This window comes from Humulus lupulus, chromosome 9 (genome assembly GCF_963169125.1).
Source record: "Humulus lupulus chromosome 9, drHumLupu1.1, whole genome shotgun sequence".
Lineage (NCBI taxonomy): Eukaryota > Viridiplantae > Streptophyta > Magnoliopsida > Rosales > Cannabaceae > Humulus > Humulus lupulus.
The window spans coordinates 119475741-119547829 of NC_084801.1; the positions used below are offsets into that span (position 1 = coordinate 119475741).

Consider the following 72089-nt stretch of genomic DNA (forward strand, 5'->3'; position numbering starts at 1 on the left):
AATGGCGTTCACTTTTTTTTTATTTTTTTGATCAAGAAGAGAAAAATTTATTGATCAAACATACAAGGAACAACAAAAGGAAGGAGCAGAAAACTCCCCAAACAGACTACAATCTATAGACAAATTCTAACATTTGCCTCTCTCTAGAAGAACACTTCCTAGAATTAATGTTAGGCACTCTAGCTATAACAGTAAACCGAATCAAGTTATATATTTTAGAGACAGAAAAATAGCTATTATCAAAGCAACAATGGTTCCTATTTAACCAAAGAAAATAGATAGTAGCAGCAAGAGCCGCGACCACCACCTGGAACACCCAACCTCTACTGCAATTAGCCAACCACACTTGCCAGTCCACAAATTTCTGTGGCCATATCACCTCACCCAGCCAACCATAAACTTTCTGCATGACCATCTTAGAGAAAATACAATCAAAAAATAAATGGGAGTGACTTTCATCAACCTGAGCACAAACTGGACATAACAGAGAAGGGACAATCACGTGAGAGTAATGAAGCAAGTCTCTAGTGAGAAGATGATTATTAACAACTTGCCACAAGATAAATCTATGTTTAGGAGCTGAAAGTTTGCACCAAAAAATTCTCACATAATCTATCTTCTCGCCTGGAAGAAATTGAGAATAGAGCTTGCCCAACTAAAGTTTTCCATGCACTTTAGCAGCTTCCAAAACAGGACCAGTCACAAATCTACAAAGCTTAATAAGCTTCCGCCAATATGAACTAGCATCTTGCTTCAATTTATAGTCCCAAAGTTTAGACCCTTTTAAATAAATACAATTCACCCATTTCACCCACAGTTGGTCCTACTTAGAATAAATATCCCAAATGAATTTAGCAAGTAAAATCTTATTCCAATCTAGCCCCACTCGAAACCCCAGCCCACCAAAAGCCTTCGAGCGACAGACATGCTCCCAAGAAGAAAGATGGAATTTACTACGGGAAGCCTTCTCACCCCACAAGAAATTTTTACAAAGACGATCAATTTCTCTAACCACACTCTAAGGCAGCAAAAATATACTCATCAAATAGTTTCGTATCCCCAACAGAACAGAATGAACCAGCTGAGTCCGACTAGCATAAGAAAGGTTACGACTGACCCAGGCATTTAGACACATCCTAATCTTCTTGAGGATAATATCACAGTCGATGGCCTTACATTTGGTAGGCCTAAGTAGAACTCCAAGGTACTTCAGCGGAAAGAAGCCTTCAACTAGATTAGAACACTTCAGAATAGAAGCTTTAGCATCTTCGGACAACCCTCCAAACTAGATGTGATTTATTTTGGTTGATAGACAAGCCCGAAGACAATTTAAACTCAGCAAACGCTCTTTGAAGAATTTTCATAGAATTAGTGTTAGCTTTGGAAAAAATAAGAAGATCATCAGGAAAGCAAAGATTAACAAGGTTAAGAGATTTACACAAAGGGTGAAATCTGAAATCTTTCTCCTTGGAAGCTTTGATCAACATCCGGGTAAGGTAATCCATCACAATAACAAAGAGCATAGGAGAGATTGGATCTCCTTGTCTAAGGTCTTTGCCTCCCTTAAAATGCCCTTGAATTCTACCATTCATCACCAACGAATAGGATGTTCCTCTCAAGCACACCATGATCCTTCTAATGAATCTACTAGGAAAACAAAGAGCATTTAATAAATTCTCCAAGAAATCCCAATCAATAGAATCATAGGCTTTACTAAGATCAATCTTCATGGCACACCGAGGAGAACTATTTTTCCTATTGTACCCCTTAATCAAATCTTGAAATATAAGGACATTGTAGGCAAGCGATCTATGTTTAATAAAAGCACCTTGATTTTGATTAATCAATGAAGGAAGAACTGTAGCAAGCCGGCCACAGAGCATTTTAGAAATGCATTTATATATAGTGGTGCAACAAGCTATAAGTCTAAAATCAGCAGCATTAGTTGGTTGGTCCACCTTGGGAATAAGCGCAAGAATGGTATCATTCAAAAAGTGAGGAATGCTGCCTATTTCAAAGAAGTCAAGGACAACCATACACACTTCCATGCCTATATCCTTCCACAAAGCTTAGAAAAAACCAGCCCCATAACCATCAGGACCAGGGCTCTTGATTGAGTGAATGCTAAATAAAGCAACTTTAACATCGTGATGGGAGAAAGGCTTAATTAACTCTAGTTGGATATCGAGGTCTAAGACCGGACCATAATCAATACATTGAGCATCTATATGACCATTAGCCCTACTAGCACAACCTAAGAAATTTTGAAAATGCTGAAGGAAATGAAAAGTAACCGTCTCATAATCATCCACAAGCTTACCATCAGCAGAAATGTAAAAAACAATCTGATTGGAAACTTTCCTTTTCTTCAGACTAGCATGAAAAAAGGAAGAATTTTCATCCCCAAAATGAAGCCAAGTGATTTTACTCTTTTGGCAAAGAAAACTCTCAAAGATCTTCTCCTGTCTACTAAACTCCAAGTAAGCTTCTCTTTCTGCAGAAAGCAAACAGATATTACAAGGATCATCATAAAGATTGGACTGGGCCTGGTGAAATAAGGATTTGCTTCTCTCATAGTTACAAACAACATCATCTATTGCCCTCCAATTAAACTTCTTCAGAAGATGTTTAAGCCGAATAAGTTTCCAAACTATCTTCTCCAAGCCACGACCCTCAAAATAGAGATGTTTAAACCATCTATCTAAAACTGTTTCCCTGAATTTAGCATGTGAAGACCACATGTTATAATAACGAAATGGCTTCACCCCCAACCTCCTAACTTCAACTTGCTTGATAAGAATAAAGATAAGATCTAAAACCACCTCCCATTGAGAAAAGGCCGAAGCCAACGGGAAGGAATCCAACCAAGCCTCATTAGAAAATACCCTGGCCAACTTAGAAAAAATGCAAGTCCCCCCTTCTTGATTATTAGACCAAGTATAATAAGGTCCCATGATCTTCATTTCTTCAACCAACCCAAGAGCCAACCATTGTTGAGCATCCTCCATTTCCTTCACTAAGATAGGTCTCCCACCAAGCCTATCAGTTATATCAAAGACAGCATTGAAGTCCCCCAAAATGACCCACGGTTTTATAGGAAAATGCTAGTTAGCCAAATCATGCCATAATAACCTCCTAGCCTCCAAACTGTTAGAACCATACACAATGGTGAGACAAAAGTCTTGGTTTCTACTGAAAATTCTACTGCAATGTAAATATTGAGCATTCTCTTGAATAACATCAATATGAGCCAGATGAGCTTTCCAAATCAATAAAATTCTTCCTTCAAAGCATATACTACTATAATAAGTCCAAACAACAAAAGTAGAACTCATAACTTCCTTAATTTTCTCTCCCTTGACTTTAGTTTCAATTAAAGCCCCCATACCAACTTTATTCAATCTACAGACATCCAAAACTGTTATTTTTTTATTCTTCGTATTCAAACCTCTAATGTTCCAGCTCAGGATGTTGTAAAACTCCATTCAGTCCAATAGTTAAAATCGGATCAGTCAAATTCTTCTATATCTCTTGAGGAACACTGTAAGAATTCCTAGATTGCTCAATTGGAAACGGTTCAGCAGATTTCACAACCCCAGTTTGTTTTGGAACAGACCAACTTAAATCACTGGGACTTGGAAGAGATTGGGGAGCTCTTGATGAGTCTGCTGAAGCAAGAAAGAGCTACACAACTTTGAACTATCTGCAGCTACATCCTTAGGCAGATCAGTTTCTAGGTTGCTCTTAGACTCTTTCTTCCTCCAGACAACTTAAGAATTTTTTTTTACAAGAGGTGGTAGTATGTCCCAACTTCTTACAAATATAGCATTTGGTAGGTAACCATTCATACTCAATAGGTTGTTCCATAACCTGACCCCTCTCATTGAGATAGTTGATGAATTGTGGAAGATTATCTGTGATTTCCATATCTACTAAGACTCGGGTAAACTTTATCATAGACCTATCCTTGGTAATCTTATCTACCATTAGAGGTTTACCATTTGTACTGACAAGGGCACTCAAACACTTGACTCCCCAATATTGTAACCCAAGATCAGGTAATCTGATCCACACAGGAACTGATTTTATTGACCTCAAGGAATCAATATCTGTTGTCCAGGGTCGTAGAATAACAGGCTTCTTATCAAAGTGAACCACCCCTGATTCTAGCACCAAGTCACGTTGTAATGACCCAACTTATTCTAGACTTTGGACCATTAAAACTACTTATACATTGACATTATTCTTAGGAAAATATACATACGAAATAGTCATAACTTTATTAAAAACTGTAAAGCAAAGGTTAAATACATAAAAAATTCAGGGTAGGATATGGGATCCCATTGTTTGATAATAAAGCATAACTTAAACCTTAAATAAATTTGTTACAAAAAAAAGTGTGAAAAATACAAAGAAAACATAATTAAAATGACTAAAAACAACTTCGTCCTTGAATCGTTCACGCAGTCCACCGAATCCATTCTCCCTCAATACACAATCCCAAGCTGCCAAGAATCTCACCGCCGCCATAACTATTTTCCTGCGCATATAAAACAAAGGAATGAGCCTAATGCCCAGCAAGGAAAATCTACTAGAAGTAGGAAACATGAACATAAACATAAACTATAAACATATATCATAATTCTAACCCACGTACATGGTAAACATTGGGGTTTGCTAACTAAGCAACTATAAGCCTCAAAATACAATGAGGTTTGCTAGCTAAGCAACTATAAGCCCCAAGAACATAAAAGTGTTGGGGTTTGCTATTTAAGCAACTATAAGCCCCAAAACATATATATATCATAACATATAAAAACATATTATAGCATAATCATATAACCATATAATAACTATCCTATTTTCCTTACCAAATACTGGGATGTGAGAACAAGAACAGGATTTTGGAACACTCCTAAAAATCATTAATGAGAAGGTGAGTATTTCTAAAAGAAAAGATGAAAAGAAATGAACTAAACCACCGAGAAGGTACTTACCGACAAGAACCTCAAGTTCAAAGAACTTAGTTGCCTAACCAAAAATGGAAAATATTGAGTTAGGATTTGAGTAGAGAAAAACTATAAAAACTAATGAAATATAAAGAAATGGTCTGGGAATAGAAATACCTTTGAATACACTATAACCGAACTACACCTTGATATCGAAAACTACACTATTAACCTTACTTCCCTAGTGTTTAATAAGCTTATAATGATAAAGCTTATAAACCCAACCCAAGTGTTTAACACTCTAAAGTAAACCTAGCAGCTTGAAGGCTCTGAACTCAGCTTGAACAATGAAATAAATGGTTGGGTACTAGGTCCTATTTATAGAGTTCAAGAATAAAAAGATCTTCTTTTAGCTTAAAAAAAAATAATGACTTTTTAATTGAATATTTTTTTTTGAATATTCGTTCAACAGAGGCTTAAGACTCGGTCAAAAAGATTCTGGACTTATCAAGAGGTTATGGAATAAAATGAGCTCGGTTTCAAAAATTTTCAAAAATGATGCCCTAGAGCCGATATATCGCCCATGGTAGGCGATATATCACATGGGCTTATTTTCCCGAGGCTCGTTGAAGTGTTCATGCGAAGTTACGTGTTTTTTCATATTCCCCAAGTGGCGATATATCGGCATACGCTGAAATATTATACACGTAATTGCACTTTTTCAGCCTAATTTGAATTGAGTAAACAGCTTTGACTGAGTCCTATAGCGATTTCAAAGCTGCTGGCAGACTCTGGGATTTTCAAATATTACTCTTAATAAACTATTCCTCAAAAATTCTTAATTTCTCAATAAACATGCTTATGACAAGTGTCATAATCTTATTGGTTATATCTAAACCTTATTATATAATAAATATCTTCTTCATAATCAGCTATATTAATCAAACCTTATGTTATAATTAATATTCTTAAACCATAGGTTAAACTTATAAAATCTATAAGTGTTACTACGAGTGTTCAACTAAATCCCGACTTGAACCAAAATCCACAGTAATAAACATACTATAACTACTACTAGCTATTACTATTACTACTACTACTACTACTACTACTACTACTACTACTACTATCTAACTAGCTAAGTAAAGTTCTTGGACTCTACACACGTGTAGCTTCATCTCTGAATTTCACCATTGTGAACCCTGAATTCATACGAGCCACTCGATCAATACCAATCTTGCCCCAAATCCGTTTAATGAACCCTTCAAAAATGGCTAATGGAAGATTAGCACCTATCACCACACACATCAAAGCAGATTTCCAAAATGATGCTTCCACTTCAATCTCATCAATGTCCAATTTAGTAACTAGCTTACCATCTTTCTGCATTGGCTCTAAAAATTGCAACTGCATACCATCATAGGAAGGAAGAGATTCCTTGAAACGAGCCCAAGTTGCCTTTGCCGAATCTTGGAAAGATCTATCTTCAACCTCTGCGGCCCACGACAATGAAACTTGGTCACAACCGTTAGCGCTAACCTCCTTCACAGAAGATCCAAAATCCCTAGCTTCAGACCCCTACTCCTCATCAACAGCACCCACCTCCTTAGCAAGCTCTTCCTCAGGAATCGGACACGTAGCAATATTATTGGATGAAGGGAGCTTTGGAAGAACATCTTGTTTGTCTAGCTTCTGCACAGATTTGCGTTTCCTCACCATGGATAGAGAGAAATATGAGACTCACGCTCTCAAATTTTTTGTCGTTGGCTTACAATTTTTGTATATCTAGAAAATTTAAGAATTTTCCTAACCCAAAAGCACCAAGAAAACCAACCATTAAGAACATCAACATTTCATACATAAACATCCATACATTCATATATTGCACATAATATAAAATATGCATATGATACCCACACAGTAATTAACATACGCAGGGATTAAGATGGCTCTAGTACCAATTGTTAAGAACAGTTCCTAGCGCGTATCGGAAATTGCAGTAATGGTATTTTGTACAAAAAAAAATTCATACAAACAACTTTATATGAGGATCCTTTAATATGCAATATGTTAATCAATAAAATATGTATATGTAAAATTGATACAAAATGGTTTACCTCTTGTAGCCTAACAAGAGTCCTTGAATTTTTTCGTATATAATTCGATCTTCCTATCCTCGTTAGAGTACTCACACAATTATCTTCCAAGATGCTCTCTCCACTGCAAGATGTGGGTGGGCACATAGAGAACAAGAATCAAATTTGTGAATCAAAAGTATTCTCAACACATGAGACTCTTGATTATAGGCTAGAGAGAAAGGTTTATATATTTTGAGAAAAAGGTGATCACTTTTTCTAATACTTCAAAAATAAAACTTCTTTTCCTATTTTCTATCATATAGAATATATAGGAATTATTATCATAATAATAATAATAATAATAAGATAATAGTGATCATTTTATTAATAATAAAAAAATGATAGGTAAAGACAAAGTCTTACATTCCATTTTAAAAACTTTTTCAAAATATTTTATTAATTAATTAAATAAAAGAAAAAACCAATAATTGATCACTATCACTAGTGGTACAGGCATAGGGCAGTTCGGGAAACCCTATGCGTGTAACACTTCACAAAAATGAGGGGTTTTGATTTTTCATACATATTTATTTTAATTAATTAATAATTACAAATTCAAATAAGGTATCATTTTTTTTAAGTAAAAGATAACAACTTAAATTTCAAAATTCAAAATTTGAATTTTCATTATCATCTTATTATTAATTAAATAAATATAATAATCAAAATCAATTTTGACTATCAATATTTATCCTTTCTTACTTAAATAAAATAATTTATTAAAATCAATTTCTTTTATTTCTATACAATTTTGAAAATTGCATTAACGTAATAATAAATTGTTTCAATTATCACATAATTGTATATTTATCTCGAAGAATAAATATTCTCTAAAATAGCTCATTCACAGTTTGACCCTTGTATCAACTCTTCATTTGAATAGTGTTGATAGAGCCACCACGGGGACCTATGGACAAATAATTCCAAGCTCCAATAAATAATAGATTATTAACCAAAACTCTTTGATTTAATAATCATATTTATTAATATCATGATTACTCCACTATAAATATGAGACTGCACTCTTGAGAAACAAAGATATATATTTACTGAGTACTTTATTGTAACCATAAAGTATTCATTGATATATTCATTACATACAAATTAATCCTCTATTGATGATTCATAATTAAGTGGGAATTAAATTACTGTTTTACCCTTTTAATTATTTCTTGATTCCTAATGTACCATTGACTATACTAGTGAAGATTAATTCATAATTTGATTATGAATTTGACGTCAATAACATTTTCAGTTCCAAAAGTCAACCCAATAGGGAACCATCATTCAATCTATATGAAGGTATAGATTCTATATTTGTTAAGTTATGCCCCCAGCCATATACATCATTGAGTCTCCAAAACAATAGTTCTTAGCCTAATCATTCTGACAAATTGTAACGCATGAATCAAATGATCAAATGACATATATAGGTGTTCATAGTCACTTCAGGATTAAGATCAGTTTGAATATGATCATCAGTTGATGTGTTTTATAATACTACGAAATGGTATTTAAATAAGTATTATCAAATCACATTTGGTCCAGTTCTACATACTATCAGTATGCAAAGTACCTCTACTAAAGTGTCATACTATACTAGTAACCCGGATCTAGGTCACATGTATTCATAATACTAGTGGATCGTGCTAGCAGTAATTAATCTAAATATTTCACAACTTTATTTTATTGAGAACTATTTAAGTCTATTATCTCAATCTTGATCATCTCGTACCAATATGAGATTGTGACCACATAAATGAACTTGGGAATTTTCTGATATTTACTTAATATTATTAACAATAATATAGTACATGAGCTACATATACACAATAATTCAATTCATTTATTTATTTCATTAAAACCATTGTAAACTACAATTGCTTTAAGGGCATTATTCCCAACACTTAGGATTGTTATTCTCCTAATAGTTTAGGATATTAAGTAGAATGATAAATTGCAATTAAGGTATTGTGAGAGGTATTTTAATTGTGATGAAGAATAGAACCTAGGATAAATGAATAGCATGCTTAATGAATTTGTTGCCTATATTAACTTGTTTCCATTGAATGTAATGCATTTCCTGGGTCAAATAGATCGCATGCTTAATGGATTTATTGCTTGGAAAAAATGATTAATTAAGAGAGCTCAACTTTAATTAATTATAATATAGAAACTTGGATAATTTATTGCTTAAGTGTAATCTACGGGGTTAATAGTTTAATTGGAAATAGGGAATATTATTCGTCATTGTTGATAGATTGATTGTTGAAGGCGGAGAATAATTCTGAACTGTTACTTTAAAATCGTATTATCCATTGTTCATTGTTCATTACTTTATTTTATGTTATTAAATCTTGAAATAAAATCTCATATTTAATTCTTGTTTTTTATATTATGTTTTCAAGACTTGCACAAAACTTGGTTTGAGGCATGGCAATGTACTATCAACACTGTTATAATCCACAAATGAATAGATGTGACCCCTATTCTAACAATTACAATTAACAATGGGAGAAATATACTAATACTTTCTATGATGGAAATCAATATGTTGAGTGTTGCAAAATTTAATCTATGCAAGTATACCTAATCACAACTACAGTGAAATTCGGTAAATCTGATTATCGTCCCATGAAGACTGACTCGTCAATTATCAAACAATTAACTTATAACTCTATTTGGCTAATAAAATTTTGATTTTATTTTAAAATGTAATAATAAATGCAGAAACAATTGGAATACTTAAAATTAAAACTAAAATACTAGCACAAGAAATTGATTCAAGAAAAGAACAAATTAGGGAATTTAATCTTATCTATTATCCACTCTATTATTTACTAATGCAAGATTTACAATCTTGCTTCTTTCTTAAGATATCGAGTTCACCAAAACAATTTATAGTCAGTTTATGAAATATAAAATTCGACCTAAATGAGAATTTTCCATATTTCTATGACAAATTCACATAAAAGAAGCATTAATATTGAAAACTCAAAAGCTACACAAATCACTGTGATACATACTCTCATTCAAGATTGAATTTATGTCTAATCAATTATAGCATATTCAAACCTCACTTTTCAGATTTTGATTCAAACTCATATAGATTATGTGAAAAGATGGCCAATCAATCACATATTATAACCACACATTGAACAGATCTTAATAGAGAAGAAGAAATCATAAACTCTGCATTAATTCATAATAGAGGTTCAAGAGATTCAATTAAAACCCTAAAATTGAAATTAGTTCATCAACATAGCAAAGAAATCCATAATACTAGAGTTTAACATAAAGAAAGATAAAGAAGAAGGAAAAGAACTCTGGATTGAATCTCTGAAATCGATCCCAAAACGTTCTTCTTACCACCTCAGTCCTCTTTTATTAAGATCCCTAATGACTCTCTATGAAAAGACTCTTTCACCCTTCTCAAAATGCTCATTTACGACATTCATACAAACCATAACGTAGGGGCACTTGTTTGGTGGCACTGGTGTGCTTGTGAAATCGTAAAATCTTGCTCTCTGGAACTCTGCAGCGCAGAGGTGCTTGGAATGTAGCGCTGGGTCCCTACATCTGAACAAAAACTCCTCTCTAGAGCTCTGTAGAATAGAGGCGCTATAAAAAAATATATTTAGTCTTCAATAAGCTTCAAAAAATCTCTCCAAAGATTCCACACACGACCCGTCAACAACCCTCAGGACCACGATCACCTCAAAATGACCAAATTCATCCTTCTTCGAACAAATTTCTTCTCATTCCACATTCTCTCATTAGTTAGACTAATAAAACCTTAAACAAGGAGAAACCAGCATAATTCTATACAAAACAAACTTAATTATCTCAAACTTTTCCTAAACCAAACACATTAAAGCAAGTCAAAAACTCACTTATCATTGAGCCAAATTACTTCTCTCAATCAGAATATAATGAGTTCGTGCAACAATATTTAGATCCATCAATTGGAGATCTAATGAATGCATTGAATGTCAGCAATCTCCAACTTCAACAAATGTCACAGTAGGCTTATGGGCCTTTTCCTCAACAACCTCCTAAAGGATGTCACAAGATGAGGAACCATCAATTTCAGATATGCTAAAAACCTTGGTGGCTTCAAATATACAGACCCAAGTTATTCTTCATAGTACTCAAGTGTCCCTCAATAATTCGGCAAGTACTATAGGACAACTTGCTACATCATTGAGTAATCTTGAGGTTGGGAATTTTGGAGAATTACCCACAGAATTGGGGAGTAATTTAATAGAGAAGTATGGTACCCAAACTCTCCAAAATGGTACACAACTTGACACGCCACCTCACCCAGACACAACATTTGATCCAATTCCTACTCAAGAAGTCAAAAATTCAACCCCAGAAGCATTTTATCCACCAGAGATCGAAACTTTCACTTTAGTTGGTCCATCATCATAGAACATGCTACACAAACCAACTGTCAGATTGCATGTCCCTCTTCCTCCTTTTTCAAGAAGATTGACAAAATCTAAGAATGAGGAGGAAAATAAGGTGATCCTTAAAATCAATATTCCGCTCCTTAAGACCATTAAGCAAGTCCACAATATTTTAAGCTTCTTATGGAGTTGTGCACAAATAAAAGGAAACTTAAGGGTGATAAAAAGATGAGTATAGGAGATAATTTCTTTGTTGTTCTTCAAAGGAAATTTCCACCTAAGTGTCAAAGACCTTGGGATGTTTACAAATCCATACACCATCGGTAAAACTAGGTTTGATCATTGTATGATAGATTTAGGAGCATCTATTAATGTTATATATTATTCTATTTTTGCTTTTTTAAATTTTGGGCTATCAAATTGAAAATGGTGCTATTATTCAACTAGCTAATTGCACTAATGCTTATCCCCTAGGGATAGTTGAAGATGTTTTGGTGCAGGTTCAATTTGGGAGGCCATTCCTACTGATTACAAGTACAAAGTTGGATGTCAAAGCATGGGTACTTACAATGAAATTTGATGGTGAAGTTATACAGTTTGATATGTTGAATTCTATTAATAAGTACAAGAGGAAGAAGATTATCTTAAATGACCCACCATAACAATTATGACCACATCATTCAGTCGGGCTAACAACGTTAAGCAAAGCACTTGCGGGAGTTTTTCTTACCCTTATCTTTTTATTTTGCATTGATATTTTATTTAACATATGCCTTGAGTACAATGCTTAAATTAAGTGTGGGGAAGGAAAAACTGCTTGTTTAATTTTTCTTTGTCATTTCTTTAGTTGTTATTTATGTTTAGTTGTTTTTAGTGTCATTTTTTATATTTTAGTTTGTTTTTAGGTTGTTATAAGCATGGTTAAGTTGAAAGACGTATGTCGGTGATAAAACTTCTTTTTGAGATGAGAATAATTCTAGGAAATTGATGAATTCTGCATGAATTGTGTTCTTAACTCTTGTGTTGGTTGTCACTTGAGCTTGATCTTCAATTTTTAAACATAATATGTACAATCGAATTTACTTTTCACTAATGTTTGGAGAGATTTATGCATGCTCTTATCTATACATAGTCTCGACCACTCTAGAAATCATTGATGAATTGTTTGAGGCGAAATAATACGTACACATGATTAGAAAGATGATTAAGGCAGGTTCTTTGGATCATTTGAGCCTTTCAAGCTTACCTATGATATCTAATACCCTAGTTTCCCATTTTTGAGTCATAATGGTTAATCTTTTATTCTATGAATCCAATATCTAAACTTTTACAACTTGAAAATTTTATCTCTTCTTGTGACCCATTCACCATATTTTTATATGAATGTTTGATTTTGTGGGTTGGGTTATGTATGATAGGATAGATTTTTAATACTTTTAAGTCTTAGTTTTTGTATTTTTCAGGTTGTCATTTGTTAAATGGATATTTGAAAAATATTTCAAAATTTATTTGAAATATTATCTTCAATCAAGAGAAAAAAACAATAGACGATATTTATTTGAACTGATTAGGGAAGATAAAAGAGAATTCAAACTTAAATTGTTCAAAAAATCTGAGATATTTTGAATCTAAGACAGTTTTGATATTTTGACCATATCTCTCAACTCACTTATCCGATTTATGTGTTCGTGGTAGCGTTGGAAATCTTATTCAAAGACCTATGAAAGCTTTCTTCCAAAGAAAAGTCAAATTCAGACATTTACATGGTGATATTCGACCTACAAGATTATAAAAGCAAGAGTTACAGGATTTGAAATTCAAATGAAGATATTTTGGAGCATTATCAAGTAACAAATGGAAACATCTAGAAAACTATTTGCACAATTTTATTACTATAAAAAGAATGATTTAGACTATTTTAGATCTCTCTCTTTTCTCTTGACCTCGCTTGATTCCTCTCTTTCTTCTCTTACTTCTTTTTATATTCTTTTCCATGAACTAATTTTCTTTTCTAGGGTTTTAATGTAGTCTTTTTAATACTCTATTATTATTCAATGCAAGTTTTATGATTTCTTCTTCATACTTGTGATCTATTCAATTTATGTTTAATGCTTGTGAATGTTTGATCACCATTTGCATTATTTATATGATTTTAATTCAAAATCTAAAAAGTGAGAGTTAAAAATGCTATAATTGTTTACACACAAATTTTGATATTGGATGAGAGTACCTGTATGGTTTGTGTAGTTCTTAGGTTTCTATGTTTAATGCCTGATGTATGTTGAAACTTATCATAAAGAAGTAGAAAGTTTGCATATAGGTTGAGATTTATATATCCTTATAAGAATATAGATTGCTTTAGGAAACCTGTAGCGTCCCAAATTTGCTAATAAGGCTTAGGGCCTTGATTAGCGTGCCTGGAGGGCAATAATTGATTTAATTATGTTATTAAATGAATTTGATGATTATGTGATTAGAAATGCATGTTTAGGTGAATTAAATATGCATGTGGGACCTATTTGGTTATTAGGGGCATGTTTGTAATTTTAGCTCGTTGAGGGCATAAATGTTATATTTGTGTATATTGTGATTGATACCACATGTGAGTGGTGATATATTTGTGATGTGCGATCTGAGGCAGTCTTAAAGAGTCGTTTAGCTAGAAAGTCACAACGGGGTCGAATACCTGGCTCGGGAGGAGCCTAGGGGTATTTTGGGTATATAATATGAGTTTGGGATTTATTAAGTAATGTGTAGTAATTTAGTAATGATTTGGATATGTCGGGATTAAATGGGAATTTATAGGAACACTCGAGGAAATAATGGGATACGGCAAATGACTGAATTGCCATTCGGGGTACTTGAGGACTTAGATTAACTTAAGGGGAAACTTAGTCTTTTTGGCTAGTGGATATATACTTTGTGGTTGGAGAAAACACTGAAATAAGTATAGAATCAATTGGAATCTCTCAAGTCTCTATCTCTCCACCGATTTTCTCTCTCTCTCTTGGTACTTGAGGATTTTGGAGGAGGTCTTGTTGATTTTAAACTAAAGAATTCAAGGCTGGAATTCGGGAGACTAGAATTGTAACGCCCTGGATAGCCAAGACCGTTACACTGTGTGTTTATAAAGTACCAGACTTGCTAACCAAGTCACTTAAAAAAAATCGTGTTACTGAGACTATAAAGGAGCTAGGGTTTAAAATGTTTTGGTCTCAAAAGCTGCATTTTCATTAAGAAACATTACTCGTTTACACGGGATCCCAAAAATACAAGTTTAAAGATCGCTTACAAAAGTTATAAGATTCAGATACAATAACCAGCCATACTAAGGCAACACAAGCGGTTAGGTAATCCCTGCCTGATACACTCCTCGACCATGATGATCGAACGGCTGGCTATGTACAGTTGTAACGACCCAAATTTGCTAATAAGGCTTAAGGGCCTTGATTAGTGTGCCTGGAGGGCATAATGGAAATTATGTGTGAATTTAATGATTAAGATGCATGATTATAAGTTAAAGCATGTTATATGCTTATTTGAGTATTTGAGATGCATGAATATGTGTATTAGTATGCATGTAGGTCCTGATTAGGTTAGAAGGGCATAATCGTAATTTTGGCCATTATGGGCATCACTGTTTTGATATATGTGATAATTGTCGAGACCACATTATTATGTGGATATATCCGTGATCTGTGACTCGAGACGATCCTAGTGAGCAAAGTAGCGGAAAAGTCATGGCGGGGATTTATACCTGGCTCGGGGTGAACTTAGGGGTATAAATGGGAATTTAGCGAATATACTGGAGTCTATTTTGACATTGAGGAATATTATTGGTGGTTAATTAGGTATCAGGAATTAAATGGGGAATATTAGAGACACTCGAGGAGTTAGCGGGAATTGGGTAAAATGACTAAAATGCCCTTAAGTGGATTAAAGGGTTTAGATTTAATAGGGAGGGAATAATGGTCATTTGGCTTACAAGATTTAAGTATTACCAAGGCTTTATGTTAGTGGGAAGTGTAGAAAAATGTAGAAGTCTGAAAAAGAAGGAAAAGGAAGGGAAAAGAAAGGAAGAAAAACAGAGAGAGTTCTCTAGGTCAGTTTATAATTTCCTTCACCTGTTTCTTGAGGATTTCTGGAGTAAAGCTCAGAGGAGAGCTGGGATAAACTAAGCATCAAGGATTCTAAGCTAAGTGTGGGGAATTGGCAGGGGTTTAGCAAGGGTTCATCAACACTTGAGGTAAGACTTTAGAGTTTTTCAGTTTCTGTTTCTTGTTTTTGAGCTATGGTGCTTAAGTTGAATTGGATGGAACTTTAGGAAATTCAGGTCTAAGGCTGAGGAGGATCAAGCCAAGGAAGTTTTGAGGCAACTTGTGGTCGAATTCCACCAAAGTTATAAACCCTTAATTCCAACTTTGTTGTTCAGCTGGTTTTTACTGAGTTTTAGAGCTTAGGAGTGGCTATGGTGAATTTTGAGTTTGGGAATGCATGTGCTTGAGTTCTAGGTATTTGGGATGCTTGGGATGAGTGGAGTATGGTCATAAGGTTGTTTTTGAGTTTGGGAAGGAGTTGGAAGAGTTTTGGTTGAGGTTGGTTCGAGAAAATCGCAGAAGAAAAAAATTGGTGCTGGTCTGTCTGTGACTAGCGCTACAGCGCTAGCCTTTGGGCGCTGTAGCGCTAGGCCATAATGATGAGGGGATTTTGGCTTCTGCTTGTAGCGCTGTAGCGCCCTCCCATGAGCGTTGTAGCGCTACCCTGCCTTCTGAAGGGGGTTTTGGGGTTGTTTGCAAGGGCTTTTGACCTAGGGTTTGGGGTTTGATTTCACCACCTTGTTTGGTGGAACTAGGACTTCCCGGGGGCTTGGGATTGGCCCCGGGGCTGGGTTTTGGACTTGAGGGTTGATGATAACTTTGGGCCATGATTTTGATTAGGTGAGCGCTAGGGCTCGAGGGGGATTGTGCTCAGGGAGTCGAGGGATCAAAGCTAGTAAATTGAAAGGTAATAAAACTGCACCCGATTATATGTTTGTGATGGGACTAAGTGCTCCTGGAAATTGTATCGTGTTAATGATGGTATTACGCCATGGGACATGTAAAGCAGCCTAAGAGTGCCGTACATAGTATTTGCGCACAGGGTGCGGCTTGGCCACTAGTAGCCGAGAAAATTCACTGAGCTCGGCTTAAGCGAGGCGGAGCCAGTGGGATAACGGAGGGAGCAGCCTGAGAGCGTTAGCCCTGGTTATCATTTGTGCAGTGATATGTGATATGAATTGATATGCTTAGTATGTTGAATACTTGGTCATGCTGAATGATTACATGTTTAAGAACTTATGGTGCAATGTGGGATATGGATTTTTCTGTTGATTGCTTATGCTCTGTTTTTGTATTTTCTTGCTGGGCCTTGGCTCACGGGTGCTACGTGGTGCAGGTAAAGGAAAAGGCAAGCTGGACCAAGCCTGAGATGGAGAGCTCTGAGGTGGAATGTACATAGCCAGCCATTCGATCATCATGGTCGAGGAGTGGATCAGGACAGGGATTACCTAACCGCTTGTTTTGCCTTAGTATGGCTGGTTATTGTATTTGAATCTTATAACTTTTGTAAACGATCTTTAAACTTGTATTTTTGGGATCCCGTGTAAACAAGTAATATTTCTTAATGAAAATGCAGCTTTTGAGACCAAAACATTTTAAACCCTAGCTCCTTTATAGTCTCAGTAACACGATTTTGTTTAAGTGACTTGGTTAGCAAGTCTGGCACTTTATAAACACACAGTGTAACGGTCTTGGCTATCCAGGGCGTTACAAGAATTATATCCCAAAGTTATTTAATGGATTAGAGCTTGATGGATGGCTATTGTTGATGCGTTGTGACTAGGTTTTCAGCGAGGCTCAGGTTAGAGGATTGTGCTCGAAATTGCGATGCTCAAGAAACTTGCGAAATAGGTAAAAAAAATGTTGTACCCGTAGAGCAGGGCGTGGGCCTATAGTTTGTATGGCATGGCATGGCCCTATGTGATTGAATTGCAGGGCGTAGCCCTATTGTTTATGTTTTGTATTTGTTTAAGTATTTGTTGATATTATGCTATGTATTGCATATATGTGAATGAACGGCGAAGGCCGGGAATGGCGAAAGTCGAGAACGGCAAGAAGCCAATTATGGCAAGGGGCTGGGAACGGTGTTAAACACGTGGAGTGCAAAGCCGAGTACGGCAACGGCCGAGGATGCCGCTAGCACGCAAAGTGCAAAGCTGAGTACGGCAAGGGGCCAGGAGCAGCGTTGAGCACGCGGAGTGTGAGTCGTTAGGGTGAGACCCTTCTCGGATGGTGGAGTCATCCTCAAGGTGAAGACCGCAATCCCAGGGACTGCTAAAGCGCCTGGGAAAGCATGGCCGCTATGTGTTTAACATGTTGGTTGTTTTGTTATATGGTGATTGATAGATAAGCATATGTTAATTGTTTATGTTGAGTTTTCTTGCTGGGCATCGCCTCACGGGTGTTCTATGGTGCAGGTAAGAGCAAAGGACAGGTCAACCAACCATGAGTACGGAGAGCATGAAGTGACGTGTACATGTTCAGCCTACCTTTCTGCTACGGCCAGGGGTATTTTTGGGAAATGTGATGTATTAACCTGAATTTTGTCGCTTAGTCGACCCTAAATGTATTTGGAGTAGTAAATATTTTCTAAATAGTATTTTGGGATCCCAACTGTAAGACTTTCTGAGATTTCAATGATTAACCAAATGTTTTATATTTAATGACTGGGAACAGGTTTTATCTCAGTTTAGCTACACTTTTAACCAAAAACGTCGTTTAGTGAGTGATTAGCACGTTTTAAACTCACTTAGTAATGGCTCTAAGGAAGTAGGGCGTTCAACTTGGTATCAGAGTGAGCCAAGGTTTATAGTTCCTGGAGATCGACCGAACATGTATGCTCGCTGCCAATGACAAGCACGACTCAGGGTTGGTTGGTGATTATTGAATTATATGCTTGATTGCATATTTAAGTGCCCTGTTTGCCTGATTATTCTATATAGAGCATGATGAATGTCTTAACATATGCATGATGTTAGGGCATGGCCCCTTGATTGTTGTATGTTGCCTGTGTTATGTGAATTTGCTGGCTATGTTTAGTTGATGTGAATTGGGAGGTGGTTTTGGATGCTGTTATCATGCCTGATGAGCGGCGACATTGATTGCATGCATATTATTGAAATGCCTCGGTGATCAATCAGACTCCGCGGCAATAGGGCCGAGGATGACAACCAGGGTCAAAACCCTCCACCTGCCCCACCGAATTGGCAACAGTTATTTTCCTAAATGTAAGCTAGACTTCACCAAATAGAAGAAGAGCTTCGACAGTTGAGGGAATAGGTCCCTCCTCAAGGCATTGGATTGCAGGTTCAACAGGCTGTGGCGCCAGTGCCAGTTCAGCCTGTTATGGAGAATAGGTGGGAACCTTTGTATGAAAGGTTCAGGAAGTAGCATCCTCCCACCTTCGAGGGTGGACCAGACCCACTGCGAGCAGAGCAGTGGATGAACATGATTTCTTCCATCCTGGATTTCATAAGGGTGTAAGGGAATGAAAGGGTAGCTTGTGCTTGCTACATGTTTAGAGAGGATGTCGGCATCTGGTGGGATGTGGTGGCTCAAAGAAGGAACATTGCAGCTATGACTTGGGAAGAATTCAAAAACATTTTCAATGAGACGTACTACAATGTCGCAGTCCGAGCTGCAAAGGTTGATGAGTTTATAAACCTAACTCAGAACCAGATGACAGTTACTGAGTAGGCCTTGAGACTTGACCGGTTGGCGATGTTCGCGCCGGATTTGGTGCCAACTTATTGATGGCTGTCGTATACCACACAAATTTAACAATGATTTTTCTTTCAATACTTCCAATTATTTCAGTATAATAGCAAGCACAGGTCGAACCCACGAGGACTATCGTCCACTTTATTATTCAATAATTAACACTAAAACTTAAAAGGGGATTTTGATTTTTAACTCAAAATTAAATAAACTAGAAAGCAAATAAAGATTGGTATTACGATATTAAGAAACAGTTAAAGGTTAATCTCCACCCTCAACAATCATTCCTAATCACTAATAATAAATATTATTCCAATTTCTCAATTAAACTATTAACCCCGCAGATAACGTTGAAGCAGTCAATTATCCCAGTCTCCCTATTATAAGTAATCAAGGCGAAGCGCTCAATAATTAACTCTTTTATCTAAGCAATAAATCTATGAAGCATACAATCTATTTAACTTAGATAAAGCATTAAGTCCTATGGAAACAAGTTAATCTAGGCAATAAATTAATGAAGCATATAATTCATTTAACCTAGGTTCTATTTTTCATCACAATCAACAATTTTTTTGACATCACTATCAATTGCAATTTATCACATACACTTAGAATCCTAAACTATTTGGTGAGTAGTAATTCTAAGATGACAATTGAACAATGTAAAACCTTAATTAGTTGGCCACCTAACAAGATATCACAAAATTCATAGCATTCAATTAGAAAATTAGAAACAATTTAATATCGAGAGAAATTAAAGAATGATATTCATTATTAACAATCAAGAATTCATGTCTTGGGTTTTGAATTAACCCTTAACCTAAAAAGAACCTACTCCATAATAGTAATCATAATCACAAACACAATTATAATTAAACCGTAATAAAACTCCTCTAAAATTAACCCTAATAATCATTTATAGTCTCAATTAAATTCTAATTAAAAAGTAATAAAAAATCTGAAAACAACGTCGCAAGCCGCGGCCTAGAACAAAATATGTGCATAAATTGGTCACTCAGGCAGCGGCTTGAAAAATCTGAGCAGCGGCCTAGCACACTAGGCAGTAGCCTAAAAAAATTGAGCAGTGGCCTGTCTTGAAGAATAAAAATTATGAAACTCCAATTCCATTTAAAGTGTCGCGGCCTGAGTTTTATGAGCCACGGTCTACCTCAATTTCTTCAATTCTTGATCTTAGATAGCTTGTACGTTGTCGCAACTTCAACATTTCAATCCCGAAAGCTTTGAATACTCCTAAAACTTTGTTTTAACTACACTTGCCATCAAAATGTCAAATCTATCATCATAAAATGCAATGTATGTAGTAAATATGTTGTAGAATCACGAAATTAAGTTAAAACTATTAAAAATGCTATCATAACACCATCCAAGCATAGAAAAACTTAACAAACATTAATACAAAAATGACCTTATCAAATTCCCCCACACTTGAATAATGCTAGTCCCTTAGCAAAACACTAAAAGAACAAAACTAAAAATAAAACAAACTAATCTAGACTCACTAAACAAAGGTCTTGTCAAAAGCTTGAATGTCTCTGAGAATCACACAAATAAGTAATGCCAAAACAATTCAGATTTTCATACTCATTAGAATTTCAACTCCATATGTAATTTACCATTTGATTTTCAAAAATAATTTACTAAGCACTTATTCACAACACCAACTCAAATGCATCAAATTTAATCCATACTTGCCAAATCATTTTCTTTTAAATCAGTCCCTATATACCAAAATGTTTTTCAATGAAAAACATCCACTCCATAGACATTAACCAATAATTCTCCACTAATATAAACACACAATGATCAAAAATCAAAAGGTCTTTATAGGCTTGTAATGTAAGGCTAAGGTTAAGGGTAGTTGAAAAAGATACATTTAAGCTCAAATCACACCATTGCACACATCAATTTCATTCTTTGAACTTGCCCCAAATTTTCCCCTACAATTCAAGAAATACCTATTTTTTCTTACTCTTCTTTCCATAATGTTCTCACTAATTCCCCCACACTCATAATTTTGCAAGATTTGCATATATGCATTTTCTTTCATTGCAAATCATTTTTTTCTTTTGTTTTTTTTCATAATATTCCAAGGAGAGAAATAGAGATCATACACAAATTACAACCAAACAAATAACCCATAAGTATTTCCTTTTTCTTTTTCTTTTTTTTTTTAACAAACCATCCCACAAGATCAAAAATCATATATATATAACCATGGTGCAATGGGTTACAAAAAGAACTATTTTTCAAGGAGGTATAGGGTCAAAATTTTCAGTTCATAGAAGAAAAGAAACAGTCGTCATGGCTCAAACATGGGAAACTAGGGATTATCATATAATAGGTTGGCTTGAACGACTCAAACGATCCAAAGAACTGACTTAATCATCTTCCTAATCATGTGTACTTATGATTTCGCCTCAAACAATTGATCAATGATTTCTAGAGTGGTTAGGACTTCAAATTTTTATTTTTTTCAACAAGCATAAATCTTTTTCAACACATTTAAGTGGTGAATTCAATCGTGCATAGAGCGAAAAAAAAACAACATAAATCAAAATAGCAATTCACATAGGAGTCAAGCACACAAATCATACAAAATTCCTCATTGTCTAACATCACTTTATGCACAATTAAAAGTTTCATCATCGACCAATGCTTTCAACAAGACCAACAAAACTGAACTAAAATTAAAGACAGATACTAACAGACACTAAATAAAACAAAAATAATAGAAAGTTAACAAAGACATGACAAAATAGAAAATTTACTTCCCCCACACTTAAACAGTACATTGTCCTCAATGGACTTAGGAAAATAGAAAATAAAGTGAAAAGATAAAAGAAAAAACTCCCTCATAACAAGCTACTCCTCAGGAATATCCATATCTGCAGCGCCAGCAACATCCTCATCATCAGGGGCCTGATATGGCACCATGGGCATGGGAACTGGTGGTGGGCATGGCTGCAACCAAGTAGGAGCAGGTGGATATCTAGACATATCCACATTCAAACAAGCCTGAACCATTCTATAACAAATATCCTAATAGCTCGCATATTCCACAAACCTCTGGTTGTGATCCAGAATATGCTGAGTATTGGCCTGAATATCAAGTCGACCATAATAAACCTCTTGCTCCAAAGCTTGCAAACGTTGTTGAGTGGTTCTTCTACTATCGTTCAAAGGGGAACAGGCGCCGGAATAGAAGATTGGCCTTGATCATTAACTTGAACAGCAGGTTTTCCCTTCAATCGATCAAGGGTATTATGATCAATAATGCGCAATGGATGCACTTTGTCTTCAGACTTATCCCAAGGAACACCTGCCTTCTTACATAACGTAGTGATCAATTATGGAACATAAAATCCATTCGTCACTTGGCTCATACTTCGGATGATGGAACCATGAATAATTTGCCCCACATTAATTGTTCTGTTAGTGAGTATAGCATAAAGGAGAATTGCTTCATGAATATCAACGTGACCAAGTTAGGTTGTCGGCATTAATTTTACCCCCATGAACTGCTGCCAAGCTTTTGTATTGCTATCCAGATAAGCGGCTTTGATGTAGCAAGGAGCCCCATTATTATGTAAAGTCCATACAGCACCCGACATTGCAATTTCATCAATAATAGCTTGATGATTAAAATTATCTTTAACCGCTCCATATTCATCACGTTGAAAGTGTGGTAGCTCGTAATAGCTATTAATATCAGATGCTTTGAATGACACTTTCACACCTCTCACTTTCACCTTGTAATTTTCATGAGCCACAGCGTTGGCATAAAATTCACGAACAATAGGACCAATGCCAGATTCAGGATGAGCACACAATTTTTCCAAACCCCGAGACTCAATTTGATGCATGAGGAAAGGTTGATCATGATGCATGTGAAGATCAAATCCTCGCTCAGGGACCCACGCCTTATCATGAGCAATGGCATTCATGTAACTCTCATAGGCCTCGATAGACACAATTCTTTGGGGATCATAGGGAATTGTCATCGATGAAGAAGCTTGATTCTTATTTTTCTTTGGAGCCATGGCTGTCCAAAAATTAGAAAAATGAAGAACAAGAACCCAAAAACACCATTGTTAGTCATTAAAAGATTAAGAGAAAAACACCACAATGGCCAACATTGATCCATACCAAAGTTTAAATGCCCCTAATTCCGGGGTCAAAGTGACACAATGCATCAACTCAACTCCTACATAAAAAATTCTAACTCACCCCAAGAACACTCATACACCAACCATATACTCCATTCCTCACAAGCTTTTTATCAAACACATAGAGTGCAGAAAAATACCATCTCCAAAAAATTATAGACCATGAAGTAAAACTTTCCAAAAAATCAAAATGTCCATGAATTAATAATCAAAGTAATGCAAGAGACATTGATTACCAAAATAAACAACCACACAAATATTTCCAAAATACACCACATTTCAATTGTTCAATTAACAAGACAAATACTTTTCACAATTTAAAAAAAAAAATTGATCAAAGAAAAACTTACTTGATGAGAGTAATGAATGTGAGTGCAAACCTTCTTGGATTATATATATGAAATGTGTAAGAAATGCATAAAACAAAATGGGATGTGTGAATTTCGGATTAGTATTGGAGAATAAAGGTGGAGATGTGTTAATGGAGTAATGGAGGAAGAAAGAAAGAAATGGGTAGAATGAATTAGGGTGATGGTGATGGAAAAAGAATAAAGAAAACAAGGGGAAATGGAGGAATTGATGTGGGTTTTGTGATGAGAATTATGGGAAAAAGAAGAAAGAGGAATGGGGGTTTCTTTGTGAGTTTTAGAGAGATGATGAAATGGAGTTTTTAAATATACTTTGTATGCTGAAATCGTAGGCCGCGACCTATTAAATGTGTGACGCGGCCTACGAACAAACCTGACGCTACTTCCCCTTCTTTATCTGAAAAACTCTCGTATGTCGCGGCCTACCACGCCCTGAAGCTCTTTTCTGGAGAAAAGGGCCACAGCCTAGGAAAGACGTGTCATGGCCTACAAAGCATGTTTGATGATATTCCGTTCGTAGACCGCGGCTTGCAAAATGCGTGCCGCGGCCTGCGAACTCCTGAAGCATATTTTTCAAAAAAGTGTCGCGGCCTAAGAAAGACATGCCGCGGCCTGCGAAGTCTCCTGATGCTTTTTCTCTTCTTTTTTCGTAAAAGGGCCGCGGCCTAGGAAAATTGTGTCGCGGCCTAAGTCCCCTTTTTTTCAAACTTTTTCATATTTTTATTATTTATATTCACGATTTTCACGGTTCAAATTATAGAAATTAAACTAAAATTATCAACAAAAACAAAAAATAAAAACATAATGTTCAATTTAAAAAAAGAAAATAAACTAATTTACAAAGTAACTAAGTTTATCGTCGCTAGCTCGACTTAATGCTTCATTCATCGACATATACCGGGTCAATGAGGTGAATCACATCAGCTTGTTCTTTCTCCATTGATTCATAATATGACTTTAATCTCTGACCATTCACCTTGAATGACTTTCCGGTACTTGGACTTACAACTTCGACCGCTCCATGAGGAAAAACCTTGGTAATAGTGAACGGACCTAACCAGTGAGACTTCAACTTCCCAGGAAAAAGTTTAAGGCGAGAGTGATACATGAGAACTTTCTGACCCTCCACAAAACTCTTTCGAAGAATATGTTTGTCATGAAAAGCTTTGGTTTTCTCCTTGTATATTCTCGAGCTCTCATATGCTTCATTGCGTATTTCTTCTAGCTCATGCAATTGAAGCATTCGTTGTTGTCCTACAGCAACCATGTCAATGTTACACTTCCTTACAGCCCACCGAGCCTTATGCTCTAGCTCTACCGGTAGATGGAAAGGCTTCCCATACACCAACCGATATGGTGACATACCGATAGGTGTTTTATATGCCGTACGATACGCCCACAAGGCCTCATCAAGCATTGTTCTCCAATCTTTCCGGTTTGGATTTACAGTTTTCTCAAGAATCAATTTGATTTCACGATTAGAAACCTCCGCTTGCCCGTTGGCTTGTGGATGATAAGATACTGTCACCTTGTGAGTTACACTATAGCGTCGAAATAATGCTTCTATACTCTTGTTACAAAAATGAGTGCCTCGATCACTAAGTATAGGCTTAGGTGTACCAAAACGCACAAAAATGTTGGAGCGAATGAATTCCACTACTGTTTTTGAATTATCCGTTCTAGTTGCAATTGCTTCCACCCATTTAGACACATAGTCTACTGCCAAAAGAATATATTCATAGCCGAAAGAGGATGGGAACGTTCCCATGAAATCCATACCCCAAACATCAAAAATCTTAAGAATTAAAATAAGAGTTTGAGGCATTTGACCCTTGGCCGTTATGTAACCAACTCATTGACAATGATCACATGCCTTACAATAAGAATAAGAATCTTTGAAAATTGTGGGCCAATAGAAACCATTGTCGAATATCTTACGAGCTGTCCTCTTAGGTCCAAAGTGTCCACCACAAGCATAAGCATGACAAAACGCAAGGATGGACCGAAATTCAGATTCAGGTACACACCTTCGAATGATTTGATATGTAAAATGCTTCCAAAGATAAGGTTCATCCCATATGTAGTGGCGATCATCATGCTTGATCTTGTTCCATTGTGCTTGTGTGAGATCACTTGGTAACTCTTTTTAGGCAAGGTAGTTTACAATGTCGACATACCAAGGAATAACTTCTTGCATGGCGAGGAGTTCCTCATCCAAAAAAATTTCTTCTATGGGCAAATTATCTTCATCCCGAATAAGACGACTCAAGTGATCCACCACCCTATTCTCAGAACCCTTTTTATCTTTTATCTCCAAATCAAACTCTTGAAGAAGTAGAATCCACCGAATCAGCCGAGGCTTGGCTTCTCTCTTTGCCAATAGATAGCGAAGAGCAGCATGGTCGGTATAAACAATCACTTTAGTTCCAATCAAGTATGACCAAAACTTTTCCAAGGCAAAAATGACTGCCAAGAGCTCTTTTTCAGTGGTGGAATAATTAAGTTGAGCATCATTAAGAGTGCGAGAAGCATAATATATAACATGAGGAAGCTTGTCAACTCGCTGCCCAAGAACAGCACCCACAGCATAGTCACTTGCATCACACATGAGCTCAAAAGGTAGCTCCCAATTTGGTGGCTGAATTATAGGAGCTGTAGTCAAAGAGTCTTTTAATAAGTTGAAAGCCACTAAACACTTTTCATTAAACTCGATCTTTACATATTTTTGAAGAAGGTTGCATAGTGGTGTGGAAATTTTAGAGAAATCTGTGATAAATCTCTAATAGAACCCAGGATGCCCAAGGAATGATCTCACTTCTTTCACACTAGTCGGAGATGGTAGAGAACGAATCAAATCAATCTTTGCCTTTTCAACCTCTATTCCCTTGACTGAAATCACATGACCCAAAACTATACCTTGGTTTACCATAAAATGGCATTTTTTCCAATTAAGCACAAGGTTAGTTTCGATACACCGCTGGAGTACCAAAGTGAGATTATGAAGGCAGCGATCAAATGAGTCACCATAAACACTAAAATCATCCATAAAAACCTCAATGATGTTTTCAATATATTCTGAAAAAATGCTCATCATACATCGCTGAAAAGTGGCAGGAGCATTACATAACCCAAACGGCATACATCAGAAAGTGAATGTACCAAAAGGGCATGTGAAGGTTGTCTTCTCTTGATCTTCAGGAGCTATAACAATCTGATTATATCCCGAATAGCTGTCAAGAAAACAATAATAAGGATGACCCGCTAACCTCTCAAGCATCTGATCAATGAAAGGAAAAGGAAAGTGATCTTTACGAGTTGCCGCATTCAACTTTCGGTAGTCTATACAAACTCGCCACCCGGTTTGCATTCTTTTTGGTACCAGCTCATTTTCATCGTTCTTTACCACTGTGATTCCAAACTTCTTTGGCACTACCTGAACAGGACTCACCCATTGACTGTCTGAAATTGGGTAAATAATACCCACACTAAGGAGCTTCAGTATCTCCTTTTTCACAACCTCCATCATAGGTGGATTTAATCTCCGTTGGCCTCACGTGTTGGTTTAGACCCTTCTTCAGGAAATACGTCTAAGAACTCACACACCAATTTGGTCTCTCTCGGCCCTGCCGGCATAACCCTGGTAGTATCCACCACACTAGCCAGAAAGTATATACTTCCACCCTGCAACAAGTCTCTAGCTCTCAACGCTGAAATCATGGGTACGCGGGGTCCACATACCTCACCCACAAAAACAAAAGGATCCTCTCCCTCAGGATCAAAAGTAACCATCTTCTTCCTGCAGTTAATGGTAGCCCCATATCTGACTAACCAGACCATCCCCAGAATCATATCAAAATCCTCCATATCTAACTCAATCAAATCCACCAAAAGTTCCCTACTATCAACTATCACTGGCAGTGCCCTAATTCATCTCCTAGAAACTACCAGTTCCCTTGTAGGCAATAGAGTCCCAAACCCTGCAGTCCGATACTCACTAGGTCTACACAATCTATCAATCACCCTATTAGAAACAAAGGAGTGTGTAGCACCAGAATCAATCAATACAGTAAAAGGAGTGCCAGCACTAGAAAGCTGACCTGTCACTACCGAGGGACTAGCCTCGGCCTCTGCTTGAGTTAAAGTGAATACTCGAGCTGGAGTCAAGCTATCCACCTTTCTTACTTCACCTTTCTTCACTGTTGGGTAGTCTTTCCTGAGATGCCCCACCGTTCCGCACACAAAGCAAGCCTTGGCCCGACACTAGCCCAGATGGTGTCTTTTACACCTTGGGCACTCCGGATAGGTTCGCCATGCCTCGTCGCCACCCTAACGGCCACCCTGACCACCCCGGCCCCTCCTATCAGGACCAGCAGCGGTCGAAGTGTCAGGAGCCTTTCTCTGGAAGTCACTGGGGCCTCCGCCCCTACCTATCCCTGAATAAGGAGGCACCACTCTGCGGCCCTCACGCCTCACCGCACTTTCCCTCCAAATCTTGTTCTCCGCTTCCTCAGCGGTAAGAGCCTTCTCAACAGTCTAGGCATAAGTTGTTCCTCCAGGTACCGTTGTGATCCTGACATCCCGGGCTATCATAGAATTAAGCCCCCTGATGATCCTATCTTGCCTAGCAGCATCAGTAGGCACAAGATCTCGTGAAAACTTCGCAAGCCTATCAAATTTTAGGGCATATTCAGTAACTGTCATATTGCCCTGCACCAGACTCACGAACACATTGACTTTTGCTGCCCTGACGGCAACATTGTAGTACTTCTGACTGAACAAGTCTCTGAAACCTTCCTAACTTAAAGCAGTAACATCCCAAGTCTGCGATGCCACTTCCCACCAAATGCGTACATCTTCTCTCAACATATAACTGGCACAGGCGACTCTATCATGCCCCTCTATCCTCATGAAATCCATAATTGTAGTAATCATGATTAGCCATTGCTCGGCTTTCAATATCTGGTCCTCCCTCAAAGATTGGGGGTTGCTGCTTCCTGAAACGCTAATACAATGGCTCCCATCTGTTTCCAACCTCCTCTGACTGCACAACTGGTACCACTATAGGTGGTACAATAGGAGCAGCACTCCCTAATGGAGCCTGCTGTCGCAGAATACGGATCTGCTCATCCTTGCTATGTAATCGAGCATGCATATCGGCCATAAGTTGCTGCCAGTTCTCAGGGACTGGCGGAGGAATATGGCCCTGATCATCACCCCCGGTCCCGGACCTAGCACCGGCTAGTCGCGTAGATTTTCTTGGACGCATAGCTATCCAAAGTCAATCTGCAAATAACGACTCGACACTCAGACCATGATGACAGGGTAAAAAAACTTCTCCAAGATCCACCAATGGAACATAACCAATCACAAACAATCAACATACATGCATCCATCCTCATGCACTAGCTCCTAATAAGCACGCCTCAAATCTCATTACACAATAGCTATGAAACAGGCATTCACCCATGCACAATATACAATCAATCACCCAAATATTCATTTACATACACGACAATGCTAATAAACATGCCTCAATATTCTCACACAACAGTCAAGGGCCAGGCCCTATCAGTATCTCATGCTTCCTATTAATCCAGCAAATAACAACATTCATATTCATTTCAAGCATATAAGCACATATACACATTACCAAACCATGATTTGAGCTTGTCTCTAGCAGCGAATGTACATGTCCAGCCTGTCTTCAGGAACACTTAAACCTAGGATGCTCTGATACCAAGTTGTAACGCCTTGGATAGCCAAGACCGCTACACTGTGTACTTATAAAGGTGCCAGATTTGCTAATCAAGTCCTTAATTTAAAAACGTGTCACTAAACATGAATGAGCTAAGGTTAAAAAGGTTTTGGTCTCAAAAGTTTCATTTTATATAATTAAGCAGTTATATACATGGGATCCCAAAAGAAACAGAGTTTAAAAGTTGGATTACAGACTCCCCAAAATACAGACAACTGTCAGCCATACTAAGGCAAAATTAACAATTTATGGGTCTCGCGTCCCTGCCTAAACCTCAACCGTGGCGGCTGAGCAGCTGGCCATGTACATTCCGCTCGCAGAGCTCTCCAAATCAAGGCTGATCAAGTTTTCCCCTGCCTTTACCTGCACCACGTAGCACCTGTGAGCCAAGGCCCAGCAAGAAAATATGATGTGCAACACAAACAATAATATCATATAGTAAATTCACTAAGCATGAACTCTCATCAAATAATCCACATTAACTATTCAGCATATATATTCAGAATTAAGGATGCAATCAATCACTTATAACATTCATATCACATAATAATCAGGGCCGAAAACTTAGGCCGCACCCTCTGTTTATCCCACTAACTCCGGCCCGCTTAAACCGAGCTCAGTGCATATTAAGCTGTCCTCAGCTACCAGTGGCTAAGTCGCGCCCTGTGCGCTAGTGTAACCCTTGGCACCCTTAGGTCATTGGTTCACTAATTATCTTGCATGGCATAATACCATCCTGTCAAGCATACACAATAGGGAACCCTTAGTCCCATTACAAATATTCAACCAGGTGCAGTTTTCTTACCTTTGATCTTTGCAGTTACTGATTACGAGCAACGCTCCTCAAGCACGATCCATTCCCGAGTCTTAGCTTTTATCATCTAGTCACAACCAAGGTGTAGGGTTCCATTAATATTCAAATAAGGGTTTCCGGATACAAAACTAACTGCACGGTGGTGAAATCGATCCCGAGCACTCTAGGCTAGATTCTCGTGCTTTAAATCCCAAAACGTTCAAGTATGCATCTAAGGGTTGTGGCCCTTGATGCCACCCTGCTCTAAAACAGAACCTAAGGCCTCCTTGGAAGAAGACATGCGCCGCGGCCCTTGCTTTGGGCGTCGCGACGCTCACCTCCTGGCCGAGCCCTCTTGGCTCATCTTCATCCTAGGGTCGTAGCGCTCTAGAACAGAGCCGCAGGCCTTCCCTTCGAACCCAGAAATCGCTCCATTTCCAAGCTTAAAACCTTACCCAAAATCACCCCAAAGTTCCCTATTCAAAACCAATTAATCCCAACACTTTTAGAGTGACTTAAACAACATAATTCAACTGAAAACTCAACCTAAAACTCATGGAAATCCCATCTTCAATTTCTGAAACTCAAGAACTTCAAACACTAAAACCAGCCATGTAAAACTCAAATTTAAGCCTCTAAATCATGAATTATAACTTACCTCTTCAGCTGAACTCCTTTTCTAAGCAGAATCCTTGTTAATTCCCAAGTTTTCCAGCTCCAATTCAACCTTAAACATCAATTTCACAATCATCTCATTACTCAGCCAAAAGCTCAAAGTTTCTAACTTCAAAACACAGTTTAATTCTTACCTTAGCCTTGATTAAATGTTCCCTGGATAATCCTTGAGCTAGCCTCTAATTTCCCCTCTGAATTCTTCTAAAATCCCAGCTCAATATCCAGCAATTTCTCCAAAATTCTCAGTGTTCCTTGTGTTTTCTTCTTAGTTTACTTGAGAGAAAGAAAAGAGCTGAGAAGGAAAAAGGGTCAGTTTATTTCTTTCTACTATTTTCTATTTCTTTGTGAGTCTATCCATTATCACTTAGGTCAAACCCGAGGCTCGGGGTGCCGGAAACGTCCCCGAGGGCAAAACGGTAAAATTCCCCAATATTCCCGCTTAGACTTCTTAACCTCAAATATATCTCCATATATTTATTTTTATAACTCGATAGTCTAAATAACTATTTGATACCTAAAATACCCCTGACTTATCCAAAGTCAACTGCTAAGCCCCATTGTGACTTTTCCTTGCTATCTAGCCCTAGGATCGCCTCGAGTCGTGCTCTGCAAACCTACCCACATAATAATGCGGTTCTCACATATACCATATATATATTATGTACGCCCTGATTTTCCCACGAGCTGATTATGAGCTGAGGTACGACTTGATCATGATTACCAGGCAGTCATCCCCAGGACCGGAGCTGTTGTCGTAAGGTCCTACCTCCTTAGCTCGGGGTAACCTAAGGGTTCGCCAAGATTGCCTAAGGATTGAGTCTGGACTCGGAAGGCCGCAGGTCGAGTGAATATCCAGCTCGCGATACGAGCTGGAGTTGGAGGCTATGACCCCTTATAAAGTCAACCACGCAAGGTAAACGTGCATATATCAGACATCACATGTTTGATATATCCCTGACTTCTCAGACATGCAGCAGGAACGTGCGTGTTCAGACACCCACGACTAGGTTGGGTCGTGCGGGCCATTATCTCCTTACCTATTGATTTGACCACACTTATGTGTCTGGTTTAGGAATTAATCATGAATGTCACAGAGTTGACATGATAGGTAAGAAGGTCACGGGATGACCTTGTTACCAACTCCCAGGTGCCCTCTCTTATAAATATGGAGACCTTGGGAGTTAATAGTTGTTGGATTCTCGATTGTAAGAAATACCCTGTAATCAAATATCCAGTATATAGCAATAATACGGACTAGTGGAGTAGAAGGATTTTAACCTTTGAACCACTCAAAAAACGTATTTTGAGTCACCATTTCATTTTCTAAGATCATATATCTGTTTCGGTTCAACTTAAGCACTAATCCCTTTCTCTCCTTTTCTTAATTACCTGTTGGCGAAGAACCGCGTCAACAGTTTGGTGCTTTCATTGAGAGCAAGTCAGATTAGTGCTATCGCAAACATCCAACTATGGTGACTACTCGATCCATGCACGGTAACGAGGCAAAACAACATGATGGGCAGGAGGCTCATCATACTGCCATTCCTGATGAACAAATTCCTGAAGCCCAGCAACGGCCCGGCAAACAGCCGACGGGCCAAGACGACATCAGAAGTTCGGCGCCCCGGCCACCTAATCTGAACCCATGTTATTACACTGCGGTGGAGATGGAGAATGCTCAACTGAGGATCCAGCTAGCAATAGCTAGCTAGCAGATCAAGGATGTGCTGGCCCGACTACCCCCTCTCACAACCGACGCTAACGTCGGAGAGAGGCAAGGCGAGGCTCCTATGTCTCGCCGGGGTAACCGGTCCAGGCATAGCCGCTCGGATAGACTTCTGACAGCCAACTCCACTCCTTCCTCACACCATCCAGAGGCAAACTTCGAAGAAGTGCCTAGAACCGGACAACAGCAGTACAGCCACTCGGTCAGAACTTCGACTCCTAGCTCCCAACCAACCTCGAGCGTGCCCAAGGAAGCTCGAAGGAATTCCCGAAGGAGATCCAGGGAGGGCTCGCAGCATCAGCCCATCCCCAACAACCGCCCTGCGCCTCGTACAGATCGTCAGGCGCGGGACCAGCAGGTTGGCAGGGCCGAAAGGCCCCCACCGAACTTGATCCGACCTGACGGAACTAGGATCACCTCTCCAGTCAGGCATCCTCTGTCTCCAATCAGATATCCATCTCCTCCTCGGCCCGTCCGAGATATCCCAGCCTATGGAAGTAGCAGGAGAAACCCGCCGTCAGCCGGACCTCCCCGACATAGCAGGGCGCCGAGGGAAAGCCTAGACCCTCACCACCAAAGGCTCACTTCGAGCCTATCTAACAGGAGCTACTGGACCGACAGTCGCGCGGAGTGACCTTTTTGGCGGAGACCTGCGCCAGCGCTTGAGCTCGGCACAAAGTCCACAAGCCACCCAGGGGGGGGGGGGGGGACCTGCGAAATCGCCTTAACACTCATAGAGGGGAGCCAACAGGAGGAGACAGCCATGCTCGCTCAGGGGGGGCCCTGTTCGAAGTACGTAATGGCGGGAATGCCCCAAATAACCTATCTCAAGATAGGAGGGGCAATAACCCACCAAATATGTACAATGGATCCGGAGCTGTTGAACAGCCCCGGAATAACCAAGGACATCAGGACCAAACCCTCGAGCGCCTGGCCCAAATGGAGGAGCTGATGAGGAAGCTCCTATCAGAAAAAGAAAAAGATGAATATGATTCAGGGGACGAGATGGAGCTCTTCGCCCCCAGCCTAGCAGCAACGGCGTACCCACCTGGTTTCCGTATGCCGCACCTGTCTAAGTTCAATGGAGACGAAGATCCGTCGGATCATCTGGGAATGTTTAACACCCTGATGATGGCCCACAACATTGGCCCCGAGCTGAGGTGTTTAATCTTTCCTTCCACCCTGACTGGACCAGCCAGGCAGTGGTTCAAGCAAGGCAAAAGACAGTCAATTAGGTCTTGGAAAACTTTCTCGGCTGATTTCAAAAGGGCATTTCGAGCCTCCCAGGCTGCCCGCGTTCAGGCCGACTCCCTTGCTAACGTGAGGCAGCAGCCCGGCGAAACTCTGAAGGCCTACCTGAGCAAATTTGCGAACGTCGCTGCTCGGGCCAGAGACGCGGATGATAGCTCCAAGCTCATGGCCATGAGAACTGGAATCCTTGTCGGAGGGGATCTCTGGAAAGATATACAAAGAAAGGGAGTCAGCTTGGTTAACGAATTCCTTAACAGGGCCCAGGAATGGATCAACTTGGAGGAAGCCGAAGCCGAAGCCGAAGCCGAAGCCGCAGGAACCAGCCAGGTCCCTGATCAGCCCGCTGGAGTGGGGACGGAGGTCGTGGCAGTGACCCAAAATGTTACACAGAACAACCAGCTCAGTGGAGGCAAAAGAAAGGGGAATGGTGAAGGCAGCCAGCACGGCCAAAAAATGAATAAGTCCGTGGACAAGTTCAAGCCCGTCTACGCGACTTATACAAAGCTCACCCAGTCTAGGGAGAATATTTTCCTAGCTAATTCCACTCGCCTCTGCTGGAAGAGGCCCGAGCCTTTAAAGCACCAAAAGGGGAAGAGAGACACCTCCAAGTTTTGCCGCTTTCACAACGATGTTGGCCACAACACTGATGACTGCAGGCATCTGAAAGATGAGATCGAGACTCTCATCCAAGCTGGCCCCTTGGCTCAATACGCACGGAATAGGGTCCCAGCAAGTCGACCTGCTCCAGAAGTCCCGACCAGTCTGCCCGGGTAGGAGGGGAGATATCCACCATCTTTGGAGGTCCGCATATGGCTGGCACGAGCAGGGGCGCCCAGAAGAGGTACATGAACGAACTTAAAGTGCACAATGGAGAAGAGTTCTTCCCGGAACAGCGCTTGCCAAAGCAATAGCGATTGGAGAAGTAACCAATCATTTTTACAGAAGATGATGCGGGCAATGTCCAGTTCCCGCACAATGACCCTCTGGTCGTAACAGTTCAGCTCATTAATCGGAAGGTTAGGAGGGTGCTGGTCGACAATGGGAGCTCGGTGAACCTCCTATTCCAGTCTACTTTATAAAAAATGGGTTTGACTGTCGTCGAGCTGAAGGCGACCTCCATGGTACTGTACGGTTTTTTGGGAGAAGGATCGGCGGCCATAGGGACGATCGAACTGGTAATCACCCTTGGAGAAGGATCTCGGACAGTCTCCAAACTCCTCGAGTTCGTGGTCATTGACTGCTCCGCTGCATACAACGCAATTTTGGGACGACCTACGCTTATAGCTTTTGAGGCCGTTACTTCCATTCGCCATCTCGCGATGAAATTCCCTACTTCCACGGGAATATGCACTTGTCCATGGCGATCAGCTCGCTGCCAGGGAATGCTACAGCATTTCCATGAAGTGAAAATCTAAACCCAGGCAGCTAGCAATGGCCGTCCAAGGTAGCGAGGAGGAATCTCAGGAACCCATAGCTGATCCTGAGATTGAAAAACCTCAAAGCGCCGAAGGGGAAAATATCCTCTTAAGTGAGGATATTGACCCCCGAATAGGCGAGGACAGATCCGAGCTCCAAGCTATTGAGGTGCTCGAGGAAGTAAACATTTATCCGCAGAACCCATCAAAGATGGTCAAGCTCAGAAAAAACCTCTGCAGCGAGAGGAAGGCGGAGCTGGTCAGATTTTTGAGGGATAACCTGGATGTGTTTGCGTGGTCACACGAGGACATGGTGGGAATCAGCCCGAGTGTCATCATGCACACACTTCATCTGGATAAAAGCGTTCCTGCAAAGTCCTAGAAGCAGAGACGCCTAGGAACAACCCGGGCTGAAGCCTTGGAGGAAGAGGTAGCCCAGCTCAAAAAATGCGGCTTTATCTGTGAAGCCAAGTTTCCAATTTGGGTTGCCAACCCCGTGCTGGTCCAGAAGCCCAATGGGAAATGGCGGACCTGCATCGACTTCTCCGACCTGAATAAAGCCTGCCCCAAGGATTGTTTCCCACTCCCAAGGATTGACCAGTTGGTGGATTCCACGGCGGGGCACGAGCTCATGTCCTTTATGGATGCGTACTCAGGCTACAATCAGATCGCCATGAATCCGGCGGACCAGGAGCACACCAGTTTCATGACCCCAACTAACGTTTATTGTTACAAGGTCATGCCCTTCGGGCTGAAGAACGTCGGTGCTACCTATCAAAGGTTGGTGAATAGAATGTTCGCAGACCAGATCGGAAAAAACATGGAAGTGTACGTCGATGACATGCTAGTCAAGTCAAAAACTGCCGATAACCATGTTTCCGACCTAGAAGAATGCTTCAAGATCCTACGGGAGTATGGCATGTGGCTAAATCCACAGAAGTGCACTTTCGGAGTCGCATCGGGAAAATTCCTGGGTTTCATCGTCAATACCCGAGGAATCGAGGAAAACCCCGACAAGATCAGATCGTTGCTCGAGCTTCCCTCACCCAGATCGCGAAAAGATGTCCAAGGCCTAACAGGAAGAGTGGTAGCTCTCAATCGGTTTATTTCCAAATCCACCGACAAGTGCTTGCCATTCTACAACCTGCTCTGAGGAAATAAGAAGTTCGAATGGACAGAAGAATGCGAAAGCGCTTTCCTCGACCTGAAGGCACATCTGGCTGAGCCACCCGTACTATCCAAACCAAAAGCAGGAGAGCCTCTTTTTCTCTACCTGGCTGTCCCAGAGGACGCAGCCAATGCTGTGTTGGTCCGGGAAGAAGACCGAATTCAGAAGCCAGTCTACTACATCAGCAAGAGACTTCTCGGAGCTGAATCCCGGTACCCGTTGATGGAGAAATTGACATTCTGCCTCATCACGACCTCACGAAAGCTCAGGCCTTACTTCCAGTCCCACTCGATACATGTCATGACCGATCAGCCTTTAAGGCAGGTTTGTCAAAAACCTGAAGCATCAGGACGCTTGTTAAAGTGGGCAATCGAACTCAGTCAATTCGAGATTCTGTACACTCCGCGAACTGCTATAAAGAGTCAGGCCCTGGCCGATTTTGTAGCCGAGTGCACAGGATTCTGGGAGGATCCTGAAGAAGACTCACCCCAAGTCACCTTGGGCCAGGCATCGTGGAGGATATTTGTGGATGGTTCATCCAACGAGAATGGTTCCGGAGCTGGAATCATTTTGATATCCCCTGAAGGACATTGATTCCACTCAGTGTTGAGGTTCGGGTTCAAGGCCTCCAACAACGAGGCCGAATACGAAGCTTTGCTGGTCGGGCTAAGGATAGCTCAGGAGCTGAAGGCGAGCTCCGTCCAGTGCTTCAGTGACTCCTAGCTCGTGGGAAACCAGGTTCTGGGCGAATATCAAGCGCGGGGACCTAAGATGGCTGCCTATCTACCAAGGGTAAAGGTTGAGCTGTCCGCGTTCGGGCGGGGTTCGATCGAGCAGACACCTCGAGAGCAGAATGCTAACGCAGACGCTCTCGCCAAGCTCGCCACCTCTGGGGAAACGGAAACCCTGGGGTTAGTGCCGGTAGAATTCTTGAGGAAACCAAGTATAGAGGAAGCCAGGACAGAGGTCGAGATGATCGACGCCAGGCCGACCTGGATGACTCCCATCCTTGAGTATCTCATCGAGGGAAAGCTACTTGAAGGGCGTAATGATGCGCGACGAGTTCTGTATCAAACTCCCAGGTACATTGTAGTAGATGGGGTGTTATACCGACGTGGGCACTCCCTACCTCTCCTGCGACGTGTTCTTCCAGGCGAAGCAAAGGCCATCCTGCAGGAGGTGCATGAAGGTTTTTGCGGAGATCACACTGGGGGACAAAGCCTGGCCTTAAAGGTATTGAGGCAAGGTTATTGCTGGCCAACTCTGTCCAAAGACTCAATCTCATACGTGAGGAAGTGCGACAAATGCCAGTGATTCGCCACAGTTGCCCGAGCTCCTCCAGTCGAGCTGAAGATGATCTCTTCCCCATGGCCATTTGCGGTTTGGGGAATCGACTTGGTTGGCGCCCTCCCTACTGGAAAGGGCGGAGTCCGTTACGCCCTGGTGGCCATCGACTACTTTACAAAGTGGGCTGAAGAAGAACCTTTGGCGATGATAACTACCAAAAAAGTCCTTGACTTCGTGGTTAAGAACATTATCTGCCGATTCGGGCTGCCCAAGAAGATTGTCTCTGACAATGGGATTCAGTTCGACAGTGACCTGTTTACCGAATTTTGCGAAAGGTACGGAATTGTGAAAAGTTTCTCCTCCGTGGCCTATCCTCAGGCGAACGGCCAGGTCGAGGCTGTCAACAAGACTCTCAAGGCGAGCCTCAAGAAGAGACTGGATGAGGCGAAGGGGGTCTGGCCAGAACAGCTACCCCAGGTTCTCTGGGCGTACCGGACCTCGCATCGGACTCCTATAGGTCATACTCCTTTTTCCTTGACCTTTGGGAGTGAGGTAGTCCTACCTGTGGAGATTAAGGTGCTTTCGCATAGGGTCCAGGCATACGAACAAGATCACAACCACGAGCTACTTTGCACTTCCCTAGACTTGATTGATGAAAGACGAAAAGATTCGCAGCTCCAGCGCACACATTATCAGCAAAATATCACTCGTTATTTCAACTCAAAAGTCAAGAATTGCACCTTTAGCGTTGGCGACCTGGTCCTCAGGAGAGTTTTCTTGGCCAGTAAGTACCCCAAAGATGGAGTCTTGGAACCGAACTGGGAAGGACCATATCAACTCATCGAGGTCATTAAGGAGGGAACTTATAAGTTAGCTCGTCTTGATGGAGGGGCAGTCCTACGGACCTGGAACGCCATCCATTTGAAGAGATACTATCAATGATTCTCTTGTAAGGCCTGAAAGGCCATTTTTTTATGTATTAAGCAATGAGAATCAACTTTTTGTTTATATTTGTACGCATTTTCAAGTGTAATCTTAAGTAACCACGAAAGACCCTTTCCCAGTTACTTGGGGGGCATATGGTACCTAGATATAACCGGGTCACCTTAACAACTTAGATGTTGATTCATATCGATTGATCGTTGTTTTTCTAAAAAAAAAAGAACGCAAGATATTGGTAAGGATTAACGCGAACTAAGTCCTACCTTGGATATAACCAGGTCATAAAACTTAGAAGTTGACTTAAATCTATTGATCGTTGTTCTTCCTAAAGAGCTCGAGATATTGATAAAAATTAACACGAACTAAGTTTTCAAATTAAGTCCTTGGATATAAGCAGGTCATAAAACTTAGAAGTTGATTTAAATCTATTGATCGTTGTTCTTCCTAAAGAGCTCGAGATATTGATAAAAATTAACACAAACTAAGTTTTCAAATTAAGTCCCTGGATATAACCAGGTCATAAAACTTAGAAGTTGATTTAAATCTATTGATCGTTGTTCTTTCTAAAGAGCTCGAGATATTGACAAAAGTTAACACGAACTTTTCAAATTAAGTCCCTGGATATAACCAGGTCATAAAACTTAGAAGTTGATTTAAATCTATTGATCGTTGTTCTTCCTAAAGAGCTCGAGATATAGATAAAGATTAACGCGAACTAAGTTTTTCAAAAATAGTAACTAAAGTGCATAGAGGCAAAGGGCAGTAAATCAATTAAAAATAAAATTGAGTTAAATTGTCTCGAGGTGGAAGCACCTCATGCAAAGGTTACACAAAAAAAATTAAGAATATTGAAGGAAAGGGCACGAGAGGGGAAGGCCCTAAGCTCCACCAGGTGGCCCCTTGGAGGTCGCTGTCTCGCCCTGCTCAGCTGCGCCGAAGCCTTCCCCAGCCTCAGAAGGCGCTTCTTTATCAAGGCAAGCTTGGAACTTCACCCGCAAGCGCTCCCAGAGGTTCGCTACCAGGAAGGAGAAGTCAACGTCCTGGTTATAAGCCCAGCAATGGTAGAACATGTCTTCCATGGCGGCCTCTGAAGTTGCCCACTCGGTTGCCAGCTCAGCCTTGGCCTCCGCCTTCGCGGCATCTAGGTCTGCCCGCGCAGTGGTGAGGGCGGTCTCGAGCTCTTGAAGCTTTGGGCGAGTCTCTTCTAGCTCAGCCTGCAATGCCGCCAAGGCATCCTTAGCTGCCTGCAGAGAAGCTTGGTGGGTGGCCACGGCCGCCTGGTGCTCGTTCCTCATCTCCTCGAGCTGAGTTTTGGTCCTGGCGATGCTCCGATGAAGGGCAACGGCGCTCTGCGAAAATGGAGAGGTAATTTCCTTAGAAAAAAATATAAGGGAAAAAAGAAACACAGGGCAAGGCATGGTAATAAAAAAACCACCAAAAGGGAAAGGACAGCTTACCGTCATGGCCATGCCCAGTGAAGACTCCAGCACGCCCACCGGGCTCCTGGTTTCGATGGCCCGGAGCTCCTTCTCGTTGAACTTGTATATGTGGCTGACGGCGTAGTTCGCCGACTCATACACCGTTCCCCGGAAGGCCTCTGGAATCTTCTCCAGGTCCTGGGGATTGAATGGGATACGTACCTCGGAGGGTACAATCATCAAAGCATCGAGCTCCGCCCCTGCGTCCCGGACGGGGGCCGAAGCTCGCAGAGGAGGTAGGGGCATGTTGCTTCCCCCTGCAGCAGCAGGAACAGTTCCCGCAACCTGGGCGGTTGGGGGTTACTCTTTCTCCTTTGCAAGAGACTTGGTGGGGGTCCTAGCGGCATGCTTAGACATCCGGAGCCTCTTCATTCTTGGCCCAGAGGCCCCATCTGAGGGGTTCCCCCCGACGAACGCACCGCGCAGACTCTCTTCGGGCTGAGACATCTCTTCTGTCAAAACAAAGATATGGTTAGTACAGAAGTTAGCAGTCATGCAGAAACCAAAACAAAGGGGGAAAAAGAGAAATTCAAGTGTATTTATATATACTAAAAGGGATCCTACCCCCCGAGCTAGAAGAAGAACCTATGGTTACGACCATCGGCTCCGGAGCTCCCGCGGGAGAATCTAAGTTGATTATCTCCCGAGCTGGTGCAAGTTCTGGATCTAACTCTGGTTCTGGGCTAGATTCCTCTACATATTGCCTAAGTCTCGGAGCTACGGTACCCCTCCGGAGTGATGGCCATGACCGAATATTGGTCCCATACTCCTCAAATAAGATCGACCTAAAGGCTAGGGTGTTATCTACGACTACGGTACCCCTAGGTCGGCTATCTTGGTAGTCCAACACGAGCTGGTCGACACAGTGAAGCAGGGTTATATCCAGGTCCGGATCTCTTCGGTGACGTTGGACGATCTGTCTGGGATTGAACCTAGCTAGCCGGGGGTCGGCAATGGCCCTATCTAAATTCCTAAACATGTAAGGGTTACCTTGGCCAGAAGGACCCGCGGCTGCTCCGGACCGGATCCGCTCCTCGCCCGCTGTTTGGGCGACCTCCAACGCCCGCTTCTTATTCCTCATGAGGGGAACACCGTCCTCCTCATCTTCATCCCCCGCGACCTCCTCCACGATGGTAGGTCTGGTGTCGCGAGCTGGGGGAAGCCCCCGGGGCCTCTTTAGGTTCAAAGTCTGATTTGGGAAGATCAGCTTGCAGGCCACCATCGTCTCGTTTGTCACGAGCACGCGGTAATCCTTTTCACTGGGGGGCAAGCCCGCCAGTGTCACGTACTGGGCCCCGAGGATCACAGATTTCTCTATCCTCGCGAAGATAGCTGCAGAATTAATCTAAGTTAGAAAGGGATACAGGAGGAGCTAAATGGTACTTAACTTACGAGCTATGGTTGAAAAGCACTTACGAGGACGATTGAAGTAGTGGAGCTCGCCGTTTCTGAACCCGTCGACATAAAGAATTGATCTTTGAAGTCGTTGGGGAGGCTGGGCAGCTCGATGACCGCAGCCGTGTTGGGGAATCGGGTTAAGTAATAAAACTCGTCGCCTCGCCCCCGCTGCTCCGGGCTGGCCTTGAGGCAGAAAAAGTACAAAATATCTGCAGGAGTGGGGACCTCCCACTCGTGTTTCAAGAATAAATATCTTAACCCTGCCAACAGCCGATAAGAATTGGGGGGAAGCTGGAATGGGGCCAACCTCACGAAGTTGAGGAAGTCTGCGAAATACTGATCCAGCGGGAGGAAGGCCCCCGCCTTGAAGTGCTCGTCGCTCCAGGCCGCGAATGCCTCGTCAAGCGGCGCGCAGCTCCGCTCGCCCTCTGCGGGAGGTCGGACAATCACTGATGCTCTCCCCAGCCTGATGTTGTGGGAGAGGAAGATTTTGTTGACCTTCGTCTGGTCGGTAATCTTTGAGACGATCCTCTCCACCTCAAAGAAAGCATCAAGAGCCACCTCGAGCTCCTGTTACACCGCGGGCCCAAAGTTGGGGATTGGGGATTCGGGCATCACCGCTTTTCCTTTGTCTTGCTGGGAGGCCGAGTTGCCAGCGGTCTTCTTTGGAGCATTCTTCTTCGGTGCCATCTGGTCACCTAGCGAACAAAAGAAAAGATTTCAGAAAAGGCGACCCAAGCATAAGGAAGAATAAAAAAAAAAGTGTTCTTTGCACGAGCTGAGGTAAGCCCATCCCGTGGAGAGTGAGATCACGCGGTTCTATGAACACGCGCCTGTGCTCCCAACAGATCCCCGATTACTCGGAATTCGTGTGTCAGGAGGGTCAGGTTAAAATGTTGCCTTGGAGGCAAAGTTCCAATAGGCATGAAAGGCAAAACCGCCTGTGAAGCGTGTCCCCTAAGCTACCCGGTTTTGCACCCAAAATACCAAAAATCCTGCCAAGAAATTTTCCCCAGAAAAGGCATCCTGTAAACCATACTCCTAAGTGATTTCCTACTGCAAAAATACCCTAACCTAAAAGGCTTTCACCCTTCATACCCACTAAAACTAGTTAATCCTTGCATGCGGCTACAATAAATATTTACCTAAGCTACAGTGAAAAATATTTTCAAAACATGCACAGTCAGGAGACTTACAGAGTGTTTGGCTGGAAAGTGGGTATAGCAGTCGCCTAGGTTGGGGCTTCGTCGGAGTATTTGTTTCAAAAGCTTCGAAGGAGTCCTTACACCTGAGCTTCTTGAGCGCTGAGGGTGACAGACGGAAAGAAGAGGGTTTTTCTTCTGAGATGAAGAGAGAAGAAGAAGAGAATTTCTGAGAAATTTCGAATGAAAGGGTGGCCCACGCGTAGGGTGGCCACCCCTTTTATATACGTGAAGGGTCACATAAAGAGGGCCGTTGGATGGCCCTGATGTGGGATCCAAGGTCTTCCACTCGAAAGATGAAACGACAGCTGGGCATAGGCTAGGCCATTTAATGCGGTTCTCGGAAGACGTACCATCACCAACCATGATGCTCCACGTACTAGGCGCCTGCGTAAAATGTGGAATGTGAAGAGTTCATGGGGAAGCCTAAAAGCCCCTACTGTGGCCTTACACGACGTCGTGTACCACGAGCAGGGGCTTGGGGGGCAGATGTACGCCCTGATTTTCCCACGGGCTGATTGCGAGCTGAGGTACGGCCTAATCATGATTACCAAGCAGCCATCCCCAGGACCGGAGCTATTGTCATAAGGTCCTACCTCCTTAGCTCGGGGTAACCTAAGGGTTCGCCAAGATTGCCTAAGGATTGAGTTTGGACTCGGAAGGCCGATGGTCGAGTGAATATCCAGCTCGTGATACGAGCTGGAGTTGGAGGCTATGACCCCTTATAAAGTCAACCACACAAGGTAAACGTGCATATATCAGACATCACGTGTTTGATATATCCCTGACTTCTTGGACACGCAGCAGGAACGTGCGTGTTCAGACACCCACGACTGGGTTGGGCCGTGCGGCCCATTATCTCCTTACCTATTGATTTGACCACACTTATTTGTCAGGTTTAGGAATTAATCATGAATGTCACAGAGTTGACATGATAGGTAAGAAGGTCACGGGATGACCTTCTTACCAACTCCCAAGTGCCCTCTCCGATAAATATGGAGACCTTGGGAGTTAATAGTTGTTGGATTCTCGATTGTAAGAAATACCCTGTAATCAAATATCTATATATCAATAATACGGACTAGTGGAGTAGAAGGATTTTAACCTTTGAACCACTCAAAAAATGTATTTTGAGTCACCATTTCATTTTCTAAGATCATATATCTGTTCCGGTTCAACTTAAGCACTAATCCCTTTCTCTTCTTTTCTTAATTACCTGTTGGCGAAGAACCGCGTCAACATATTACATTAACATAAATATAATCATACAAGCATTTTTAATCATACAATTATGCATTTAAATCAATATATTAATGCAAACCATATTTAACCCAATAATGCCCTCCCGACACACTAATCAAGGCCCTTAAGCCTCATTAGTGAATTTGGGGTCGTTACAAATATTCACTTCTACCTTTCGAAATGTATCAAGAATTTCCTTGTCAACCTCTTCCTTTTTATTCTGCTTGGGAATGGAGGTTGAATTACAAAAGTAGGCTTAGGGTTTAGTTATGTAGGGGTGGTTGGCTTTGGAGGAACATCTTCATTAACTGAGCAATCAACTTGTGGCTTGGATGATAATTTACTGGGCATTGGAGGACTATGTGGATCATATTGTGTCCCACTTCGCAAAGTTACTGCACTAGCATTCTCCTTGGGATTCATCTCAGGTTGTGAAGGAAATTTATTTGACAGATGACCTTCCAACCTGTTAAATGATGTTGCTAATTGTCCCACCTGATTCTCCAAACTTTTGATGGAAGCTTGGGTGGTTTGCAGAAACTGAAGAGTATTTGTAGCACGTGCATTGATTAAATCCGTAGTAGAGAGTTTGGCACTTGGTGGTGGAGTAGTTTGCGGTGCTTGTGATGGTCTAGGTACAAAATTATTTTGAGACCACTGTTTCAAAGTGAAACCAGGTGGTCCGCTGATGTTGGTTGTGGAGCAATTTGTTGTTGATTCCCATAACGAAGATTTGGATTATCACGCCAGCCAGGATTATAAGTTTGCAAAAAGGGTTCACAATACATCTGACGTAATTGACCGGGGAAATTTCCTACAGCGTTAACACCCTCAGTTTCTCCCTCAATTAGAGTCGGGAAAGTATCAGTAGCGTGCCCCACAACTTGACAGATTCCACATGGCTTCACCTGTTGACCTAAAGCTAGTTGTTGGACCACTGCAATTAATTAAGCCAATTGTTGACCCAGCTGATTAACATTAGAGGTGCTCACTTCATTAGTTAATTTGGGTGGTGGAATAGGATCTTGGCGAATGCCAAACTGTTGTGAGTTAGCAGCCATATTAGAAATCAAGCTCCTGGCTGCAGTAGGAGTCTTATCAACTAGTGCACCCCCACTAGCTGCATCAATCATACTCCTATCCAGTGATTGTAATCCTTCATAAAAGTACTGAATGAGGAGTTGTTCACTTATCTGATGATGAGGGCAACTAGCACACAACCGCTTAAATCTCTCCCAATATTCATACAAAGACTCTCTTGTATATTTCCTTATACCACAGATCTCTTTCCTGATGCTTCCAACTTTAGATGCTGGAAAGTATCATTCTAGGAACATAGTCTTCATACCATTCCAAGTTTCAACAGTACCAGGTGGAAGATACTACAACCACTCTTTAGCTGCATCCTTTAGGGAGAAAGGAAAAGCTCGCAGCTTAAATTTGTTCTTCAGTCACTGCAGCAGGTTTCATACTAGAACAGACAATATGAAACTCCTTCAAATGTTTATTCGGATCCTCACCAGGCAGCCCATGGAAAGAAGGCAAAGAATTCAAGGCTGGAATTCGGGAGACTAGAATTATATCCCAAAGTTATTTAATGGATTAGAGCTTGATGGATGGCTATTGTTGCTGCGTTGTGACTAGGTTTTCAGCGAGGCTAAGGTTAGAGGACTGTGCTCGGGATTGCGATGCTCAAGAAACTTGCGACACAGGTAAGAAAAATGTTGTACCCGTAGAGCAAGGCATGGGCCTATAGTTTGTATTGCAAGGCATGGCCCTATGTGATTGAATTGCAGGGCGTAGCCCTATTGTTTATGTTTTGTATTTGTTTAAGTATTTGTTGATATTATGCTATGTATTGAATATATGTGAATGAACGGCGAAGGTCGGGAATGGTGAAATCCGAAAACAGCAAGAAGCCAAGTACGACAAGGGGCTGGGAACGGTGTTAAACACATGGAGTGCAAAGCCAAGTACGGCAAGGGTCGAGGACGCCGCTAGCACGCAAAGTGCAAAGCTGAGTACGGCAAGGGGCCAGGAACAGCGCTGAGCATGCGAAGTGTGAGTCATTAGGGTGAGACCCTTCTCGGATGGTGGAGTCATCCTCATGGTGAAGACCGCAATCCCAGGGCCTGGTAAAGTGCCTGGGACAGCATGGTCGCTATGTGTTTAGCATGTTGGTAGTTTTTTATATGGTGATTGATAGATAAGCATATGTTAATTGTTTGTGTTGAGTTTTCTTGCTGGGCATCGCCTCACGGGTATTCTATGGTGTAGGTAAGGGCAAAGGAAAGGTCAACCAACCATGAGTACGGAGAGCATGAAGTGACGTGTACATGTTTGGCCTACCTTGCTGCTACGGCCAGGGGTATTTTTGGGAAATGTGATGTATTAACCTGAATTTTGTCGCTTAGTCGACCCTAAATGTATTTGGAGTAGTAAATATTTTCTAAACAGTATGTTGGGATCCCAACTGTAAGACTTTCTGAGATTTCAATGATTAACCAAATGTTTTATATTTAATGACTGGGAACGGGTTTTATCTCAGTTTAGCTACACTTTTAACCTAAAACGTCGTTTAGTGAGTGATTAGCATGTTTTAAACTCACTTAGTAATGGCTCTAAGGAAGTAGGGCATTAGAACTTGGTATCAGAGCGAGCCAAGGTTTATAGTTCCTAGAGATCGACTGAACATGTACGCTCGCTGCCAATGACAAGCTCGACTCAGGGTTGGGTGGTGATTATTGAATTATATGCTTGATTGCATGTTTAAGTGCCCTGTTTGCCTGATTATTTTATATAGAGCATGATGAATGTCTTAACATATGCATGATGTTAGGGCATGGCCCCTTGATTGTTGTATGTTGCCTGTGTTATGTGAATTTGTTGGTTATGTTTGGTTGATGTCAATTGGGAGGTGCTTTTGGATGTTGTTATCATGCCTGATGAGCGGCGACATTGATTGCATGCATATTATTGAAATGCCTCGGTGATCAATCAGACTCCGTGGCAATAGGGTCGAGGATGACAACCAGGGTCAGGACCCTCCACCTGCCCCACCGAATTGGCAACAGTTATTTTCCTAAATGTAAGCTAGACTTCACCGAACAGAAGAAGAGCTTCGACAGTTGAGGCAACTGGCCCCTCCTCAAGGAATTGGATTGCAGGTTCAACAAGCTGTGGCGCCAGTGCCAGTTCAGCCTGTTATGGAGAATAGGTGGGCACCTTTGTACGAAAGGTTCAGGAAGTAGCATCCTCCCACCTTCGAGGGTGGACCAGACCCACTGCGAGCAGAGCAGTGGATGAACATGATTTCTTCCATCCTGGATTTCATAAGGGTGTAAGGGAATGAGAGGGTAGCTTGTCCTTGCTACATGTTTAGAGAGGATGCCCGCATCTGGTGGGATGTGGTGGCTCAAAGAAGGAACGTTGCAGCTATGACTTGGGAAGAATTTAGAAACATTTTCAATGAGAAGTACTACAGTGTCGCAATCCGAGCAGCAAAGGTTGATGAGTTTACAAACCTAACTCAGAACCAGATGACAGTTACTGAGTATGCCTTGAGACTTGACCGGTTGGCGAAGTTCGCGCCGGATTTGGTGCCAACTTATTGATGGCTGTCGTATACCACACAAATTTAACAATGATTTTTCTTTCAATACTTCCAATTATTTCAGTATAATAGCAAGCACAGGTCGAACCCACGAGGACTATCATCCACTTTATTATTCAATAATTAACACTAAAACCTAAAAGGGGATTTTTATTTTTAACTCAAAATTAAATAACATAAACTAGAAAGCAAATAAAGATTGGTATTACGATATTAAGAAACAGTTAAAGGTTAATCTCCACCCTCAACAATCATTCCTAATCACTAATAATAAATATTATTCCAATTTCTCAATTAAACTATTACCCCCGTAGATAACGCTGAAGCAGTCAATTATCCCAATCTCCCTATTATAAGTAATCAAGGCGAAGCGCTCAATAATTAACTCTTTTATGTAAGCAATAAATCTATGAAGCATACAATCTATTTAACTTAGATAAAGCATTAAGTCCTATGGAAACAAGTTAATCTAGGTGATAAATTAATGAAGCATATAATTCATTTAACCTAGGTTCTATTTTTTAGCACAATCAACAATTCTTTTGACATCACTATCAATTGCAATTTATCACATACACTTAGAATCCTAAACTATTAGGTGAGTAGTAATTCTAAGATGACAATTGAACAATGTAAAACCTTAATTAGTTGGCCACCTAACAAGAAATCACAAAATTCATAGCATTCAATTAGAAAAATAGAAACAATTTAATATTGAGAGAAATTAAAGAATGGTATTCATTATCAACAATCAAGAATTCATGATTTGGGTTTTGAATTAACCCTTAACCTAGAAAGAACCTACTCCATAATAGTAATCGTAATCACAAACATAATTATAATTAAAATCAAAGAGATTAAGGTAAGAAAAGAAACTAGATTGATGAACAAGAGTAATGTAGTCTTGTAATCTTCTCTTCAGCCTTTTCACAGTCTTTTTCTCTCTCCTAAACCGTAATAAAACTCCTCTAAAATTAACCCTAATAATCCTTTATAGTCTTAATTAAATTCTAATTAAAATGTAATAAAAAATCTGAAAACGACGTCGCAAGCCGCGGCCTGGAAAATGCGAGTCGCGGCCTAGAACAAAATCTATGCATAAATTGGTCACTCAGGCAGCGGCCTGAAAAATCTGAGCAGTAGCCTAAAATAATTGAGCAGCGGCCTGTCTGGAAGAAAAAAAATTATGAAACTCCAATTCCATTTAAAGTGTCATGGCCTGAGTTTTATAAGCCGCGACCTACCTCCAATTTCTTCAATTCTTGATCTTAGATAGCTTGTACGTTGCCGCCACTTCAACAATTCAATCCCGAAAGCTTTGAATACTCCTAAAACTTTATTTTAACTACACTTGCCATCAAAATGTCAGGTTTATCATCATAAAATGCAATGTAGTAAATATGTTGTAGAATCACGAAATTAAGCTAAAACTATTAAAAATGCTATCATAACACCATCCAAGCATAGAAAAACTTAACAAATATTAATACACAAATGACCTTATCACTTATATGTCTTGAAGGGATTAGTTTGTGCGGTGATTGAATTTTATGATCGCCCATGATGTTAAGATAACTTTGGATCCAGGGACTACCACCTATGCTCAGGTAGTGGACAAGGCCCTTGCAGTTGAGGGGTCCGAGTATCAAATATGGAGAGAAGGCACTTCTAGGTGCGATGCTCGGAGGACGGTGCCTCCTTTTACCGGATCTAGTTGGGGTAGTGTCCCTAGTGAGCAGAAGAGAAAGGCCCCAAACTCTTTCATTCCTCCTAGCTTGGATATGAGGGCACAGGGTGCTTTCAGTGGTCGTTAGGGCATGGGAGACAATTGGAGGAGTTTTCAGTGTGTCCTCAATGTAGACGACGACATCAGGGAGAGTGCAGGATCAGGGCCAGCTTTACTTGTGGGAGTATCAACCATTTGAAGAAGGACTGCCCACAAGCCAAGAAAGAGGAGCCGAAGCAGAGCAACAGTATCGCTCCTGCCAGAGTATTCACCTTGACCCATACTGAAGCTAAGGCTGAGGCTAGCCCCTCGGTCATGACAAGTCAGATTTCTAGTGCTAGTTCTTCTTTTTAGCATTGATTGATTTAGGGGCTACGCATTCATTTGTGTCTACTAGAGTGATAGATTAGCTGTGTCGACCTAGTGATTTGTATGCTAAGGTATTTCAGACTTTATTGCCGACTAGGGAGTTGGTTGTCTCTCGGAGTTGGGTTAGAGCATTGCTTGTAGAGATAGACAGTAGAGAGTTGTCTGTTGATCTGATTGAGTTAGCGATGGATGACTTCGATATGATCTTAGGGATGGATTGGTTATCGAAGTATGGGGCGACCATTGATTACAAGCGCAAAATGGTGAATTTTGAATCGGAAGGGGAGGTACCCTTTGTATTTGTGGGGATAGCTAGTGGACCACGAGTACCTATGATTTCGGCACTAAAGGCTAGAGACCTAATGCGGGAAGGTTTCATAGGATTCCTAGCAAACATTGTGGATACATCTAGAGGTGTGGCGGTTGGGCCGAGTGAGACCAAATTGGTATGTGAGTTTCCAGATTTGTTTCCCGCAAACTTGCCAGGGTTGCCGCCACAGCGGGAGATCGAGTTTGTTATAGAGTTGGTGCTATGGGCGGAGCCAGTAAGACACCTTATAGAATGGCTCCAGCAGAGTTGAAGGAATTAAAGATTCAGTTGCAGGAGTTTCTAGATTTGGGGTTGATCAGACCGAGTTTCTCACCATGGGGTGCTCCAGTGTTGTTCTTCAAGAAGAAGGATGGATCTTTAAGAATGTGTATTGACTACAGGGAGTTGAACAAGTTGACTATTAAGAACAAGTACCCACTACCTAGGACTGATGACTTATTTGACCAGCTACAGGGGAAGATAGTGTTCTCTAAGATTGATCTTCGGCCAGGCTACCACCAGTTAAGAATTAAAGAGGAGGACATACCAAAGACCGCTTTCCGCACGAGATATGGACACTATGAATTCCTGGTTATGTCCTTTGGATTAACGAACACCCCAGCAGCTTTTATGGATTTGATGAATAAGGTCTTCAAGGACTACTTAGATAAGTTTGTAATTCTGTTCGTTGATGACATACTGGTGTATCCCAATCAGAGACAGGGCATGAGCAACATTTACGCCTGGTATTACAACGGTTGAGAGAGCATAGGTTGTATGCTAAGTTCAGCAAGTGTGAGTTTTGGATACCCCACATGACATTTCTAGGCCATATTGTTAGTAAGGAGGGGATTCTGGTTGACCCAAGCAAGATTGAGGCAGTGAGAGATTGGCCTAGGCCGAGTGGTGTACCAGAAGTTAGGAGCTTCTTGGGATTGGCAGGGTACTACCGGCGGTTCATCAAGGGGTTCTCCAGGATAGCCACACCATTGACCGAATTGACTCGAAAGAAGACTAAGTATGTGTGGACACACAAGTGTGAGAACAGTTTCAAGGAATTGAAGCGGCGACTGATCATCGCTCTAGTATTGAGTCTGTCGTCAGACAATGAGAAGTTTGTGGTTTATTGTGATGCTTCCAGACAGGGTTTGGGGTGTGGATTAATTCAAGCCGGAAAGGTGATAGCATACGCATCGAGAAAGCTAAAGGAGTATGAGCAGAGATATCCCACACATGATTTGGAATTGGCGGCGGTGGTATTTGCACTTAAGGTTTGGAGACATTATTTATATGGCAAAAAGTGTGAAATATACACCAACCATAAGAGTTTGAAGTACTTCTTTACCCAGTTTTATCTTAATATACGCCTGAGGTGTTGACTGGACTCGGTAAAGGATTACGATTGTGATATTCTATACCATCCTGGGAAGGCCAATGTAGTGGCCGATGCACTGAGTCGGAAGGGCCCAGAACAGTTGTTCAGTTTGAGGTAGATATCTAATAAGTTAGCTGAGGAGATGACTAGAGCGGGTATAGAGTTGGTGGTTGGTCGGTTAGCCAACATCACTCTTCAATCTACACTCCCTGAGAGGATCAATGAGGCGCAGGGGGAGGATCCCCTGTTGAGAAGGTACAAAGAGAGCGTCTTAGCCGGAGTGGCGAGAGACTTTTCTATTTCAGAGATGGGACTTCTAAAGTACAAGGGTCGGATTTGCGTTCGGATGGATTCTGATATCTGGCGAGAGATCTTGGATGAATCTCATACGACTCCCTATTCTTTGCATCTGGGTACGACGAAGATGTACAAAGATTTGAGAACTTTGTATTGGTGGCTGGTAATGAAGAGGGACGTGGTGGATTATGTGGCCAAGTGTTTAACTTGTCAGCAGGTAAAGGCTGAAAAATCAGAGGCCAGTAGGGTTGTTGCAGCCTCTAGGGATTCCGGAGTGGAAATGGGAGGATATCACCATGAACTTAGTGGTTGGATTGTCAAAGAACGTGGGACAACATGATTCCATGTGGATGATTGTGGATAGGTATACCAAGTCCGCCCACTTTTTCCGTGTTAGGATGACTTATACTGTGGAGTAGTATGTTGAGTTGTATGTGAAGGAAATTGTTCGAATTCATGGGGCTCCGAGGTCGATGGTATCCAACAGGGACCCCACCTTCACCTCCAAGTTTTGGGAGAGCCTACAGAAGGCTATGGGCACATAGTTGCGGTTTAGTACTGCTTATCATCCTCAGACGGATGGATAGTCTGAGAGGATGATTCAGGTATTGGAGGATATGCTATGAGCTTGTGTGCTAGATTTTGGGGGGATCTTGGAGTAAGTATCTCCCTTTGATTGAGTTTTCATACAATAACAGTTATCAGGCAACTATCGGAGTGGCTCCGTATGAAATGTTATATGGGAGGAAGTGCAGATCACCTATCCATTGGGATGAGACAGGTGAGAGGAGACACTTGGGTCCTGAGGTGGTTCAAAGGACCAATGAGGCGATTGAAAAGATTAGAGCTCGAATGCTCGCCTCCCAGAGTCACCAGAAGAATTACTTAAATTTTAGGCGCATCAGCATAGAGTTTCAAGTCGGTGACCATGTGTTTCTCAGAGTTTCTCCCTTGAGAGGAGTGAAATGGTTTGGTATGCGGAGCAAGCTGAGCCCTAGGTTTGTTGGCCCGTTTGAAATTCTGGAATGGGTTGGAGAGGTAGCTTACAGATTGGCGATGCCTCCAGCTTTATCAGGGGTTCACAGTTTATTTCATGTATCCATGCTCCAGAAATATGTATCAGATTCTACGCATGTGCTGAGTTACGAGAACTTGGAGCTGGATCAGGATTTATCATGTGAGGAGAAGCTATTTTAGATTCTTGATCGAAAGGATAAAGTCTTGCGGAGCAAGACCATCGCCTAAGTGAAAGTGTTGTGGAGAAACAGCAAGATAGAAAAGGCGACGTGGGAACTTGAGTCAGACATGCATGATCGGTATCCTGAGTTATTCAGGTAATTTCGAGGATGAAATTTCTGTAAGGAGGGGATAGTTGTAGCGTCCCATATTTCTAATAAGACTTAGAGCCTTGATTAGTGTGCCTGGAGGGCAATAATTGATTTAATTGTGTTATTAAATGAATTTGATGAGAATATGATTAGAAATGCATGTTTAGGTGAATTAAATAAGCATGTGGGCCCTATTTAGTTATTAGGGGTATGTTTGTAATTTTATCCCGTTGAGGGCATAAATGCTTTATTTGTGTATATTGTGATTGATACCATGTGTGAGTGGTTATATATTTGTGATGCGCGATCTTAGACAGTCCTAAAGAGCAGTTTAGCTAGAAAGTCACAACGGCGTCGAATACCTGGCTCTGGAGGAGCCTTGGGGTATATAATATGAGTTTGGAATTTATTAAGTAATGTGTAGTAATTTATTAATGATTTTGATATGTTGGAATTAAATGGGAATTTATAGGAACACTCAAGGAAATAGCGGGATACAGCAAATGACTGAATTGCCATTGGGGGTACTTGAGGACTTAGATTAACTTAAGGGGAAATTTAGTCTTTTTGGCAAGTGGATATATACTTTGTGGCTGGAGAAAACACTGGAATAAGTATAGAATGAGTCAGAAGCTCTCAAGTCTCTATCTCTCCACTGATTTTCTCTCTCTCTCTTGGTGCTTGAGGATTTAGGAGGAGGTCTTGTGGATTTTAGACTAAAGAATTCAAGGCTGGAATTTGGGAGACTAGAATTATATCCCAAAGTTATTTAATGGATTAGAGCTTGATGGATGGCTATTGTTGATGCGTTATGACTAGGTTTTCAGCGAGGCATGGGTTTGAGGACTATGCTCGAGATTGCGGTGCTTAATAAGCTTAGGACACATGTAAGAAAACTGTTGTACCCGTAGAGCAGGGCATGGCGCTATGTGATTGAATTGCAGGGTGTAGCCCTATTGTTTAAGTTTTGTTTTTGTTTAAGTATTTGTTGATATTATGCTATGTATTGCATATATGTGAATGAACGGCGAAGGCCAGAAACGGCGAAAGCCGGAAACGGTGAAGGCCGGAAACAGCAAAGGCCGGAAACGGCGAAGGCCGGAAACGGTGAAGGCCGGGAACGGCGAAGGCTGAGAATGGCAGGAAGCCAAGTACAGCAAGGGGCTGGGAACGATGTTAAGCACGTGGAGTGCAACAGATACGGCGAAGGCTAGAAACGGCGAAGGCCAGAAACGGTGAAGGTCGGGAACAGTGAAGGCCGAGAACGGCAGGAAGCCAAGTATGGCAAGGGCTTGGGAACGATGTTAAGCACGTGGAGTGCAAAGCCGAGTACGGCAAGAGCCAGGAATGGGGCTAGCACGCGAAGTGTAAAGCCGAGTACGGCAAGGGGCCGGGAGTGTCGCTGAGCACGTGGAGTACGAGCCGTTAGGGCGAGACCCTTCTCGGATGCTGGAGACATCCTCACGGGGAAGACCGCAATCCCACGGCCTGGTAAAGTGCCTGGGACGGCATGGCTACTATGTGTTTAACATGTTGGTTGTTTTGTTATATGATGATTGATAGATAAGCATACGTTGATTGTTTGTGTTGAGTTTTCTTGCTGGGCTTCGGCTCACAGGTGCTCTATGGTGTAGGTAAGGGCAAAGGAAAGGTCAACCAACCATGAGTGCGGAGAGCATGAAGTGATGTGTACATGTTCGACCTACCTGGCTGCCACGACTAGGGGTATTTTTGGCAAATGTGATCTATTAACCTGAGTTTTGCCGCTTAGTCGACCCTAAATGTATTTTGAGTTGTAAATATTTTCTAAACAGTATTTTGGGATCCCAACTGTAAAACTTTCTGAGATTTCAATGAATAACCAAATGTTTTATATTTAATGACTGGGAACGGGTTTTATCTCAGTTTAGCTGCACTTTTAACCTAAAATCTCATTTAGCGAGTGATTAGCACGTTTTAAACTCACTTAGTAACGTTACAAAACCTGTTATCACAAGGAGAGAAAGAATAATAAAAATTGTATTGATGATATAATAGAGTGGATAAATGATGAAATTAAATACCATATGTTTTAATCCATTGAGTTATTTGTCTCTTTTAATTTTCAATTGTCAATTTAGTTATTTTGTTTTTTTTCTTTTTATTATTGAAATCCAATTTTTAGTAACCAAATAGAACTAAGAAATTAATTCATTGGTAATTAATATTCAATCCTCGTGGGAACGATACTTTGCTTACTATTTCATTATTTGAATCAGTTGTTTATACTTGGACATCGTATTTTACCGATCAATGTATTGTAAGAAGAGGAAGTTTGATCTACTATTTCACCCAATAAAGTTGAATTGAAAGAAAGAAAAAAAAAGAGAAAAATGTATTGAAAAAAGAAAGTTTGGCAAAAGTATAAGTGTGGGGGAAATAGTAAGATTAATATGGAAAGAATAAAATGGAAAGGTTATGTATTTTTTAATTGTAAGGAAAATTTGTGGGAAGATCCAGAGAATATAATAAATATAGGCTATGGTGTGATTTAAGCTTAAATATTTCTTTTTCATCTACCTTTAACTTTAACCTTACATTACAAGCTTTTAAAGATCTTTTGATTCTTTATTATGTGTGTTTATATTAGTGGAGAATAATTAGTTAATGTCTACGGAGTGGATGCTTTTCATGATAAATATTTTCTATACAAGAGACTTTGAAACATACTTTGGCATGTATAAATTGATTCAGGTGCACGTGATTTAGTAAATTTGACTGTGCATAATCATAAGAGAACAAGTTTAAGTGGTGACTTGGTATTTAGTTGAAATTCTAAGGATTGTGGAATTCATATTTTTCTTATGACGTATTTGTTTGATCAATTTTTGAGACAACTCACGCATTTGACAAAACCATTGCTTATGATTTTAGTTTTTATTTTGTTTGCTTGAGGACGAGCAAATGTCAAGTGTGGGGGAATTTGATAAGTATCGAATTTGTCTATTATTAATTCATTATTCTTTTATGATTATGCACTTGATTATTTATTTATATATGTTTAATTAGTTTATTTTGTGTTTTTAGGATTTTCAAGACATTTGAATGAAAAAGAATAAATTTGGGATGTTTTACAAGCAATGGTTCAACTCGAAATTACAAGTCTGAAACTTTACGCTTGATTTTGAAAAAACTTCATTACTCTTTTGCAAATCTTTCTAGAAATACAAATTTAGGTATTTTTCTTAGCTCTCCATATCTTTTTGAATCGTCTAATTCTGAGCTATATTGAGGAAGTTATGGTTAAAGTACCGTCAGTGGTTGTAGCTGAAGAAAAATTAAAAAAATAAAAAAATGCTATGGCTACGGCCAGCCACATCTCAGGCCACAGCCACACCAACAGAGCCCAGTGGCCACAGCCACGTCCCAGGCCATGGCCGGCGCCTAATTTTTTGAAAAATTTAACTTTAAATTTTAAATTTCAAATGTATTTTCAATGGGATATAAAAGGGGTTAAAGTTAACTTTTAGAATAACTTTGGAATGCGAATTTTAGAGTCTATAGCGGCTAAGGAGAAGAAAAGACATCATCATCTACATTCTTCTATCTAGTTTTTCTTTCTTCTCTAAAAGTTCTTTATTTCATTGAATATTTATGTTTGTGATCATGAATTTGATTACGGAGTAGTTTCGTTTTAGGTTAAGGGTTATTTCAAAACCCTAGACATGAGATCTTGAAAGCATTGATGAGTTTTATTCCTTCTATTCCCTTATATTAAATTGCCTCTATTTTTCTATTTGAATGATATGTATCTTGTAAATTCTTGTTTAGATGGCCACTAATTAGAGTTTTGCATTGTTCTATTATCATCTTAGGATTACTATTCTCCTAATAATTTAGGATTTTAAGTAGAATGATAAATTCCATTAAGGTATTGTGACGGGTATTTTATTTGTTATGAAGAATAGAACCTAGGTTAAATGAATTGCATGCATAATGAATTTGTTGCCTAGATTAATTTGTTCCCATTGAATGTAATGCTTTTCCTTGGCTAAATAGATTGCATACTTAATGGATTTATAGCTAGGTAAAAAGGATTAATTAAGAGCGCTTAGCTTTAATTAATTATAATAAGGTCGACCCTTAATACCACTTTACTAATAATTTAGTGAGTAATAAGGAGTAAATATAATTAAATTTGGTATGGCATACGACACGCATCAAGAATCCGGTAATTAACGATGTCATGGTAAGACAGAAGCAAAAGCATTTAAGTGACTAGCGCCATACAATGAAGAGGCATTGGGTACAGGTTGGGGGAGAGGTGGACAGCAATGGAGCGAAGGAAAAACCTTAAAATGGTGTTAGTTCTTCTGATTAGGCAACTCTATGCTATTATAGGGCTTCTGATTCTCAATTGGTATAGTTTAGTTTTTATATTAATGATTCATTATAATTTTACAATCTAAATTAATGAGTATTATTTTCTGTTTGAACTGTATATTGAAGAGAAATAAAGAGGCTACAGCAAAAATGGCCATACCAGAAGGACACGGTTCCAAATCCATTATTGCACATGTTTATGATAACGTAAGTTTTAATAGTAGGCATCTTTACGGTTACGGGAATATTATAAGGATTATTGTGTTCTAATAATTTTTTTTTCTTAGATCGACCCGTCTACTGGCCAATTTCTGAGCATGATCGACACATTCGAGAGCTCCACAGGAAGAATGATAAGTGGACTAGCGATGAAGCGGCGATGAAATATGTAAGTTGCCTAACCTTAACTAATTTAAAGTTTGTATTTATTTACAAATTTATTGTCATTTTACTTAAATTTTAGTTAAAAAAAAACTAAAAGTTTAGTAAATAATTAATAAAAAATAATTACTAATTGGTTAGTGTCAATTAGTAATTACTTATTATATTAATTACATTTATAACAATTAAAACCTTATGATCTATGTGTCAATATCTTTGTGATTAGTGACTGTGGACCAAGATAGATGTTACACCCAAATTTCGAGAATAGAAATTATGGTCTTGAAAGACAGGCTCGTAAAGTGTAAGCTCGAAATAAGCAAATTAGTCATATGATCAGCATTAATGAGAATTGAGTTTGACAGTATCGCTCAATATTACAACGACAACGTTGAAATTGGTGAGTTCAAAACCACATGATCCTGAAGATGTTTCGAGGTTACAAGTCAAGCTCGAAGCTACAATGACAAGGGTTCAACACTTGTCTAATTTTCCTGGTCTATTTTTATTAGCATCAGTCGAGAAGGTTCGAGCCTGAGCATTGCGAGCTCAGAGAAGACGATCTCGATAAAGTCACTTGTTTAGACCGTGACAAGAAGAGATAGCGAGCTTGTGATGGTTTGTCGATCTTGAAGATATGTAAGTCAAATGTTCGAGATCGATAATCTTGTGTGAATGCGGTTATTGTTTGAAAATCCATATATCTAGGGATTTGTTGTAATCTGTTAATAAATCATGAATATCAAGGGATATTGTATATTTATAAGCTTTTAATTGCATTTATTTTAAATTTGAATCATAACTTCCCGAAATGTGAGAGGAGATATTCTGTAAACCAGTCTATAAATAGACTAGAGAAATTCACTTAGAGGGGGACTGAAATTGGTACTGGGAATACTCTATTGAATTTCTTTCTAAAACCTTTGAGAGAATTCCATAGTTGAATAATATCGACTCGTGGACTAGGTAGATTCTAACTGCTGAACCACGTAAAAAATCGTGTGTTTCTTATTTATTTTTTTGATTTTGTGTTTAGTGCTCTTCTTTTCTAAGTTGACGAAAAACGGTGTCAACAGCTTAGTGCTTTCATTGAGAGCTATTAAACAAGACGTTAGCTTGTTTAGTCAGAAAACCTCCCGTGTCATCAATGGCCACCGCAAACAACCTCAGCACTGGTGGGCGACCATTGCCCCAAATACCAGAGGAGCAAACTCCTCATACCAAAGACTATCCATGACGACCTAGAAAGCAGCCAATGGCTGGCCCAAGCCCTAAAGAGAGGAGTGATTCATCCGATTCTCAAGGGCAACCTACTCCCAGGCTTGATGAGGATTTGTACTACAATCCTGAAAGATATGTTCCCGTCGTGGAACTTGAAAATCGCCAACTGCGCAAACAGTTGGCAGAGGCGACAAAGCACAATGAGGAATTAGCCAGGCAGGCTGCTATAACCCAGACACCTCCCCGGAGACCTAGACGATGTTCCCGTGGGAGCACGGCTACCAGGAGGGCGGAGCAAGCAACGCAGTAGGATCAGCCAAGGCCCCAGAGAAACACCCGGGCTAAGGCCACTGACAACCCAACTGCAGATGTGTCAGGAGGGGCGAGTAATAATTGAGCTCCTCCAGTAGCTCAGAACCCAAATCCCGAGACTGCAAGAAACAACTCGGAACCTATCCTGTCAAGCTCTGGGACATCTAGGCCCAACAATGGGAGACAACCGCCATCGCCCATAAGGCATCCACCGTCACCAATAAGGCACCCCTCATCAATACGAGAGGTGTCGCAACCTGCACCATGGAGACCATCTCATAGTGGCAGTCAGGATGTAAACCAACAGGCCAAGCCTGTACAAGGAAATGAAAGGGAGGCTGCCCGAGAGCATAGAGCTCCTCAACCTTCGGGGAGCCAAATTTCAAGATCACAATCTGCTGGGGAAAGGAGACCAGTAGGGGACCCACCTCGTAATCATCGAGCCTCACAGCCAGAAAGGGCTACAAGCTTCGCAAGCAAGATCTCGGATTACACTCGGTCTGTGAGCATTTATAATACTGAGCCTAGACATATAGGAAATCGAGGGAATCAACCTGATTTGTGGGATCACCTGAACCATAACCGGGAACGATATAATCCCCCAAACCCTGATTTGCGAGACCATCTGAACGGTCGTAAATAGTCAGCATATAACCCTATGCCTAGACAAGGGACTGGAGTTGTTATTAACGATAACCAGCTCCCTCAAGCTCAAGCTCGACCCCCAGTGGATCTGGTTCAGGAAAGGATTAATCAGTTGGAAAGGGCATTCAAGCTCCTACAAGACGAGCGGAGTAGAGATAAGGTTGAAGAGTCCGATGAGGAACACGAGCCTTTTGCCCCACATATTTCTAACACCCCATTTCCGCAAGGATTCAAAATACTTCATGTAGCACCATTCGATGGAAACTCAGACCCACACATTCATCTATACACCTTTAATACCATCATGCGAGCTAGCAATATTGGCTACGAGCTCAAATGTATGCTGTTTCCAGCTACTCTTACGGGACCAGCAAAAAACTGGTTTGAAAAGTTTCAAAGACATTCGATCCCATTCTGGGATCAATTAGCGGGAGAATTTAAAAAGCAATTCAAGGCTATGGTTGGTGTCAGGCCCGAAGCCTTAGCCCTGACCAATGTCAAACAACAACAAGAGGAGTCACCAAAGAGTTACCTTGCGAGGTTTAACATAGAAGTGGCTCGAGCCCGAAATGTCGATGATAGTGGCCACTTGATGGCTGTTGGAGCTGATATTTTACTAGGGAGTCCCCATTGGGAAGATTTACAGAGAAAACCCATTAGGTCACTAACCTAGTTCAATCGGAGGGCCCAAAGGTCTGTCAATGTAAAAGTGGCGAGGTTAGCATTAAATCTGACCTCTCAGCCCATAACTACAACGACAAACATTAACTCCGCCTCAACCTCAATGGCCCCATCAGCTTCGAAACCCTCTGGAGATAACCCTTCTAAAAGAAAGAAGAACGAAGGGAATAACATCGATGCTGATGGAGGGAAAAAGAAGAAGGAAGATAAATACTTCTCCGTTTACACAGTGTATTTCGAGCTCAACGAGACTCGAGAAAACATATTTCTAGCCAATGAAAATCAGGTCTTATTCAGACGACCTGACCCCATGTGGAATCAGAAGGCGAAAAGGGACTCAAATAAATATTTTAGATTCCACAGAGACATCGGACACACAACCGATGAATGTCGACCACTAAAGGACGAGATCGAAGGCTTGATCTCGAGAGGATATCTCAGACAGTATGTTAGAAACCAAAATTCCAACCAAGCCTCAACAAGTCATAGGGCAGTAGCTACACAACCTGCCCAACATAATAGCTCCCGAGTTCAAGAGGATAAGTGACCCCCTCCGATTGATGGAGAGGATGTAGTAACCATCTCAGGGGGACCTCAAATTGCAGGTTCGGGCAGGAATGCCCAAAAGAGATATGTTAACGAGGTCAAGAATGGAGGCAATTCCCCCTACGAACACAAATCATGAGCTCGAAAGCAGCAGAGGGTTGAGACTTAGTCCATCACATTTATTGAAAAGGACGCATCACACGTCCAATTTCCTTACAACAACCCCCTGGTCATTACTCTCCAGCTCGCAAACAGGAGGGTACATCGAGTTTTGATTGATAACGGGAGCTAAGTGAATATCCTTTACAAGGCCAGTCTAGAAAAGATGGGACTCACGATTCGTGATTTGAAAGCATATGCAACGATGTTGTACGGTTTCAGGATAAGGGATTACTTGTACATGGTCCATTGAACTCCTCGTGACCTTGGGAGACTATTCAGTCTTGATAACTAAGATGACGGAGTTCATGGTAGTGGACACCCCGTCAGCCTTCAACATACTGCTCGGAAGACCCGCCCTGATTGGGTTGGGGGCAATATCGTCTGTCAGGCACCTGGCCATCAAGTTCCCGACTTCTAGTGGCATCGGGATGTCGAAGGGAGATCAGCTCGCAGGAAGGGAGTGCTGCAACATTTCTATGAGAGGAAAGAATCAAACAAGTGCGCAGACACTTGTAATTGGTCAGGAGACGGATGGACCCGTCTTCGAGATAGATGAGGAGATCGACCCAGAGTTGAAGAAAGAGCCAATCTCGAACCTCTGGAAGAGCTTGAGGAAGTGACGCTCGAGGAAATAGATGCCACAAAGGTGGTAAAAGTGGGTAATAATCTTTCTGAAAAGGCAAGATAGCAATTAATTTGCTTCTTGAAAGAAAACTAGGACGTGTTCGCATGGTCACACTCAGACATGGTAGGAATCAGTCCAAATGTCATAAGTCATGCACTAAACATTGACAAGAGCTTCCCCCCGAATCAGCAAAAACGAAGGCTCCTGGACGATGATAGAAAAAATGCCCTTAAAGAAGAAGTCGATAGGTTAAAAACAAATCGATTCATACGAGATGCCTTTTATCTGGATTGGATTGCCAATCCAGTGTTGGTCCCAAAGCCCAACGACAAATGGCGAACCTGTATCGACTACTCAAATCTTAAATAAGGCGTGCCCTAAAGACTGTTTCCCCTTACCTCGGATAGATCATCTCGTAGATGCCACTGCAGGTCACGGCATCATGTCATTCATGGATGCTTATTCTGGATATAACCAGATTGTCATGCATGCGCCGGACCAAGAACATACGAGCTTCGTAACCGATAAAGGGTTGTACTACTACAACGCCATGCCTTTCGAGCTCAAAAACGCTGGAGCCACATACAAAAGGCTGGTGATTAGGATGTTTGTCGAATAGATAGGAAATAACATGGAAGTTTGTGTGGATGATATGTTAGTCAAATCTAAACATAACAATAACCATGTGGATAATCTCGCAGAGTGTTTTACTATACTTCGGAAGTACAACATGTAACTTAACCCACAAAAGTGCTCATTTGGAGTGTCTTCGGAAAAAGTTCCTTGGATTTATAGTAAATGCACGAGGAATAGAGGTTAATCCAGACAAGATTAAGGCATTAATAGATATGCCCTCACCTCGAATACATAAGGATGTCCAGAGCTTAACTGGACGAATGGCTGCCTTAAGTAGGTTTATCTCGAAATCTATGGACCGATGCTTTCCATTCTTCAATCTTTTAAGAGGGGGCAAAAAATTTGAGTGGTCGGAAGAGTGCGAGCTCGCATTTCAAAACCTTAAGAAACACCTCGATAAACCACCAATCTTTTCCAAACCTATCGCAGGAGAGATTTTGTAGATATACCTCGCTGCAACCAAGCACGCAATCAGTGCAGTACTAGTGCGGGAGGAAAAGAAAGTAGAAAAACCTATGTATTATGTCAGCAAAAGATTACTGGAGCAAGAATCGAAATATCCATTCATGGAAAAACTGGCTCTGAGCCTAATACACGCATCTCGAAAGCTCCGACCCAACTTCCAAGCACATCCTATTCATGTGCTGATTGACCTGCCACTACGACAAGTTTTGTCTAGGCCAGAAGCGTCTGGAAGATTGTTAAAGTGGGTTGTTGAACTCGGACAATTTGAAATCACATATCACCCAAGAACAACTACCAAAGGACAAGCCCTGGCAAATTTCATTGTCGAGTGTACCGGGATCTCAAACGACGAAGTTGTAACCCCAGCTCGAGAGTTGTGGAAACTTTATGTCGATGGATCTTCTAACAAAAACGAATCGAGGGCAGGTATCATATTAATTACGCCAGCAAGAAATCGATTCCACTCAACTTTAAGGTTTGGCTTTGAAGCATCAAACAACGAGGCATTACTAGCAGGACTTCGAATAGCCAGAGAGCTCAAAGCAAAGGCTATACATTGCTATAGTGACTCACAGCTAGTGGTTAACCAAGTCTTGGGTGAATATCAGGCCCGTGGCATAAAAATGGCTGCATACCTAGAGAAAGCAAAAACTGCACTCCGACAGTTTGAATTCTACACTGTAGAGCAGGTCCCCCGAGAATAAAATTCAAATGCAGACGCATTGGTTAGGCTCACCACAACTAACGAGGTCGATACCCTGAATGTGGTCTCAGTGGAGTTTCTTCTGACCTCGAGTATTAGCAAGCCTGACGAAAGATACATATGCATGATTGACTCGCAACCAACCCGGATGACCCCAATAGTTGACTACCTCAAAACTAGAAGTCTCCCAGCAAACCAGAACAAGGCCAGAAAGTTGATGTATCAGATCCCAAGACACACTATTGTGGAAGGAAGGTTGAATAGAAGAAGGTACTCTATTCCATTACTCCAATGTGTCACTCCACCTGAGGCAAAGAAAATTTTGGAAGAAATCCATTAAGGATTTTGTGGAGACTACACTGGAGGGCATAGTCTATCCAAAAAGGTGATAAGACAAGGGTATTTCTGGCCCACATTCAAGGCAAACTCGTTCGAATATGTCAAACGATGTGATAAATGTCAACGATTTGCCTCAGTTCCACGAGCTCCACCACCGAACTCACCATGATGAGCTCCCCATGGCCATTGGCAGTATGGGGAATTGACCTCATAGGCTCATTGCCAACTGGAAGGGGTGGAGTAAGGTACGCTGTGGTCGCAGTCGATTATTTCAAAAAATGGACCGAAGCTGAACCATTGGATACTATTACCTCAAAAAAATTCTTAGACTTTGTTGTAAAAAATATCGTTTGTCGATACGGGATGCCTAGAAATATAGTATCAAGCAATGGAACTCAGCTCAATAGTGATCTTTTTACACATTTTTGTGAGAAAATGGGATAATAAAATGTTTCTCCTCCTTGGCCCATCCCCAGTCAAATGGCCAGGTTGAAGCCATCAATAAAACCTTAAATAAGTCCATAAAGAAAAGGTTAGAGGAGGCAAAGGGGAAGTGGCCCAAAGATTTGCCTCAAGTCTTGTGGGCTTATAGAACCACAACACTGACTTCAATGGGACATACTCCCTTCTCCCTAGCTTATGGATGCGAGGCCATGTTGCCTATTGAGGTCGAAATCCCTACAATACGGAGCCATGCATACAATCAGGCCTCAAACTAATCCCAGCTCGAAGAGAGTCTAGACCTTATTGAAGAAAGACGAGATGAAGCGCAATTGAAAATTTTTGCATACCAGCAACGAGCTACTAGATACTTCAACAAGAGGGTTCGAGATAGAAAATTCAAATTAGCAGACCTGGTGCTAAGGTGTGTATTTTTAGCAACACGAGACCCATCCACCAGAGTACTTGGACCTAATTGGGAAGGACCTTACTAGATCGAGTCTATCATTCGACCTGGAGTGTACAGACTGCCAAGGTTAAATGGAGAGTTGGTCCACGAGCTTGGAATGGCGAACATCTACGACCTTATTATCAATAATGTAGGAATGATGTTTTCATTGTAACCAAGCATGTTCATTTTTTCTGCATTTTATCAATCACAATTCTCAATTTTGTTCAAAAGTTGTATTCTCTTTTAATGTTATGTTTTTTGCAAACCCTCTTAATTTAATAACCTATGATCACACTCATAGGATATTATGTTAGGAAAAAATAGATTGCCTCAATGGAAATAGGTAAGAATATTACAACTCTAGGCAATATATTACAAATAAATATAGATTGATTAAATAAGGTTATAACTCAATGAATGAAAGTACAAATAAATATAGAGAAAGAAGAAGAAGAGGATTGAAATAGAAAATACAACTTTTGACAAAAAGATACAAATAAACTTGAGGTAGTAGAAAGAAAGATGTAGATGAGATTACAACTCTTAAGCAAAGATACAAGTAAATATAACAAGAATAATAAGAAGAAAAACAATAGAAGAAAATAAGAACAAGAACAAAATAATAAGATACTCTCACTCACATAACCAAAGTGAAGAGTGTTGGGGATCACCAACTTGAACAAGGTTTGAAACCTTTGTCCAAAAGCTTATTTCCCCCTAACTCAAGCACTAAGGGATCTCTCTCAGATTTTGGGAATGCTTTCTGGAATTATCAAGCCTCAAGGTATTTCTAGCCAAGTGCTCTAATGGATATAAATGTTGTGTCTTTCAAGTGAGCTATAGGCTCCTATTTATAGAGTTTAGAGAAACCCTTTGAATTTCAAATTCCACCAACCCCCATGGCTGTTACCAATGTTTAATTGGATTAATATGGAATTAAAAATGAGATTTGGGAGTTATTTGGGTTTTTTGAGTTGTTCAACAAAGATTGAAAAAACTGAAAAAATGGTCAGTTTTGGCCTGTGGCCGCGGCCACTACTCTCTGTCCCACTGGCTGCGGCCACCAACATTCAGTGGCCGTGCCCACTGACCATTTTCAGTACTTAAAAATGTGTTGTTTTTCCAAACGGTTCCAAACCCTCCAAAATGATTTTGTAACTCCCAAAACACATTATTGGGGTTAAAATCATATCTCTAACAGCCATTTCACATATGGCTTTATGAAATTCATCTCAATATTGTGTAACACAAAATTTACACAATAAAGGGTAATATTTGGAAGTTACAAATTTGTAACACCAAATATGTTACATTATTTGGATATATCTCATATATCTAAATATTGTAACTCTCTATTATATGTTACAATATGTGACACTCTTTATCACATTTATTTAATCTAAAATATTATATTATAATATAATATAATATTACATTATATTATAAAATAATATAACATTCCCCCACTAGATTAAATAGTTATCTATTGTAACACTTATTTAATCAATCATTATATTTTGAAATATAACATATCCCCCACTTGATTAAATAAGAACTCTCTCTTATAGGAGTCATTGCATTAGTGCATAAAGAAAATTCTTTTTCAACTTGAACTTTACTATAGTGTAATTATCACAAAATTTGTCGAAAATTTGGTTGCACTAGGCATTGAACCATCTTTTCATGATAACAAATCGGTGATAACACACACACCATTGCGATGTTCACTTGAGACCTCTATGTCTCGCTTTGCACCGTTAATGGCCATGTGCACTTTCCATCATGGACGTTCTTGAGAATACTCCCAATTCTCATGAGAGGTGACACCACCCCTAGGTCCATATAGGTAGAATTCTTACAGTATTTGTTACCAAAAATACTTGTCTTCACAAGACTAAATTCTATTAAAAAACCTTTCGGTTTTAACCCTCAACTTGGTAACACACAAGTACTCAATATCTCATATGAGACTTGTTTTGAGTACAACTAATATTCACTTGATTGACTTGTTGTTACCTATTGAACCTAACACTAGTTGAATAACTAGTGTTAAGATAGGTTACCATCAATCATGAATCTCTTTAGGGAGTTTAAGTCCCATCCCTCGGGATGATTCAGCCACTAAATCCTTCGTTAGTGGCTTAGTGAAAGGATCCGCCAGATTTTCACTTGTTCACACATAGGATATTGAGATGAGTCCTCTTTGAACCAATTCTCTTACATATCCATGTCTTAGACTAATATGTCTAGACTTCCCAATATACACTACGTTGTATGCTCTAGCCAATGTCGCTTGGCTATGACAATGTATCAATATAGTAGATACATTCTCTTTGATTAGGGGAATCTCTATCAACAGATCCCTTAACCATTCAGCCTCTTTGCAGGTAGCAGCTAGAGCTATGAACTCTGCTTCCATAGTGGAATGAGATATACAGGTTTGTTTCTTGGAACCCCAAGAAATTGCCCCTCCACCAAGTGTAAATACCCAACCAGTTGTGGACAAGTTGTCCCCAAGATTGGATATCCAACTTGCATCAGTATATCCTTCTAAATTGAAGGAAATTTGGAGTAGTGAAGGCTTAGTCCTTTGGTTTTCTTGAGATAACGTAGGACTCTTCCAATTTCCTTCCAGTGATCCACACTTGGATTACTTGTAAACCTTCTAAGTTTACTTACCGCAAATGTTATATCAGGTCTAGTACATTGGGCAGCGTACATTAGACTCCCTATAGCACTAGCGTACTCCAATTGAGCCATCGCTCTTCCTTCATTCTGTTGGTTTTTATTGATCAAATCAGAGATTATGCGTAGTGGAACAACAATCAAATTGTCAGATTAATCCCATAAGATTTCTAGATCTACTTCTTCACACTCATATATATATTGAATCAAGGACAAGAATAGAAAAATTACCTCAGGTCCTTCCTTGCTACTATCTTTTCGTATGGCTGAATCCTTGAGATCTCACACCAAGATCTTCCAAAATGTTCTCAGGCACACAAAGAACGAGTGTGGGCTCGCTATACAAATAATAGGCAATAACTATTCATCAGATGTTCCCAACACATGAGATCTGATAAAGTTTGGACCTAGGTTTCGTGAAGAACAATGACCTTTGTTTTTGTCACTGTTCTCTTTCTCTGAGAGAATCCTAGATATTTTTCTATCCCTGAAAACTTACATTTTTGTGAAAACTGATATCCAATATTTAATAATATCCAATATATTAAAATATTTGTTATTTTAAACAAATTCAAAATAACTAATCAGTTATCAGATTTTTGTTTAAATAATAATATTTTAATCATATTAAAATATCTCATTATTTATTTAATATTTAAATAACTAAAATTGTGGAATCAAGAGACTCAGTCCATCTCTTATGTGTGTAGCACAATGCCTGTGCACTGTGCCACACGTGTACCACATGCATGTGCAGGCATGTGATTTTTTCCAATTTTTATTATTATTTAAATACCAAAAATCCCAAAAATAAATTAATTCAAAATTAATTATATTTTTGTTAAATCAAATAATTAATTAATTCTTAATTAATTAATTACACATAATTAAACAATAATTATGTTTGATACATAGAAAAATATTTTACTTATCACATAAGTCTTTTTTGCCCATTTTTGTATTTGTCTTTGACAGTGATTGTTTGAGCCATTTTGGGGACCATGGACCTATAACATTAAGCTCTAATAAATTAAAACTAAATAATTAAACTCTTTAATTATAATAGTTAATTTATTAATTCTGATATTACTCCACTATAAATTCATAATTGCACTCTTTATGTTATAGATATACTTTTACAGAAATCTTTTTCTTAAGTCGTCCATTGATATAACCATCATACAATAGTTCAACCCTCTAATTAATTAGTTCATAAATTAGAATAGGAGAATTACCATTTAACCTTTCTAATTTACTTCTTATTCCTTAAGTACCATTAATTCACTAGTGAATAATTAATCTATAATCTAATTATAGATTTGAGCTCAAAATCATTCAATTCCATAATTAACCCTTAAGGGAACTAATATACGATTCGTTAGGAAAGATTAGATTCTGTATTGTTGATACATGTTCCCAGCCATCCATGATATTAAATCTCCAAAAAAAAAGTCATTAGCCTCATTCTTTGAAGAGACCTTAACGAATGAATCAAAAGATTTAATAAACATGAACAGGAGTTCATGAACACTCAGAATTTAGGTTGATCTATAAATGATCATTAGTTATGATATGAATTACAAGTCTTTATTGTTAAATGGTTTTTGGATAAAGACTTTAATTCATATCGGTCCATGTCATATATAATCATATTATATAAAGCACATTTACCAAGATGTCTTACCACATCAATAATCCGAATCTAGATTATTTGTATCATTATGATACTCAGTAAACTGTACTTACAACTCCACTTAAAGAATTCCATAACTTTAATCTGTTGTTGTTGACAATTTTTATTCATTCATGTGATCTTAATTCTCTCGTACTAATACAAGATCACATCCTCAATAATGAATATGGAATTTTTTTGATATTTATAAAATTATTGAAACAATAATTTAACAATCTAAATATGACAATAATAATAAACCATTGTATTTATTTATTCACAGAAAAAAACAAATGTCTTTACATGCTTTTAGGACACACTCCTAACACATTCTTCTCTAGTTTTACACTATGATCGAATAGAGTATTGGCATCTTTAACCTTGAGATGGTTAAATTTGTTCAATACTTTCTCAACATAGTGGGCTTGCCCTAACGCAAAACCCCCACTATGTTTCTTTACTTTGATACCAAGTATGGTGTCAACTTCTCCAAGATCTTTCATCTTTACGGTTGATGATAGAAACCTCTTCGTTTCTTCTATCCCTTTCATGCTATTACTTAGAATAAGCATGTCATCCACATATAAGTAAATAATGATCACATATCCCTTACAAGTTTTGGAATATAAACACTTGTCTCCATAGTTATGTCTAAACCCATTAGACATTATGGCTTGATCAAATTTCTCATGCCATTGCTTAGGAGCTTGTTTCAATCCATATAAGGATTTTACAAGTCTACATACTTTATGTTCATATTTTGGTTGGACAAAACCTTCGGGTTGTTCCATATAGACCTCCTCATTGAGGTCACCATTAAGGAATGCCATTTTGACATCCATTTGATGAACATACAAGTTGTGTATAGAAGCTAAAGCGAACAAAATTCTTATAGAAGTTGTTCTTGCAACAGGCGCATAGGTATCGAAATAATTGATACCCTCTTTTTGCCTAAACCCTTTAGCTACTAATCTAGCTTTAAAGGTTTGGATAGTGCCGTCAGTGTGGTATTTTCTCCTAAATACCCACTTACACCCAATTGGCTTAGGCCCTGGTGGGAGGTCTACCAATTCCAAAGTGTTATTGGAAAGAATGGAATCCATCTCATCATTGATGGCTTCTTTCTAAAATGAACTATCTTTCGATTGCAATAGCTTCTCTATAAGTCTTAGGATCATCCTCAACGAGAAGTACAATAGTAATTTTCCTAATATTTTCCTCTCTATTTCCTTATACCATGTAGAATGAAATTTGTTGAGAATCTATCTCATCCACTACTAGACTTTTATGATTTTTAAGCCTTTGACTTCTTCTAGGTTCAAAGGGTTGCTTTACATCCTTTTGAGAATTCTTCTCTTGAGAATCAACTTTGGATGTAGAAGATTGAGAATTGTTCTCATTTAACAAATTCTCCTTTAGAGATGTTGAAGCTTGAGAATTGTTGTCACATAACATATTCTCAAAAATTCAACTTCTCTAGATTTAATCACAATATTAGACTCTAAGTCTAATAGCCTATAAGCTTTACTATTGTTGGCATAACCAACAAAAGCACACTTTATGGCTCTTAAACCTAGATTTGTTCTATTAGGTTCATTTTTCTTGCAATATGCAAGACACCCCCACACTTTGAAGTACCCTATGTTGGTTTTTCTTCCTTTCCATAACTCATATGGAGATATCTCATTTTTCTTCATCGATATTCGATTAAGAATGTGACAAGCGGTTAAAAGCGTATCACCCCATAAGTTGAAGTTCAACTTAGAAAACACCAACATAGAATTTATCATCTCTAGATAAGTCCTATTTTTCCTTTCGTCAACACCATTGTGTTGTGGAGTATAAGGTGCAGTGCACTCATGAATTATACCATTTTCTTCACAAAATGTATTGAATTCATTAGAGAAGTACTCTCCTCCTCTATCACTTCTTAGCACCTTAATCTTTTTATTTAGTTGATTTTCAACTTCTAATTTATACAATTTAAAAGCATCAAAAGTTTCATCTTTATGCTTTAAAAGAAACACATAGGTATATCTACTAAAATCATCTATAAAAGTAAGAAAATGCCTTTTACCACCTCTAGTTAAAACACCATTTAATTCACAAAGATCACTATGGATTAAATCTAGTAAATTAGATGATCTTTCTACACTAGGAAATGGTTTCTTAATCATTTTTTCCTGAACACATGTTTCACATTTACCATAGTTTTAATATTGCATGCAATCATACCACATTTAACTACTCTTTTCGTGGTTGAAAAACCTATATGCGATAGTCTAAGATGCCACAAAAATAAAGAATCATACTCAACAATATAGGCGGAATTAGCATTTTTATTGATAACATTGAAAGTTACAACATTGGTGCACAATTTAACCATACCCTCACAAGAGTACCCTTTTCCCAAAAAATACATTTGATTTGGTAAGTATAAGTTTACTGGACTCAAAAACAACTTTAATGTCAGGCTTGCCAAGCAAATCACCACTAACCAAGTTTCTACTCATTTCGGGAACATAAAGTACATTCACTAATGTA

The 72089-nt window shown here is 40.1% G+C and overlaps 1 protein-coding gene and 1 non-coding gene across 2 annotated transcripts; one reads left to right on the forward strand and one right to left on the reverse strand.

Moving 5' to 3' along the window:
- Nucleotides 1–24748: 24748 nt before the first annotated feature.
- On the reverse strand, nt 24749–27391 carry LOC133799979 (uncharacterized). Its single transcript, XM_062237960.1, has 5 exons — nt 27028–27391; nt 26684–26757; nt 26046–26581; nt 25747–25895; nt 24749–25587 (listed from the first exon to the last, which is right to left on the reverse strand). The coding sequence occupies exons 1-5, from the start codon at nt 27389–27391 to the stop codon at nt 24749–24751; spliced, it is 1962 nt and encodes a 653-aa protein (XP_062093944.1).
- Nucleotides 27392–45391: 18000 nt separating this feature from the next.
- Nucleotides 45392–45498, forward strand: LOC133803002 (small nucleolar RNA R71). Its single transcript, XR_009877739.1, has one exon. It is a non-coding gene; the product is annotated as a small nucleolar RNA R71 (small nucleolar RNA).
- Nucleotides 45499–72089: the final 26591 nt, after the last annotated feature.

What these genes read in the sequence shown, in the direction of transcription:
- LOC133799979 (XM_062237960.1), bottom strand. Translation starts at nt 27,391, where the DNA reads ATGGAGGTTGTGAAAAAGGAGATACTGAAGCTCCTTAGTGTGGGTATT. An exon ending in CTCCGACTAGTGTGAAAGAA is followed by an intron (nt 26,582 to 26,683) that starts GTGAGATCATTC and finishes AAATATGTAAAG; the next exon opens with ATCGAGTTTAATGAAAAGTG. An exon ending in ATGCAAGAAGTTATTCCTTG is followed by an intron (nt 25,896 to 26,045) that starts GTATGTCGACAT and finishes AATCATTCGAAG; the next exon opens with GTGTGTACCTGAATCTGAAT.